Source organism: Thalia democratica, chromosome 8, assembly GCF_965202585.1.
Source record: "Thalia democratica chromosome 8, ktThaDemo2.hap1.1, whole genome shotgun sequence".
NCBI classification, from domain to species: Eukaryota; Metazoa; Chordata; class Thaliacea; order Salpida; family Salpidae; genus Thalia; species Thalia democratica.
In genome coordinates this window covers 41,720,554-41,792,642 of record NC_139172.1, presented here as the reverse complement: position 1 = coordinate 41,792,642, position 72,089 = coordinate 41,720,554, and the positions used below count along the sequence as shown (strand labels likewise).

At 24.4% G+C, this 72,089-nt stretch overlaps 2 protein-coding genes across 2 annotated transcripts; both read left to right on the top strand.

Annotated features, from left to right (window-relative positions):
* Positions 1 to 25,068: 25,068 nt before the first annotated feature.
* On the top strand, positions 25,069 to 36,583 carry LOC145843240 (uncharacterized). The gene is made up of 3 exons (XM_082950703.1): positions 25,069 to 25,133; positions 35,105 to 35,289; positions 36,500 to 36,583. Exons 1-3 carry the CDS (start codon positions 25,097 to 25,099, stop codon positions 36,581 to 36,583), a joined length of 306 nt encoding a protein of 101 aa, XP_082806829.1. The 5' UTR covers positions 25,069 to 25,096.
* A 7,486-nt stretch (positions 36,584 to 44,069) lies between these two features.
* On the top strand, positions 44,070 to 55,218 carry LOC145842795 (uncharacterized). Its single transcript, XM_082950276.1, has 5 exons — positions 44,070 to 44,173; positions 53,783 to 53,967; positions 54,133 to 54,212; positions 54,795 to 54,869; positions 55,122 to 55,218. The coding sequence occupies exons 1-5, from the start codon at positions 44,095 to 44,097 to the stop codon at positions 55,171 to 55,173; spliced, it is 471 nt and encodes a 156-aa protein (XP_082806402.1). The 5' UTR covers positions 44,070 to 44,094; the 3' UTR covers positions 55,174 to 55,218.
* Positions 55,219 to 72,089: the final 16,871 nt, after the last annotated feature.

Sequence of the window (72,089 nt, the reverse complement as noted above, 5' to 3'; positions counted from 1 at the left end):
TCGTTTTTCTCAGATTCACTTCCTGACGTATTCTTAGACCTATCAGAATAGAAGAAAGTCATACCTTTAAGCTTTGGAACAGGTGGAGTCCTAGTTGCTTCCGGTAACTTTTCACAATCCTCAATTTTATCAGATTCAGAGGAGCCCTACGGAATTCTTCATCTGAATCAGCTTTTGACGCTTCAGCAACAATCTTTTTAGCATATTTAGGTTTAACTGGTAGAATTATATCAGGTGTAGAGGAAATGCTGTTGTCAGAAGAATTAGTATTTGTCAATTCTCTTTTTAAGGCTTCAACTACAACCTTTTTGGTCTCTTCAGGTTTAAATGCTGGTATATTATCAGGTATAGATGGAATATTTTTGTTAGAAGCTTCAGTATTTATATCTTTAGCTGTTAAAACTGTAACTTTGTTGTCATTTTGACAATTGACCGTTAAAAATTTATCAGCATTGAAAGGAAAAACAGCAGTAACTTCAGTCTTTGCTTTTGAAGTTTCAGGATTTACTACTTCAGTTTCTAAATTGTCTTCAGATACAGTCGCCTCATCGTTATTTTTCATCAAGCATTTGATGTTTTCACATTTTTCAAGAACTTTATTTTGTGCAGAAAGTTCAGGTAACGGAAGATCTTCAGAAATTTCTGGAATTTCACATTTTGCAGGGGGTTCAGGTAACGGAAGATCTTCAAAATTATCAGGAACTTTACATTGGGTAGGAAGTTTAGGTAACGGAAGATCTTTGAAATTTTCTGGAACTTTATATTGTGCAGAAAGTTCAGGTAACGGAAGATCTACAGAAATTTCTGGAACTTTATATTTGGTAGGAAACTCAGGTAACGGAAGATATTCAGAACTTTCTGGAACTTCCAATTTAATAGGAAATTTAGATTTTTCGAAAATGACTGATAACTCAGGGTCTACAGAATTTTCTGGAGAGCTTTTATCGACGTCAGGTAAGTAAGTTGTATTTACAAGGAATTTTATGACTCTAATGGCAATTACTTTACTCAAACTCCAGCAAAAACCTACCAACACCAAAACAGCTATCACATAGAAAACTGCCAATGGATTTTTGATTGCAAAATTTAACAAGTTTATTATATAAACCGAGCAACTGACACAATTTTTGGTTAAAACCCACACCATATTGAAGGATGTAAAACTACCCGCTATACAAATAATCCAACTGTAATGTTGATTGAAGTTTGCAAATATAACAATATCTACGCAACTCAATGTAAAAGTTGCGGCCAAAATAGAGAGCCCACACGAAATCCACCAACGGCGTTTGACAATACTCCACAGGTCGCAACAGCTTTTTTTATGACGTCATAATGACTGTACAACAAGTAAATTGCGACAAAAGCTATAATTTGGTCGGTAAACTTCCACACAAAACAGACTGCTCCAACCATTAAAAAGTAGTACAAAAATTGGATGAAACTTTTGATATTTTTCAACAACTTCTCAGGGTCGAAGCAGTAATCGCAGGTTTTGTCAACAAAATTATGGAGCTGATCTCTGACAGTGTCTTTGTCCAACTTGTTGAGGAACGTTTGCTGCATGTTAATAGAGGATTGAAGGATGGATTCGAAGAGATTATTGGTTTTCCACGTCGTGAAGATGAAAGTGCTCCATTGAACAACTGAACAGAGGTAAGTTAACATGTTCAGTAACTTTAACTACTATGAAACAGCTGTAAAAGATGTTAAAATTAATATGTAGTTAAAACTTAAACAAGTTTAGTTTAAAAAAAGCTCAATTTTTGGTTTAGTTTGTCATAAAAGCATTAATATTTTCTTCTACTTTTCGCCAGAATTTAAGGCAGCCTTTAAGTTATAACTTCTTAGTATTTGAAGTTAAAAAAAAACTTGGGTTATTTAATTTAATTTAGTCAGTTGAGTTTACTGTAAAGAATTATTAATAGCACTTTATAATATGAGATAGCAGACACAATGTACTTAATAGTAGCTTATAATAAAGTTGAGTACTGCAGACCTATGATACTACTGATTACTTACTATTTGAAAAAATTTAAAGTACGATGTAACTCACATTTTAAAACAGTTTGATTGATAATATTTGTTTACTTGTAGAAATTTATATCTAACATGTAATTTTTAAACATTTTTAATCTGAAAGTTAATCAATAAATCTTTAAATAAATACAATTGTTATTAAACAACTTACAAAATGTTAAAAAGTTTAAAAATTTTATCTTATGTGAAACTTCTTTCATATAAAAACAAGTTAGTCAGGGTAAAGTATTAGGTAGCCATAATAAAAAACAACACTTTCAAACTGAATTAACTTTGTATTGGACTATTTAGTGAAAATGTAATAAGTTTGATAAAATTTTTTATAACTTTAGAAAAATAAATTTTTTATTCAACATTATTTTTTCTTTAAAGTTATATAACCATATTTCTTAAAAAAACTATTTTGAATGCCTTAAAATTTAAAACAATTTTTATAGACTGTTCTAACTTAATAATAATGTTCTAATAAATTACATGTCTTTTCTCATACAATAAAATATACAATAAGTTCTAATTACACATGTATTTTTCTTACAAGTTCGTTTTGTTTAAAAAACTGTAAAACTGTTTGACCACATTAATTATTAAATTTAATAGTCAGTATGTACTTTGCTGTTAGTAACGAAACAAAAAAAAAATAAAACAGTTAAAAAATATTTAGTTATAGGTATAAAAACTTATAAGCATTAAACTTGATTCTTTATATCTAATTTTCAGAAAATAAGACACTGGTTAACAAATTGAAAATAACTTTATTATGCAGTTATACTCAGGCAAGTCTTGTTTAATAGTTTAGAGCTATAATAAAAAGTTTAATCTATTTTCAAAACTTTAAGTCAAAAAAAGGCAAGCTAATATCTAAATATGAGAATATTTGATTATATTTAGTAATAGATTTTTTTAATAGTGCTGTGTTTAGTTTTTAGAAACTATAACAAATTATTATATCTAATTTTAATAGTTAGATATTATTTATAACTATTCGAAACTCTGTAATTTTTATAAAGTATTACACAAAAAATTGTTTTATTGATTTTTCTGTGACGCGCTTCTTTTAAACATTGTTCAAAGTTATTTTTATCTTTGTAATAAAAATGATATAATTTGAGACAAAATGTTATTTAATTTAGAAACAAGGTAAATCAGAAATGAGCCTGATATTATGGTTTTATACTTAAGTTCATAAACATTACTTTTCTAAAAATTTAGAATTTTTTGTTAATTTTAATCAGCATTTGCTTTTTTTACATTACAATTAAAATTTGTAGCTTCACAGTTATTTTTACAACTAGGCCTATCAAAAATTCCTCTTGTTTTTAATGCCAAGCTAGATATAATTGCACTACGTTATGTATACAGTAAATACATTAATATGGTAAGCACTTTGAACCCAGACATAAATGGTACATTACTGTTCTGGGAAAACTTTTACTATTTTATCACTGATCATAAGTAAACATCGATTTATTAAGATACTGTCCGTCCAATTTTGTTTTAAAATTACTGGATTTTTCAAAATTTATTTGTACTACAGTTGTATAGATCATAATAATATCCTTTTTTCGTTCATTTATGTTATTTAGTTTAATTAGGTTAATGCAATATGTTTTTTTTATTTCAATCTGAATACTTTTCTTTATTTAGTGCGTATCTACTTCACGTGGGTGCGTACTTATTAGAGTGAGCACTTTATCAATATTTATAAAGGTAGGACTAAAGTAGTTCTAGATTCACTTGTTTTAAGCTGTAATTTTTGTGGTGTTACAACTGAAGCTGCATTTCAAATGCTTCAATGCGCAAGATTTTCTCACTTTAGGTGAATATTTTAAATATCTTTCTAGTTGAAAAGACTAAAATTCTCTTTCAAAAATAGATTGAACGTCGTAAGTCAACAAAAGGTTATTCATGCAAAACTAACACTGTTAAAACAAAACAGTTAAAAAGTTAATATTATAAAACGTTTTAAAAATAGTTTTTACAATTCGATACTAATAAGTTCCCACACTTATAAAAATTTGATTGCTTTAAACTATAGTTTGACTAAGATTTAACATCAACATACTAAAATGCGTAATATACTAATTTCTTTTTTTGTTGTTAAGTTTCTATTATGCATTAATTTAACAATTAAGATGTATGAAAAATGTTTGGTTCAGCTTATAGGAAATATAAAATCTTATTATTGAAAAAAATCATACAAATACTTTTGGCAAAATTAATTTAACTATTTTCATGCATTGAACAAAATTTAAACGTTCCGGCCGATCGGCAACTAAATTTCTCTATGTATGGCCTGCTAAATAAAATCCTTCCACACTTCTTACTTAAATATTAATTTAGCAGAAAACTAGTAATTAATAATACTAGTATGAATATTTAATTTTAAATACAAGTATTTATTTTCTTTTTATTTGTATTCTTTTTATTGGTATTCTTTTATCATTTGAATTAAACAAAAAGGCGAAAACAGACACCAATAAAGCAATTAAAATTTTTGAGTCCATTGAAAGCTGTATTTCTTGGTTAACTAATAACTAAAATGTTGCCTACTTCTTTGGTCTGTTTATCTGATGCTGCGCTGATATGACACTTTTAATTTCGTTCCCTAAAATTATAATAGATAAAGTTTATTTTGTGTATGTGGCAACCCTGAATCACACTGAAACCCATAACTGGTTATTAAAAGGTTTGCAACTTTTTAGACCAAAAAATCTTTGTTGAGAGTAAAAAAAAATAGTTACATAAAACTAGTCTGGACATACTGATTTACAAAAAATTAAAAAAGTATTATATAAGAAATTAAAAACTCGAAAATAAACAATTATTTTTTTTGGTTAGAACTACAGAACAAAATCAGTAGAAAATAAAGATAATTTTTAAGAACGAAGTTATCAAATTTTTCTATTTAGCATACCTGTTTAGCCTGAGATTTACAAAAAAACCCCAGAATATAATTAGCAAGCCTGATATTTTACAAAAACCTTTATAAAAATCAAATTAGCCTCAGTGTGAGGCAACTCTGTATTTTGTAAGCAATATTCAGTTATTGAGAAAAATATAACAACTATGTTATTTAAATTATTCAAAACTTAAAATTATAATTAAAATTTATTTTTTACGACTACCATGCATCTATTTAAAGACAGTTAATAATATACTTTAATTATTTTTATTTCAGTTGAGTATTTTTTATTAAATATAAGTTCTTCAATATTTCTGTAAACATTAAAACTAGATGTAAATTTTTATTACTACTGAACTAATATCACCATTACCATTTGAATATCCTTATAGGAATAGTTGTTAAATTTAAAAAGTAGGTAATATTAATAATTTTAATTAAAAAAAAGCAACTTTTCTCATTGAGCAAAATATTTCAATTTACTAATATTAGTAATAAACAAGAAAATAATAACTTTTTAACTTGATCCTTTAATCATGATAGTGGCTGGATGACAGCTTCATCCACATCAGTAATGGGCTTTTTAGTAATTTCATTTTCTCAGTTGTAGGTAGTATCTTAAATGCATTCTTCATATAAAGAATGATGTGTGAAATTTAATACCTAAATAGATCATGAGTCCGTTTGTTACTGTGACGGAAATTTCCTAGTATTTGCTAAGTCAGCATTAAAAAAGTATAAAAGTTTTATATTTTAATTAGTTTTCTACATTTTTTAGTAAGGTTGGTTAAGGTTAAGGGTATAATTATAAAAAAAAAACTTTTAATTGATGATTCAGTAAACAATAGGGGAAAAACCTTTGGTTTAAAATCTCTAAGAGCCTTTAGAATCTTTAAAACTTTTAAAATCGGACCAATTTATTGTCCTGGACATGACTTTAAACTGTATCCTGGTGTATGACTCGATAACCGAAAGGGTTTTTTGTACACCAGGTCCTAGGACCAATTATTTAAATGTTTTTTTTTCGTTCAATAAATAATGTATAAATTATGAAAAAAGGCCAATAAATTAAAAGGTAAATTACACATCAGGGATAAATTTAACTTTAGTATTGAACTATGTCGCTTAAACTAAATAAATAAAATTATAAGACTAAACTAATTTTTTGAGCAATCTAAAATTTCGTGCATCACTAAATGAGTTTCGTGTACCCTAAAAGTTTTGTGAACCCCAAAAAAATCGTTTACACCTCTAAGATACACCACTGGTATGAATAAAATATTTACTGTAAATTTTCATCAAAAAGATAAAAAATAGATAGCAATTATAACGATATTTTAGATCTCTGTTTTTTTGCAGTTTAGTCTTGAGGTTGTTGATAAACTTACTAAAAGTGTGAACAATTTTATTAGGAAAAAAATAAACAATTAAGAAAGAGTATTTCAAAAATTTTAACTATAACTATTTTTTATACATTATTATTGGTAGTTTAATAGTTCTAATCTTTTAGTAAGTGAACGAATCATAAATTACAAAACCCATTTCTAAATAGAACCATTTTCAATAAATTTTGTAGTTTTAGTTTAGTTAAGGACAACAAAGCTTATGCAATAATATATTTCGTAAAATGATGAGCGACTTCTAGAAAGAATTCGCACATGATTTGTTAGATCACATCATAAAGCTATAAGAATATTTTTTTTCAATTTTCTATTTGTGGTTGAAAGACAATCAGGTACCTAGGAATTGTAACGCTATCTCTTGCAACGTGTTCATCTAAAAGATGACCGCCACCGATCGGAAAATTTCTGTATCTTCTTCCTATAGAATCTTTCTTGTAGTCCTTATCACTCGGTTGGATACTTTTGATGTTATGATGCTTGTGAAACTGATGAAGTTCTTCATGAATGTCTTTGATTCCCACAACTGTTTTAAACTTTATAACTTTCAGTTTTTCCGATTCTAGCACCTCGTTTACAAAAATGGTGCTTCGAAGAGGTGTAGAAGATTCATCTCTTTTGCGTTGAGTGTAACAGTAGGCGACGTCTGGACACTCAGTCATATATACCCCCTTTTAAATATAGTGTAACTGGTAATAATAAACTTAAATTATTTACTGAATTTTTAACTTTTACAAAGTGTGTGACTAATTTAGTGAAATCAGATTATTAATAAAATAATATACTTCTATTTTGCTTGAATTAATTTTACAAAACATTAAATAACCTTTCCGTACCAGCCTTTTTCAGAATTTTTGAAACCGGTTTTCAAAATTTTGTTTACACTACGTCTTCTGTACCGTGAAATAACATTAAATTATTTCGTTTTTCAGTTAAAGTCTCACCAGGTTTGTTTTCGATGACTTTAAAAATTTGAAAGTTTTGCACAGTGAAGTTTTCTTTGCAATTTATTGTATTTCTGCAATCGTCAAAAAATTCTTTCACCCTTTTGAATCCTTCCGATTCAGTAGAAAGACTTATGACGTCAAACTTATAACTTTTGTCTGTGGTGATATCCATTTTTTAGTTTTTACACGTTTAATCTAGTGCCTGAAATAAATTGGATGTCATTTTAAATTATTTTAAAAGCTAATTTTAATTAAAATATAGTTAGTTTAGTTCTGGTTTATTTAACTTGTAAGTATAATAAAACTTCTAAGTTACATTTATCTAGATATCATATAAAAAACTTATTATAAATTCAAGTATAAAAAATAAACAAAAAGTTATAACTATATTTTACGCATTCGAAACCATAGGAGTTAGATTAATAACTTAATACAATTAAAGTTTAGAACTGAACTAGTTAATTAAAAAAAAATATATGTCAATATGTAGTTTTTTGTACTTTACAGAACGGCATGAAGACGCTTAAAGTATTTATTTCTAGGGTCTGGTGACGAACAACCTTTCGTTATAGAGTCGTCCACCTTTCGATACTTTTAACATCTTGTACAGGAAATTGTACATTACATTTTAGTGTAGTGTATAACCACACTAAAAAAAAATTTAATTTAACTTTTTACCAAATGGTATTTTAAGGTGTTCTACATTACTTATAAAATCTAAGAATGATAATTAATGGTTATATGTTATATTAAAGAACATTCAAAAATTAAAAAATAAATGATTTAAAAAATACACTTGTTTTAAAAAAATTTACACAAATAATAAACATAACAGTAAAATACTAAAACAATGTTTACTTAAACACTGGAGTTAATATCTAAATAAAAATTAAAAGTATTAAACATTATTTAAAAATTAACTTTACAATAAACAGTAAATTAAAAACTAAGAAAAAAATATTCATTCAGATATTTCTTTCTGGTTGACAGTTTTGAAACAGCAAAGAAATAAGTATACCACTAAAATTTTTCTTTCTACCATTTTTAAAGATAATCTCATTTAACCCTTCTTCTCCGTACTTTACTTAAAAAAGAATTAAATTTCACTCTCTTTGAACCTTTTTGATAGTAAAACGGTGAGGAAATTATTTTTTTATTGCCAAAAAGTTACTTCCTCGTGTTCTTTAAAGTCTTTATTAATTAAGTCTTAGAACTAACTAAACAGAAAACATTGGAGTAGACAGTAATATGAAAACAAAAGTTAAACAAAAAGGTTGTAAAGCTCTCAAAAAAAACAGTATGTAGGATTAATGTGGTGCACATCCACACTTAAAACCATAATTAAATTTATATTCAACTTTTAGTCAGTTCAGACACTTAACAATACTTAGGCACACTCTGTATAAAACTAGGCATGGCAATGAATGAACATGTTTTTATAAAAAAAACAATGACAAACAGTAACAATAAAAAATAGAATAAAAAAAAAAATATGCTTTATACTACATTATATTTTAGTATCAAATTTATTTATTTACACTACGGCAACGACGTTTCACCTCTAAGGAATCTTCAAGTCTGCAAAATAAAATAAAAGTAAGACCATGGGTAACTAAAAATATATAATAGTGCAAGAAATTATGATCAAATTCAAATTGAATTAAAAATCACAATATCAATACAGTATTATTACTGAATAATTAATTAACAAAATTAAAAAACTATAATAATCGAAAAAAATAAATAAATTTTAAATAGCATTTATACTTACAATAGTTAATTTGTTCTATACAGATCTAGATTTAAATCTGTTGAGACCTGTTTAGCTAAAGAAATAGTCCTTGCATATACCTACATTATACGTAATTTAAACCTTTATATACAATTTAAGACTAAAATAAGTTTACTCAAAGAATGTTAAAGTTGGAATGAAAATTAAGTGCTTAAAACTGAAATTATGAAAACACTTATGAAAATAATTTTTTTTTTAAAGGTTTACATAAAACATTCAAAAAATATAGATCTGTATTCTGAAAAAACATGTTTACTTCAGCAGACTGTGTTTAAAATGCTCTGATCATTCTCTACGGCTGGTTTATATAGCAATGTTCTCAACAAAATTCAACATTACACAGAAACTTTTTATCTACTCTTTATTTTCTCAATATCTAAACTTTCATTAGTATAATTCGTAGCCTTACGATATTTTCTTTTAAACGCTTGACTGATTAAAAACTTTAACTTAAAATTTATTATTACACAAAACAGTTATTTAGTGTAATTAGATATGCTGTTATAAAATACTCAAATTTCCCTAAAAACCTTTTTTAAATACTTTATTTTTGAAAATTTTTGACAAATAGGTAAAAAAAAACATCAACATTGAAATATAAACAACTTTTCAACTAAAAATATCACTCAATTGTCATTCCTATGCAAACACTTTGATACAAGTTTCGAAAATTTTTTAGTATGTTACATGTATTTACTATCTAAAATACTAATAAGAGCCTAAGATCAGTTTCTTTAAAAAAAATTCTATTTAAAATATAAAAAAACTGAAAATAAATCAACTTTAACTTAATAAAATTAAAAAAAAAATGTCTTTAATAGTTTCAAAATCCTTCAAACTATCCTCGGTCAGCCTGAGTTTTTAAAACTTAGTAATATTCTGAGTCAGTGGCTTAGCGTGGTATTTATTAGGGTCTGAACAAAATTTACAAATAAAAAAAACACTAATTTAAAACTGTTCTTTTAAGCTATCTAATAACCATACTTAAAGTGATACATTTGAATTAATTTTACTATATTTATAAATCTAAGTTATTGTTCAAAAAACACTTTTTTATTATAATAATTACCATATTAAACAACTATATCTAATTTATTTCAATTGAAACTTAACTATTGTTGTCAGCTCTTTTACAGATGTAAACTAACTAACATAGAATTGGAACATAAATAATTATTAATAAACAACAATTTTTTTTAAATAAAGTTTTTGCAATTTTTAAGTAAAACATTATCAAAGTTATTTATATCTTAAAAATGCAAGTTTATAAGATGTAACGTTAAAAGGCGTTAAATCCTGGAGAACCTGATAAGCTAAGCTTATCGGAATAAATACTACAGATGTTCTTGTGCTAAAACTTTATTTCAACTAACGGCGTTTCACTGCTCTCAAATAAATTTAAGAACAGATCTACGGAGTCTATAAAATATTAAAACACATTAGAAAAAAGCAGAAAAGGCATGTATAATTATGTATAGTGTTTATGTAGGTAGTAACTATAAATGAGCTTTATGGTTTAAAAACAAAGTTTTGGATAAAAACATAAAATTATAGAATTGTCTACAAAAAATACAAATTTAATAAAAGTAGGCACTAACCTCAAAAAGCTCTAAGGATAGGCAAGTTTTTAAAATAAAAATTAAATTGAGTTGTGCAGAAATGTTATGTCATAATAAATTTAACAAATTGGTCAATAATTTATACAGTTTAAAAACATGGCGTATTAAACTTTCAAGTGTATATTATTGTAATATAAGTGTTGTAAAATAAATTAGTACATAAGTAGACAGAGTTATTTAAAGTAGAATTGTCGGTTGTGGGGACAAATATTCGATAAATCTTGCCGCTTATTCTGAAGTAGGTCTTTATCTTCTGCTGCAATTACTGCTCTTTCTGTATTGCAAGTTGGGCAAATTCTACTTAATCCGTTGGATGCATGTTTGATCTTTTGATCAAAACATGGAGTGGAGTATTGTTTCAAAGATCAAACATGCATCCAACGGAGTAAGTAGAATTTGCCCAACTTTTATTAAATTTGTATTTTTTGTAGACAATTCTATAATTTTATGTTTTTATTACAAACTTTGTTTTTAAACCATAAAGCTCATTTATAGTTACTACCTACATAAAAACTATACATAATTATACATGCCTTTTCTGTTTTTTTCTAATGTGTGTTAATATTTTATAGACTCTGTAAAACTGTTCTTGAATTTATTTGAGAGCAGTGAAACGCCGTTAGTTGAAATAAAGTTTTAGCACAAGAACATCTGTGGTAAATGCAAGTTTATGTAGAATATTTAAAACTTATAATAATAAATAGGAAAGGAAAAATAAAGTTTAGTCAAGTATAGTAAAAAAGTTGCAAAACAAACAAAGGGTAATAATACTTAATTACAAAACATATTTATCTATAACAAAAAATATTTTTTAAGAAGTATTAACAACTCTCAATGCAAACAAAAAAAGGCAGAGTTTAGTCAGACTTTGCTTTAAATAGATAGAATTAAAAAATATAGCAAAGCCTAGTAATAGTTCACTAATTTCAAACTAAAAAATAAAAGGTTTAAAAAATAAGTAACTATAATAATTAAAATTTTCTTTAGTATACAATAACTTTTTAAAACCGAAAAATGAAAAAAAAATTGCCAATACACAGAATAAACAAGCAAATCAAATACAATACAATTATTGATGTTTATCATTTTTAAAAACTAATTTGTCAACAAAATATAAAACTTAAAACATAAAAATGAAAAAATACAATGTAAAACATCTAAAACATGTTTAAAACCATAAGAAATGTTATAAAACTGAAAATTAAAATTTTTTATTAGACATTTTTATTTTAATATGTAGTTTTCTTTAGATTTTTTAAGGTTTATATCTGTAAAAAGTTGGAGAAGAAAAGATTTAATAAAAATATATAAAAAAAACAAAATAACCATTTGAACTGCATTAGTAATATAGAAATAGATATTTCTTGTATTGGTCTGCTATTTTTTTTAAATTTTTTAATTTTCGACAACTAGCTGCTTTAATTTTGTTTTTACAAGGTTTTATACAATACCACAGATGCTACTGAATAATTGTAAATTGTTATAGTAAACCAAAGTTGTAAATTATTTTTTTTTACTTTTGGTCTATTCTCATAAAGGACTTAATCATTTTAGTTTAACTATTAAGCTTAATTTTTAAATAAAAACTCTAATTGTTTTTCTAAAAAATTTTTTGAAAAAATTAAAGGGTATTTAAAAAAAATATTAAGTTTTTATCGGGAAATTTTGAAAAAATTTTAAAACTAATTTTACTCTAAACAATCTAAACCTAGTTAACGTGAGTATTATTAAAATAAAAGTTTGAGTCATCCTGAATTCCTGACAACTTAAAGATTCTTATAATATTCTTTGTATGTTGCGACCGTGGTAATAAATCTTTTTTTTCAACCAGAATTTTTAAAAATATTCAAACTAACCTGGTTTTTCTAGAGAACCCTTAATTTAAGGTGACCATATATTAGGGTTGCCACTAACTTTTGAAAACTTTCTTTAGGTTTTAAAATTTATTCCAGTTTTTTAAAGCATTTTGATTTAGGTCTATCTTTAATTTAAACTCAATTATGGTTAAAAGCTGTTTTAAATAGCATAAAAACATTCAAAAGTAACTGTAAAGCTACTCTAACTGTGTTTTTTATAAAAAAATTGATAAATACAAAAACCTTTTATATATATAATATACTTTTGGTTTCAAATCCAAATTTCACTATTTAACATGTAAAAAATGTTTAAATATCTAGGTTGATCCAGTTTTTTTTTTCAAAAATTTTTAACTTACAGGTTTTACCAGTTTTTTTTTGCCTAAATTGTCAAATTCTAGATTTTTCCAGGTTTCCAGGTAAAGTGGCAACCTTGATATATAAATCAAGTTTTTTATGGATGACTTTGTTTAGATTTATTCATAAAATGTGATAATTCACAGCAACTTAAATTGTTACAACACATGTTGAAACTATTTAATTTTAAATTTTCAAATGTTTATAACTCAAAAAACCACATCAAGTTACAAATTTACCATAAATAATGTGAGAAAAGATTATGTGGTAGAAAAATTAAGTGATATATTTTAAGTTTCTAAAAATTTATATCTAATCTCAAATGTTTTTTTATGTAACAAAAGGTGCACTAAGAATAATATAATATTCTACCTATTTAGATAACTATATAGAAAAACTTCTGGTTATTGTTTCTAATTTAGTACTCATAATTAAAAAGAATGTGTAAAACCAATTCATAATTTATCATTAAACTTATAAGATTTTTGTATTCTTGTATTTATTTCAATACTAAAAATAAAAGAAAAAAAAAGTACCAACCAAAAACAACAATTTATATGACATACTTTTTAAACATATTTTTTTAACTAGATTAAATAATAAATGTAAAATAAATTATTAATAATTAATGTTAAACAACACACCGGGTTTAAACGTCTAACAAACATTGATAATGATAATATACCATATTTATAAAAAACTATAGTTAATAAATAAAAAAATTTAATAGTGTCTCATTAAAAATTGTTATAGTTTTGTTTAAAAAATTTAGTTCTTTGAAAAAAAAATAACCACACAGACTAATGAATTTTTAAATTGACTTATTTTAGAATTGCACCTGTTACACATTGTTTAAAGTTTTTATAGTTTCAAATTCATAAACAAATATAGTTTTGTTAGTTTTATCAAAGGTAATTTATAGTCGTAGTAAGGGTCGCTATAAATTGAACTTTGAATACTAAAAAAGAGCTTGTTTTGGTGTACTAATAAATGAAATAAAAATGTCATGCGTGACTTATTTTCATCAATCAAAAGCTTAACATAAGAAAGTATATTTTTATACGTACACTATCAAGCTTACAAGACGTTTCATCAAGGCCAAAATACAGGTCATAAGCCCATAAAATCTAAAATTCGAGCATGACGTGAATGTAGCAGTTTTAATTTCTTACGCTTAGATTGTCAGTTTTATAGTTTAGAAACGTATAAGATCAGCTCTTCAAAATAAATAAAACTAGTGTATTTTTAATGAAAACGACTTTACTCTAAAAACATAACTAGAAAAAATTGTTAAATTATGTAACGAAATGCTGCAAATTACTTGCATGTTCATTGTTCGAACCCTGAGTACAAGAGCTAGACAAAAAGCAGCCATATTAACTAACTAACTTAGACTTAATTAAAACTATTGTAAGTTAGTATTTTGTGCTCATTCCTTTAAAAATTAAAGTGTTAATAGTTAGAGAACTCTGTAATAGACCTTAAATGTTAATTTTTTTAAATATATGTATACATAGTAGCTTTTAGATCAGGGGTCGGCAGGCAGTTGGTGCTCGCGGGCCAAATTTCAAGTTTTTAAAATCTTCGCGGGCCACAGTTTTAGTTTTAGTGATATTTAAATAATCTTTTGGTTTTAGTTTTGGTCACACCAGAGATAGTTTTACTTTTATTCAATTTAGTACTTTAAATAACTTTTAGCTACACATAGAATGCCTATTTAATATATAAATATCTATTGGAATAGAATTTACATTGTTTAATGCACTTAAGTCTTAATAAAGTATGTACTTTCTTAAAAACTTAATGAGTTAAACTTAGTAAGTTATTTTTATTATCATCTTGCTACCTAACTCTCTATAAAAACCCAGCTTGAATAACATTTATGGGTCACTTTTATACATTTTTTTGTATAATGAACCACCTTTACATATTTTAAAAATGTTAGCTTTTGAAAATAGTTTTTGCGTCTTAAATAGTTTGCACTCTTTTGAAAATTCAGTAATTAATTAATTTAATAAATTTAATACCTATTTATACTGTAGTCAAGCTAAATCAAGTTTTTTAACATAATTAATGCTCAAATACTTTAATAAGATACTTTATTAGTAATTAACTAGTCTTTTACACGGTTGCCACTTAAAAAGCAAAAATGTCTGAATTATATAAAAGATTATTATAATTTAAAATAGCTTAAAACTTTCTGTTAATCAAGCTTAAATACATAACTAAAATATCATTATGATAAAAAAGCACAATATATAAATAGACAAAAAAAAAAAAATAAACTACACAACTGTCATAAAAACCATTCTGAGAATTCAAAGATTTATTAAAAGTGTTTGAAATAAAAGTTTAAGATACACCTGAGCTTTAACCTAGTCTTAGTTTTTAAGATTTTCAAACTAGCCTAAGTGTTTGGCAACCATGTTTACAATAAGGTTCATAAAATAAAGAAATATCGAAGTCTAATAACAGTGAATTAATTATACAACTAGAAAAAATATTATAATTCAGCCGAAATGGACAACTAAGATTTAAATATTTTTAACAGATTTATATAAATTTATTAAGCTATTAATGAATTAGAAAAACCTATTTTTATTGAGTATTATAGCAATTCTTTATCTGCTATGCAAATATTGCATTTAAAAAGAGCAAATGTGAGTTATAAGACGAGCTATAAGAACTACAGTACCTTAGTTAGGAGTTAAAACAAAAAATAAATCGCTTAAGTCAGGTTCAACAACGCACATGATTTTTTTTCAGTAACTACAGACTGATCAAAAAAAAACTGTTGAGGCAAGTTATAAAGAAGAAAAGTAATTACTAAAAAAAGATACCGTTTAGAGTTGAAAATTTATTTAAATAAGTTGTGTTGGCGTTAATTAAATACTTTTGTTTATTTCTTCAACATCAACAAGAAGTCTTGTTTAGGAAATGTTTGAAGATAATTAAGCCGCATAACCCAAATTAGGACTTTATTAACAAAATCAATCTGTTAAGATGAGAGAACTGATACAACAGATATTGCTCATTTTAGAATTTTTATTACAGGTGGTTTTCCTAATTTTGACGTTTTAGTAAAATTTGTAGGTGCAGTTCCAATACAAAAAACAAGAATAGTTAAAGAAATTTTAAAAGTAGATGGGCAATGCACCAATATAAAGATTTTAAAAATACAACTTTTTGCCTCTTTTTTTAGTATAAAATTAAGTTGAAGGTAAAAAGATGTCTTAAATAATATAGAAAAATTTACAAGATACTGTTAAGCTACTTTAAATGTGTTTTTTAATGAAAAATATTTATATTGTAGATTTTTGTGTCAAATCGAAATTTCAATACTTAACCTGTAAAATTGTTTACAATTCCAAGTTTTTTCAATAATTCTCATACTCAACACTTTTTCAGATTTTGTAAGTATAAATTGTCAAATTCCAAGCTTTTCCGGTTTTTTTTTTGGAAACACTAAATGTTCACACTTATATAAATACAATTAATATAAATAATAATATAAATCATATCAGATGCAAGACTTAAAATTTAAAATATACCTAAACTCAAAACAACACTGTGCATTGAACAAAACATAAATCATAAATTTAGTTTACCACTCTTTGAAAAATAAAGTCAGTCTGAGTGACCAAAACTATTCAATGTTTTACCATACAAAAAGCAATTCAAGCCAAAAACTGAAAAATGACTAAACTGGCCTGAGATTTAAAATCTTTAAACAGTCATAGTCTGAGTGTTTGACATTTTTTTTCGTCGATTTTGAACTATTATGACTAAATATGTACAAACTTATAAGTTACCATTTCTCAATCTAGTTTGTACTAAATAGGTAACTCCAAAAAACAGCAACTGTTTATATTAGTATGCAACGCATGAAAATTAACTTTTTTTTGCCAAAAAACATAGCTTGAAAAATGAAAAAGTATACCTAACAAAAGTTTTTCAATTTATGTCATGTATATTGTTTTAGGTTCGTCTGTACACATTTAGATATTACCTATAAAAACAATAATGTTAGAAAATTGTGCATTAATTAAACTTTATCTCGTTAAGTATTAAGTAAAAAATGGTTTAAAATATAAGTATCTTTGTTAATTGGTTGCATAGAAATTAATTTTGAAATGCAAAGAAACCCTCTAAAAAATCAAGGTGTCAAAAAAAAAACTTAACCTTATTTTTTATTATTATGTTATTTTAAATGTTTTTGAGCACACTAAAATATAACTTTTAGTAATAAAACATCTGTATGAGAAACTTAAAAATAAAAAAAGTATGAAAATCAAAACTGTTTATAAATAATACTTTTTAGTAAATTACTGTGCATTACTTTTGTACGAAACGGAAGACATTTAAATTTAGTTTATTTACTGAAAAGGTATTATATAACTATCTTACTAATTCGAAACACTTTTTACACTGTTTTTTCATATAATTATTTCCTGTTGTATGAAGAAAGTTGTAATGAAATTGAGAAAAAAAACCTGGTAGAATGCTAACATGTCTGTTTTACATTTCTAAGATTGTCCAGTATAGTCTTTTAATTCATTTAAAATGTTATACAAGGACTTAAAACTAAATTAATCAAAGAAAATTGACTTAAAATTTATTTTTGCTCAGCGGGCCACATTTACATGCTCGCGGGCCGCAAAATTTTCTTTTGCGGGCCGCATTTGGCCCGCGGGCCGCAGTTTGCCGACCCCTGTTTTAGATCATAAGAGTAAAATGACCAGTAAAGTAAAAGCTAAATTAAACACCAGGGTTAGATTTAACTTTAATATTGAACTATGTCCCATAACTAAATAAATAAAATATCAAGACTAAACTTTATTTGTATATTCTAAAAATTCCGTGCACCCCTAAATGAGTTTCGTGTACCCTAAAAATTTCCTGTACCCAAAAATAAATCGTGTACACGTTGAAGACCACTGAGTTAGAGTTTGATGTTTCAGTCTTCACTTCATGTCTATTTTAGATAGTTTGTAGCTTATACAGGGTTTCCACTCTTAGAGTCTAAAATAAACTGCCCTGAGGTAACCTGTAGATAAAAAAAAAGTTGTCTCTTGTGCAACCTACTTATAACTCATTTTATTTTTTGTCTTGATGACTAAATTGTACGAGTGCCCAAAATTGCACGAAGCCAAATTTGCACGAGGGTACAAAATTGCATGAGGAAACAAAATTGCACGAAGAAAATTTTGCATCTAGGGTTAATTTTTCCTAGTTACATATTTGAATGAGATGAAAAAAGTACAAAAAAAATTAAAATTAAAAAAAAAAAGATGAAAATAAAAAATAATGGAAAGAAATAAAAAAATAAGTTACGCACCGAGAGTAAGGGTTAGGGCAGGGGTCGGCAGGCAGTTGTTGCTCGGGGGCCAAATTTCAAGTTTTCAAAATCTTCGTAAGCCACAGTTTTAGTTTTAGTGATATTTGAATAATATTTTGGTTTTACTTTTGTTAACTTCATTATTTTAATTGACTTTCAGCTACACATAGAATACCTATTTAATATATAAATAGCTATTGGATTGGAATAAAATTTATTTTGTTTAATATACTTAAGTCTTAATAAAATATGTTCTTTCTTAAACACTTAATGAGTTAAACTTAATAAGTAATATAATTTTGCTCACAACCTAACTCTCTATAAAAACCGAGCTTGAAAAAAATTTCTGGGTCACCTTTTCATTTTCAAATTTTCATTTGTAAAAATATTAACTTTTGAAAATAGTTTTTGCGTCTTAAATAGTTTGCACGCTTTTGAAAATTCAGTAGTTAGTTAAATAAAATTAGTATCTATTTATATTGAAAAAAGCTAAATCTAATTTTTTAACATAATTAATGCTTGAATACTTTACATTATTATTCCAAATACTTAACATTTCAAGTTTTTAAATACATTGATATTTACTATTCACTAAACAAAAAAGTACTGATGTTGAGTGATATTTTATTAAAATTAGTCTCAGTGTGATTCACAAAACAAAACACAATACAACGAAACTAAATTTTTAAAAATGTAACAAAAAATTCAAATCTAACACTAAGTATACATCAATGATAACTAAATAATATTTTCAAAAGAATTTCCGGTTACGTGGCTTTAGTCGTTCATTTTGTTTCATCTGTCCGGTTATCACCTCTCACATCATTCTTTCCTGGTTCACGGTCTTCGTTTTTTTCAGATTCACTTCCTGACGTATTCTTAGATCTATCAGAATAGAAGAAAGTCATACCTTTAAGCTTTGGAACAGGTGACCTAGTTGCTTCCGGGAACTTTTCACAATCCTCAATTTTATCAGATTGAGAAGAACTGTCACAATCTTCAGGATTCAGAGGAGTTCTACGGAATTCTTCATCTGAATCAGCTTTTGACGCTTCAGCAACAATCTTTTTAGTATATTTAGGTTTAACTGGTAGAATTATATCAGGTGTAGATGGAATACTGTTGTCAGAAGATTTAGTAATTGTCACTTCTCTTTTTAAGGCTTCAATTACAACCTTTTTGGTCTCTTCAGGCTTAAATGCTGGTATTTTATCAGGTAAAGATGGAATACTTTTGTTTGAAGCTTTAGTGTTTATATCTTTAGCTGTTAAAACTTCAACTTTGTTGTCATCTTGACAATTGACCGTTGAAAATTTATCAGCATTGAAAGGAAAAACAGGAGTAGTTTCAGTCTTTGCTTTTGGAGTTTCAGGATTTACTACTTTAGTTTCTAAAGTGTCTTCATCTTCAGATACAGTCGCCTCATCGTTATTTTTCATCAAACTTTTGATGCTTTCACATTTTTGAGGAATTTTAAACTGTGAAGAAGGCTCAGATGACAGAAGATCTTCAGATTTTTCTGGAACTTTACATTGGGTAGGAAGTTCAGGTAACTGAAGATCTACAGAATTTTGTTGAATTTTACATTGTGAAGAAAGTTCGGGTAAAGGAAGATCTTCAGAGTTTTCTGAAAACTTACATTGTTCAGGGGGTTTAAGTAACGGAAGATCTTCAGAGTTTTCTGGAACTTCAAATTTAATAGGAAATTTCGATTTTTTGAAAATGACTGATTCTTCAGGGTCTACAGAAATTTGTAGAAAGCTTTTTCAACGTCAGACAAGCCAGTTTTCTTTAATTTTAGAAACTTTCTGACTTTAAAGACAATCACTTTATTCATACTCCAGCAAAAACCTACCAACCCCAAAACAGCTATCACATAGAAAACTGCCAAAGGATTTTTGATTGCAAAATTTAACAAGTTTATTACATAACCCGAGCAACTGACACAATTTTTGGTGAAAACCCACACCATATTGAAGGATGAGAAACTACCCGCTATACAAATAATCCAGCTGTATTGTTCATTGAAGTTTCAAAAAATAACAATATCTACGCAGATCCATGTAAAAGTTACCGCCAAAATAGAAATCCCACACGAAACCCACCAACGGCGTTTGACAATACTCCACAGGTCGCAACAGCTTTTTTTTATGACGTCATAATGACTGTACAACAAGTAAATTGCGACAAAAGCTATAATTTGGTCGGTAAAATTCCAAACAAAACAGACTGCACCAATCATTGTTAAGTAGTACAAAAATTGGATGAAACTTTTGATTTTTTCAACAACTTCTCAGGGTCGAAGCAGTAATCGCAGGTTTTGTCTACATAATTATAAAGCTGATCTGTGATAGCGTCTTTGTCCAATTTGTGGAGGAACGTTCGCTGCATGTTAACAGAGTATGTAATCAAAGAGATTATTGGTCTTCCACGTAGTGAAGATGAAAGTGCACCATTGAACAACTGAACAGAGGTAAGTTAACATGTTCACCAACTTTAATTACTATGAAACAGCTGTAAAAAATGTTAAAATTAGAATATAGTTAAAACTACAATAAGTATATTTAGATGAAAGTAAATTTTTAATTTGGTGAACCATGAAAAGCTTTACCATATTCTTCTGTATTTAGATATAACTTTTGCAACTTTTAAGTGAGAATTTTTATTTTAAACTCTTAGTATTTAATTTAAATAAAAATGTTCATATTTGGTAGTTTAATGTATTTTCATTCAGTTAATTATATATATAAAAAGTATTATTAATAACACTTTATATAACGTGATTTCAGACTCTTTGTAATTTTGTTAGCTCATAACATACTTAAGTACTTCAGACTAATGAAACTTTTTAATTTATCAATTTATAAAACCATTGAAAAATAATGTATTCCACATTCTAAAACAGTATAATTAAACATGTTTCCCTACTTACTGAAATTTAAATCTATTGAGTAATTTCAAAATTAAATTAGTTAGCAAGTTTTTCAATAAAAATTTGATTTATTACAATTGTATTTAGACAACTTATAAATTGCAAAAAAAAATTGTAACATTTTACCTTATGTGAAAACTCTTTCAAATAAAAACAAGTTAGTCAGGGTAAAGTATGGGTAACCATAATAGAAAACAACATTTCCAAACTGATTTAGTTTTGTATTGGATTATCTTGCAAAAAATAATAAACTTGATAAAAATTTATATATTAAAAAAAAAACTTTTATTTAAGATTCTTTTTTTTTTTGCTAGTTATATAACCATATTTCTTATAAAAACTATAATGAATGCCTAAAAGTTTAAAACAATTTTATAGACTGTTCTACATAATAAATAATAAAATAAATAATTCTAATAAATTACTTCATATGTCTATATTTTTGTAATAAGTGCCAACATTACGTGTATTTTTCTTACAAGTTCATTTTATATAATAATCTGTAAAACTATTCGATTAAAATATTTTTTAAATTTAATAGTTAGTATGTACATTGCTGTTCGTTACTATATAAAAAAACTACAACAATAAAAAATATTTAGTTAAATTGTTTTTTTAACTTATAAGCTTTAAACTTGATGCTTTTACTCGAAATTTCAGTCAATTAATTCACTAGTTTACAAAATAAAAATAATTTATTAAACATTTATTATCAAACAAGCCTTACTTAAAACTGAACAAAGAAAAAAACTGAATATATTTTCTTAACTTAACTACAAAAAAGTCTAGCTAATATCTAAGTATGAGAATAGTTGATTACAACGAGGTATAGAATTTTTATAACCAAAGTTGTATTTATTTTTAGATACTGTAAGAATTATGTTTTATTTGAATTCATATGTGATGTTAAAACTACAAGCTGCATATTAGTGCTTCAATTTAGGTGAATATTTTAAATACTTTGTGTAGTAAAAAATATACAACCTCTCTTTCTGCAAGAAGATTAAACCTCATAAGTCAACAAAGTCTGAGGTCTATCGTAAAAAACTAACACTGATAAATAAACCGTTAAAAAGTTAACATTATAAAACGTTTTAAAAAGTAGTTTCGACAATTTTATACTATTAAGTTCACACACTTATAAAAATATGATTGCTATAAACTACAGTTTGACTAAGATTTAACATCAACATATCAAATAATGTAATAAACTTTTTTTTGTAGTTTAGTTTCTATTATGCATTTTTATAACCTATTAACAAAAAGATTAAACTTTAGCTAAAAACTTTCAAACTTAAGTTGTAGCTTAATAAAAACTAATCTACAAAAAAAAAGAGTTTAGTTTATTACATAGTTAAGTATTTTGATATTACTTCTTCGTTAAACTATAGTTTAAACTCACTACATTATTATAATTGTATTTTTGTTTCACATTTACTTTAAACAGTCTACATTATATGTACTATGTATTATTTCTAATAACTAAATTGAATACAATAGAAAATAATATTTAATTTAACAATTTTAAAACTCTTGCCGGAACTTTTGTATACAAACTAAAAAAAATTATGAATAAAATAATTTAAAGTTCTACAAAAAAAGTTTAAAAAAGAAAGCTTCGAAGCTTTTCTAAGCAATATTTATATCAAATTAGTACATTTTTCGAACTTATAAATCGCAAAAATCTTTTGATATATAATAAAGTTTCTAGTTTATACAAATACTTATATGTATGCTGTATTTATTCACAGAAAAATTTATATGTAACTTCTAGACAAATTGTTAAGAAAAGCAGACAACTTTGAAAAAACTCAAAAAATAAAAAATGTCGCTAAACATTTTTTTTTTAACAATAAAAATCTGTTTTAAATGGGAACGGGTATAAATCGCACGGAGACAAAATTGCACGACGCTACTAAATTGCACGAAGCTAAACTTGCACAAATTACATTTTTGCACGGGAATAAAAAAAAACAGAAAAAAAGATAATTTAATAAAAAACAAAAGTACTGACCGGGGGTAAGGGTTAGGGGTAACAGTGATAGAAACAATCAAAAAAAAATTAAAAAAAAAACTATTAAAAAACAAAAGCTACCGAGGGTAAGGGTTAAGAGTAACAGTGATATTAAATAAATTATATAAAATAAAAATAATTAAAAAAAGAAATAATAATATTTTTTTACTAAAAACATAAATAACTAACCAACCGAGGGTTAGGGGTAACAGTGACAGTAAAAAAATAATTAAAAAAAAAAAATAATAATTAACAAAAAAAACTAACTCGTGCAAAAATATCACCGTGTAATTCTATTCCCTCATGAAAAGTATCTTCGTGCAATTACATATTTGTGTAATTTTGTCCCCTCGTGCAATTTTTTACGATCGTGCAAATTTGACAGCTACCCGTTTTGAATATATAAATTAAAGTTTGTTTTAATTCTGTCAGCAAAGGTAAATTCAATAAAAATCGTATTAAAAATAATGAAGTGCAACAATTAGTCTGTTTTTTGTATTTTTTTTACATAGAGATTTATAATTAAATAAAAAAATATATGATTCTCATGATCAAAAACCTAATCAAGTGCTAGTTTATAAACTATATACTAATTATCAAGTTTTTCAATTGCGAATGAAAATATTCAAAGATAAACTAATTGATTATAATAAAACTCATCAAAAAGCGATTGACATATTGATAGTAAGTAAGTTTAATGTAGTTTGTAGCTTTAAAAAACAAACAATTGCACAATTAATGAGCGTAAATACTTGTCTAAAAGTATTGAGTGCTTTTATACTATTATTTCTATCTTTACTACGAAAAAAATTTGGTTTGTTTGAAGGTATTTTGAAAACACCCAAGTTTTATATAGTTTTAGAAATCAGTTTAGTTTACAAAAATTACATACAACAATGTTTTCACGGCAAAAACTTTACTTTTTATATTTTTTTTTAATTATTATTTTCTTAATATTATAAATTCTTTTTTTTTGCAGCTTTTTAAATGAACTTTCTAAATATACTTGTATGCTATTTTGAGTTATAAACGTTGTAAAGTTTTATACCTTTATACCTCCTTTGTTTCTGATGTAAAGGTAAAACTAACCTAAACAATTTTTTAACAACAGAATAGTAAAAATAAACAATCTGATTTAGTTTAATAAAAGTTGTTAAAACAGTTGATTTAATATTAAGTATGTAAAAAACTTAGGTTAGTCTTTACACCTTTGTTTTTGTACCATCTACTTTTTTCGTAAATTTTACTAAAGAGCAAAATTCTATAAAAAGATACAATTTTATACTTATAAGGTTTGAAATAGTTTAAATGATGCTTTATTAAATATTTGCTCCTAACTTTTTTTTTCTGGTAAATTTTTTAGTTTGAGTAATATAAACACACCAGTGTTCTCAAACTTAATAAGTGAGAAAGTTTTGAAAAACTTTAGTTACTTGCAGTTTTGTTACAAGAAGAAAAATACATAATCTGTAAAATTTATTTATTATAGCAAGTTACCGGCGAAAAAAGCTAAAGAAATAAAAATGAGAGAGCTTAACCAAAAAGCAAAAAAAGCAAATATTTTGCAAATAAAGTTTTAGTCGCATTCGAAGTGCTAATACAATTTAGAAACACAAGTTGAAAGTTTCTTTGTTTATCAGTTTAGGTGCTTACGTTTTAATTTTGTTTTATATAGGCAAAGTGTTATACTAAAACAAAATTGCGTAAATATTACTTTAAAACTACTTACATTTTTAACTATCGAAAACTTCTTTATGTTGGTTTTTTTTTCTAAACTAAATTAGCTTACTTAACTAGTAGAATAACTTATCTGTACACTTTGTCATATTTATAAAGTTTTGAAGAAACAATTTAGTGATGAATTTCAAGTTTTATTTATTTCTACTCATCAGCATCATAATGAAGACAGAAACAATAAGACTGAAAAACTACACAAGTTAGTTAAATGTTGGTGTTTGTTTTAATTTGTATATAGCTCTTTTTTTTTTAAATAGTTTTTTTTTTTTGTTTTAATTTTAAGTTAGGGGATTTTAAAATAAAGATATAAGTTACTTAATATTGATATAAAGTAAATTATAAAGGACTTTTTTATTTTTGTACGAAGTAAAGAAATCGTTAAGTTTTGAACTATATAACTAAGCTACAACTTATGTTTAGGTTAAAAAAATCCAGCAAATACTTTTCAATACTTGTTTTGATAGCATTAATTCTGTATAAGGTATTTATGTGCTTTATACTGTTCATTTTTGAGAACTTGAACAATTTACGCAAAGGTACAATATATACTTTTCTATTTCACGAAAAAATGTGTTATGTTTAGCAAGCAAAAATAGACATTAAAATTTTGAAAGATTAAGAATTAAAAATACTAAATTTGTTATATAATTTACACGCACTTAATTCATAGCTTAAAACATTATTGTAATTTAAGTTTATTTTCCGATTTTATGTTATAACTGTTAAAATTTTTAGAACTTGTGTAAAAAGGCTCTGCCCTACTAACAACGCTTTAACTTTTCTTAAAACAACATTTTTTGTACTTCATAAAATTTAGCAACAAAAACTTTCGCAAAAAGTTTCAGTTTTAAATAGCTGAAATAAGTTCAATCAGATATGTTTTATATTTTTTGCGTTTGGGCTTAAACTATCAAAAATTTTTTTTTATGTTATCTTAATTTACTTTTAAGTTAAAAACTATAAATCTCCCATCGTGTGTACACACTTTGGTTATTTATGTAGTAAGTTATGAAATTAGATTATTTGAGAAATAAATCTAAAATAGTTTTTATATAAACTGTCGTTTTATTAATTGCGTGAGCTAATGTCGCTTAAACTTTAGTTTTCATTTCATTATGTTTTTTAAAATGCTAACATTTATAAAAACTACAACATTTATTAAAACAAAATAGTTTTTGGTGTGATCCGGTGTTAATTTATTTTTAATCATTTGATTCAAAAACAATAACAAAAATTGAAAATCTTAATAAAACAATTCTGAAGAAAAAAGAATGTAAAAAAGATATGTTTTATAACATTCGTATAAAAGTTATAACTATTTAACAAGTTTTTCACATAACTATCTACATTAGCTTTTACTTAGTTCTTGATCTTTCTTAGAAATCTAAAACTTGCTACCTCACTTATAATACTAAAACTCTTTTGAAAAAAGCATTTTTAAAACTGTTTGAATAGCTGAAAAATTTTACAATAACAAAACATATAATAGTATAAGTATGTAAATAAGTATGTAAATCAGGTATGTTTTTAACGCCAAATTTAAAAGTTTAAAAAAAAGTTTGTACATAAACTACCGTATTACTATTTCTATCATTTTTTATTTACCTTTTATTAAAACTTTCAAATTTTTCAAAGTCCCACAAACAATACTGCAACCTCAGTTAAAACAACAAATGTGTGTTGTGTGAGCTACTGTTGAGGAATTTCTTATTTGTTTTGCCTTTTCGATTTGTTTGTGTTTCGAATATAATAGGCGTGAGAGAAAAATAACTCAACAATTTTCAGTGTGTCGGTCAAAAAATTTGTGTTTTTTAATATTTTACTGAGTTAAATAAGCGTTTAATTAATAACAAATAGTTTAGGTAAGTTACTGAAAAATAAATTTAACATAGACTTCAGTGTATAAATATTACTATATTGTAGATACTATAGATACTTTTATGTTTATTTTGTTAATAGAATATTAATATTTCATGAGTTGAACCAGTATTTAACTAGTTATAACAGGTTTAAAGTAAGTTTTATCAAAAATATTTTTGCGACAAAGACTTTAATTTATTGATCGGTAGTTTATATTTAATTTCTGTCTATAACGCTAAAATATTTTTTATTTTGTTATTATAATTTTTTGGGTTTAATCAGATTTTAATTGAATTTAGGTAAATTTTATGCTCAAAATTTTGGTTACAAAGACATTGTTATTTTAATTGCATTTTGTATTTATATTTTGTATAAAATATTAAAAGTAAATAACTAAAGTATTTTTAGTGGATCAGTAATTTTTTTTTTGTATATTCATAAATATTTTTTTGTTTGTATACAAATGACATAGATTGGTGTAGATTAGTGGTGGGCAACGTAAATAGTTGACGGGCCGGATCCAAAAAAATTAGTTCTCAGTGGGCCGGAGCATTTCGAGTAAGTGATCTACCGGATTCAGTTGTATCCTTTTTTAGTTCCACATCTTTATACAAAAACGTTATCCGGATCCGGCTAAATACTCATTTTAGACAAGGTTTCGTATCTGAATAGAACAAATTTAAAAAGACTTGGATCCGGCTGGATGCTAATTGATATGGTGTTTTAAAACTTTGAATCAATTTATTAATTACCAAGGTTCTCAAGTATAAAATTGTAAGAGAATTTCTATAAAGTACTCTTAATTCTATACAACTTTGGACCGAATTAATACTAGTTAGTTTTCATAAAAACAATAATTTACTTACTAAAAGTTACTTGAGCCTAAGATTTCAAACTAAAACATTAGAAAAATTCAACTGTTCGAAATTATCTAATTTTGGTAATCCTTGGCTCGAGGCTACATTAATAATGTAGTTCAGAAGTTAAGTAAAATTACAAAATTAAACTACTATCTTTTAGTTTAAAAAAATTTATAAAGATTCATTCAAAATTTTGTTAGATTTAAATTGTTATTACAAACATGCACAAATAAATTTCGTAAACAAATCATACTTAAAGTTAATGAGATATTGTTTTGAAATATTGTCATCAGTTGGTCGTCATTAAACTTAAACATGTAATTAATAAAAAATTCATTAATTAAAATATTAATAGCAGAAAAGAGTGCAAACTGTAGTCTCAATTTGGAATATTCGGCACATAGTTATTGTGTTATTTGACTCTTTAAAGTGAGACAAAGAACTTTGTAATAACTTAATAAAATGCATGCGATAGTTTTATGACCGCAGCAAAATGAATTTCTAAATTAAAGATAAACAAATGGTATATAAGTTTAAACAATATTTCTGTTTGAGTAGGTTGAAAAATTATATCATAGAAAAATTATTTATTTTAGTTTTATAAAAGTATTCAAACACTTTATTCATCCTTTTCAAAACTAAAACATATTTTTATCACTAGTTTTCAGTTAAAATCGTTCAAAAACTCCAGTTAATAATTATTCACAAAGTTCGCAATAAAAATATTTTTTACGTTTTTACGAGCAATAAAGTTATGAAAATATAAAAAAACACGTAAAATTCTTTTCAGCGAGCCAAGTTTGATGTGTATTTTGATTTTAACGACATTTTAATAAAGTTTTGAAATTTTTACGACTTTTAATTTGATTTTAAAGCTGTGCAAACTCGCATTTAAAGTTCAAAATATTTTCATAAAAACAGTTATTGCTTAATAAAAGAAATACGAGAGGTATTAGTTAATACAAAAAAGCTGTGTCAACACACTTGAGAAGTGTAAGGCTCTTTTTTTATTTTTCTTAGTTGTTTGAGCTTAAAAAATTTCTGAATCAACTTTTCAAAATTTATTGAAGTTTACAATACACAATTAAACTTGACTTCAAGGACTTTTTCTGTTCTTTCAAGATATTTAGGTGTTTTAGTTCGTTTGAAGAGCTGTGTCAATACCAATTATGAAACTCAAGTCCTTTATATATTTTATAGCATTTGAATAATTGAACTAACTTGAATGTTTAAGCTGTGTAAAGTTACATTATGAAATTTAATTCTAAATCAAAGCAGTGTTAATATATAAATTAGAAGTTTAGCGGTTTTAACGTTACGATTTCGTTAAAATTACTAAAATTTACAATAATTTAATTATTTAAAGAGCATTTCAATTAATTACTTAATAAGTAAAACGTGTAATTTTTTTTTTGTTTCAGCAAACGTATAAATAAGTTTATTTAGTTACCTTAAGAGTAAATAAACAAGTTATGTACATTATTTAACAAATAATATAAGCACAATTAAATAATTAAACCAATTTCAAAGAATCTGCTTCATATAAACACTAATAACAAATTACCGCAAGTTTTGGTAACAAAATACGTAATTGAAAATACGTAATATTAGTTCAAAAAAATCCTTGCATTTTGAAAAAATCAAGTAACTTCAAACAAAATTCGATTTTATTTGACAAATTACCTCTCTAATATTGACTTTCGACACGGATAGTTTAAATCTTGAGAGTCGGTTAACTGAAGTGTTTAAGGGTTTTGACCCCAATTTACTCAGACTACACAACCTTCTTATGAAGGCAGGAAACAGATTTTGACGCGTTGATTGAACTTTTTATTAGAAAATTGACTGTTTTTATCATAAAATTAATAAAATAGCTTTTTTATGAGATGTAAAAAGTTAAGTTTTGATATATTTTTATATTTTTATATTAATTATGGTTATTTTTTGGAATTTTATACAGAAAATTTAATGATTTCATATATCAAATCATTAGTGTGAGATTTCAGTCAATATGCGAGAAAATTACTGTGGATTTTTCAAAATGGATCTTTTAATAAAGTTTGCCAATAATATTTTTGACAGGTTAAGATAATAAGTGAGGAATCGTTTTTATTTTTAATAATTTTTATTATTAAGGTGGTGTTGTTTGAATTTTTTATTGTTGAACTAATTTTTATTTACAACAAGCTTCAGTGAAAATTTTAATTAAAATATTAATAAAGAGTCTTTTATTTCAACTTTTTTTATCTCTAATGTTTTTGAAAACACAAATTAGTTTCTATAATATTAATGAAATAAACCAGAGTTATTATATTTCTGAAAGCTACGTTTATGTTGTGCTTTTTTTTCGGAATTTTTTAATGCTTAAATCGGAATTACTTATACTTTTGCCAACGAAGCTTTTGTTCATAGTAAAAAAATTACATATTGATAGCTTTTAAACCTTACGTTGACTCATAAATACATAAAAGCAAAAGGATCTGAATCAAAATTTTTCTGTACGTGTTAATCAACTTTTTATAGTTAATTGAAATTTAATGTCGGCAGCCTTTGTTAAAGTCATTGGCCAAAAATATAAAAAATAAACACTTTTTATCTACTAGTTAAAGTTTTGATGTTTATTTTTATGTGGAAATAGTGATAACTAAAGCAAAAGATAAATTATCTAACAAATCAAAATTAAATGTATGAATAAAAAGCTAATAATCACGTACAATTTATAACGCTTAAATAAGTTTATTTTAACAAAGTGTAGATTGATGTCTTTATAATAAATTGAAATGTATCAGTTCAATTTTACTAGAGTTTTAAATAAAAAATTATTGACTCACGAATTCAATTTGTCTGTGAAACACCACCTCTATACATTCTATACATGAAAATAAAAGTTTTTTTTTAATTATTATTTATTTATAGTTCTAGTTCGTTCAAGTTTATACTGCTAAACTTTTTAAGTAATGCAAAAACGTTGGTAGCATATATGACAAATATTTTTTTCAGAAAAATATTTGGCTAAAGCAAGTGTGCTTATTGAACTTTTCAACTTTTGCTAAACTCTTCTCATAGCATGCTTAAAGCTCTGTGACGCAACAAATGTGATATATCACATATGCTTTTGTTTTAATCAAATTATTCAAAAAATTCAATTTTTTACAACCAAGCATACTAATGACAAGCATTAAAACTGATATTTATTAAATTTTACTTTTTAATTTGTTTAAAGACTGCACTGTTCTCATTTTTATTCTACCTTATTTTGTGAAGTTATCAAACATAAAACAAACAAAAAACATATGAATTTACAATTTAAAGTAGATTATAGAACTTGTATTTTCAATGGTTTAATGTTTAAACTAAGTAAATAGAAGCAACTACAAACCTAGTAAAACATTTTTTGCTTTAGTTTTATTTGAATATTTTCAGATATAAGGTTTAAGTTTTTTAACTTAAAAAATTGACATCTTAACGCTTTACATCATAATACTTCAATTAGTAATTAACCTTATTGATATTAAGCTGCAAAACCAAAACATAAAACCTTCATCACTTAGTAAGTTTTTGGTTTCTTAGAGTGAAACTTGAGTTTCTAGATGGTATAATCATACTTAAACTAACTCTTATCTTAAATTTATTTTGTTGTCATAGAATGGTCCTGCTAATTTTATCTGTTAGGACACTTAATTTGTAACTTTTTAGAGTATTTTGTTTTTATTTAAAACAGTTTAAAAACTGATTCTTAAGTAGTAACAAAAAACAAGAATTTTGTTTCAAAATTAAAAATTGAATAAACAAAACTTTGTAACTTTGACAGTTATGTAAGAGCTTGAATTGAATCAAAAACTAACCTTGTTTTTTCTACCAAAAGCAATTTTCAACTATTTATTTAAACAGACTTAATTAATTTTGTAACAGTTGTTCGCTTATTTTTTGTGATAAATTAACTTACTCATCTTTTATAAAAACACAAATTATTCTTGGTTCGTTGTCAAAAGTTCTTTTGCCGTCAAAAGTTGATAAACTAGCTAGATCAGAATGTTTTAATGAAAACATCAATAATTTACTTGCTGCAGATATAAACCGCATTCTTTTACAGAATTTTATGACAAAAATGCATTAAAACCTTTATATGTACTAACTTTGTGTATGATCAAAGAGTAAACAGTCGTGTGTTTAACAGTTTTCATCAAATGACGAAACTTGAATAACTTTATTCTATGAATTACATGGTTTATGTTCAAGTTACCTCAAAAACAAAACCAACTTAATCAATGTTCATAAAGTTTATTTTCTAATGTTTTCTTAATTCCATTAGATTTAATTAAAACATTTGAAACGTAAGACACAACTTGTTTGTGTTTCTTTGAAATCGATTTTACTTTATTTGAAAAAAAATTGATAAGTTAGACCACCCAACAACATAAAGTTAATTTTTTTAATGGAAAATAGATAAGATTGTTTTGGAAATAAATTTATTACGGCTCATTAATCTTTAACTTTTTAATTTTTAATTAATCTTCATAAACAAGTTTTGAACAAAAAGTAGTTTGACCGTGTTAAAAAACCACCTTTTACAGATGCTTCATTTAAAAACAATTTCCGACCAATTTGTTAGTTATGTCTCTTTAAGTCTTTAAGTTTAAATATGATTAATGAAGTAACAAAACATTTTTGTGTTAATGGTTTTTATAAAATAAACACAACTTATACAATTAAAGAATTTATTTCCATATGGTAAAATCTTTTTTTTTTCAACTTTTTGCTGAATAAATAAAATAAGTTGTAAAAAATTTTGAATGTCAAAGTTCTTCATGTGATTTGTAAATGCTTACGTCATATTTACGCAATATCTTATAATATTTTCTTGTTTGATAAAATATTTTTTAACTTCTTTATTGCTTTTATTTAAACTTTATAAACTCGTACTAAGGGTTATGTTTAAACAAAATGTTAAAATTCGAACATGATAAAAGTAAATCAAGTAAAAAAAATAAGCAAAGAAAAAGAAATTACTGTATAGTGGTTTTTTTGACATATTGAGCAATACAAGTTAGTTATGTGTAATGTTAATTGGAGCATTTCATTACTTGAAACATAAATAAACTCATTAAACTAATAAACTGTCATTTTAATTTATTTTATTGCTCTTTTTATAGATTTTTCAGTAGAAATAAGTTTCTTTTCTATCTATTTCGTCATAAATTACCTAAATTTAATTAACTACAGCTGCTTTACTAAACTATACTTTTAAATTCAAAATTACAAAAAAAAACTGAAATCTTGAACTAGCTATATAGTGTAGTTCTGAATTAGATACTTTTGGAGTTCTTAACTTTTTTACTATGTTTTTTTATAACCGATAAATGATCCACATGACTTAAAAAAGTGTTTAAATTACAATTAAAAACTTGAAAGACAAATCAAGATTTAAAAGTCAAATAAAGTTTAATGGGTTTTTTCAAATTAATTAGTTGTTTCTAAATTAATTGTTTGCTGACTTATACTTTAAAGCCATCCGTTTTCGTCTAACTTATGAATTTTTAATTATAAAATCGGAGTTACCTTGCATAAACTTTATCAAAATTTCAAAACAACTGCAATCAATTTGACATCAAGTGTTGCAGATAAATTGCGGCAATTCGTTTTTATATTTTTCTCAACCACTTGCAATGCTACTGAAAATAATTGATGTTGCATTTATCGGTTTTTTCATTAACTGGCTTGTTATTAAATGAGATATCAGTAATTAAATTCATGCTATAATGTTTATGAAGCTGTTTCGAAATTCCTAGTAAAGCTATTTCTTAAAACTAATTTAAAAAATTTTAGCAATGTCCAATACTACTGAAACAAAATTTACTATAGTAATCAGTTAATATATCGATTTTTTAGAAAATATATCAGCAATAGATGATTTAATATTTTCAAACTACTGTTTCGAAAAGATTTAATTCTCAATATTTTGTTTATATATTAACACTGATAAATCGCAAAGTTTGAAATTAAAACCGTGATTATGTCACATTCAAATATCTAAATTTTTTATCTTCAATAAACATTAAAATCGTTTTATCTCCAAAAAACATTATAAACTTATTTATCTTCACAAACATGACACTTTTGACACGCGTCTTATAAAAGTTTGGCTGCGCAAACAAATCAAATATTTTGTTTGAAACTTCTAAGTTTTCAATGATTATTGAGGTTCTCACATTTGTTTGTTGTAAGCCCTTATCTGGTTTTAAAAGCTTTTAATTTGAAATTTAAACAGCCATTTGGTTATTTTTTGATTTAACTAAACTTTCTAAGCGGTCTTTTAACATGTAACTAGTTAGTGTGTAAAAAATATTTAAACTTTTTTTAATCTAATGCTTCTTTTTTCTATACTAGATGAATTTTTGCATACAACAATGATTTAACTAAAATTGTTATCAATTTAAATGTGTTTTAATGTTAACACTTATTGTAAACTTAATTGTGTTCCTTTTTTTCTAATAAAATTATATATTAGTGTATCTTAATTAAACTATAAATAAATGTAACTTATATTGACTTTTTAAATTTGTATTTTAAAATCAGTATAGTTTTCATGAGTTCTTATGATATAATTACTCAATTACATTACTCAGTTGTAAGTGGTGTAAATTATTTAAAAAAGCTATTTTTTTTAGATGTTATGGCACATTAAAGCTAGTTTGCTAAGGTTCATTAGCTTTATTTGTTTTATTAGTTTGATGTGTTTTTTATTACTTATTGTGCAAAAACGTAAATTGAATTAAACTTTATATTAAAATGTAAAAACTTATAAGTTAAACGAATTAAATGTTATATTTTCAAGTATAAGTTTGCGAGCTTAAAAAATTATTATGAACCTTTAATAAGCTGCTATAGTTTATAACTTAGTTGAAACCCTCAAAATTAGATGTTTATTAATTATCATAAACTTTTAAACGCCATAATTTTACTTCTAAAACATTATATTAACACGTTAAGCACTAATTAGTAATAACAAAGTACAGATGTTAATTAAAATACTGTTAACAGATGTAATATGTAGTAAATGGTGTACTTAGAGGGTATGTTGATTGACCACACATTTTTTAATAGAGTTTTATGAGTGCATTTGTATGCTTTCAAAATTCGCACGTACTTTAGGTTGTAAAATGTTCAGAAAAATTTTATCGCCAAAAAAAGCTGTTTTTTTTTTTGTAAACTTTCAACTTAAACAAACACATAAAACATAAATAGAGTAAGTATACTTATCTATGTTTTTGTAAGACTTGGAAGAATCAGTTCACTTTGTTAAAATCTTTGTTGTAGGCTTGGTATGTGTACTTTTAAATGGAAACTGAGTACAACGTCACAATGTTTAAATATTTTAGAATATTTTTCACTGGTATTTTTATAAGAAAATATACGAAAAACTTTTAATAACAAAAAAAAAACAATACAGAATTTTCTGAGACGGAGCACAGCGTCAGATGCCAGGTCAGGGACGTTCTGGTTCCAACCAAGAACCTCATCGTGTCCAATGAACCACATCATGTGAGCTACAAACCGTGGAAATTAGTGCAGAGAAAATGCGTTGGTGTTACGTCACAATGCAACGCGACAAGCACCTACACGCAATCACTTGTTGTTAGTTTGATTTTTTTTTTGCTATTTTTAAGACACGACTTTAAATGTTTGTTTCTTAAATTTAATACTATTTTTTTTCAAAAAGTACTTAAATCACCTAGGCGCCCTGACAGTATTTTGTTAATACTTTATTTTAAAATGTTTAATTGCAAATTAATAAACACAAATAATGTGCCTTTTTTTAATACAAAAGTCTACATACTTTTTGTTAGTTGATTACACTTCAATTTAGAATTCTTTTAACAAGTTCTGTTCAGTTCTATTATTCTGTTTCTTTTAAGTATTCAGGTGTATTTTGAAATTGTAAAATATTTTCAGTCGACAGTTTCTGTTGTAATTATATTTTCAAAGAGTATTCCATTGTTAACTAATTTTATGCTTTAAACTTAAAACTTTCCTTAAAATATCAATTCTGCAACCTTTTTATACTTGTCAAAAGTTTACTTGCACCTATCCAATATGTTCTTAATTTTTTTTCATTTTTATTAACGAATCAAAAAAACATATTCTTTTGACATTTCTTAATAAAATGACACTTGTGTTTTACACAAAATAAGCTTTTGAGCTAACAAAATAAGTTCAATATTTTGTCCTCAATTTCATTTCAAACTAACTCATAGATTTCCTTAGTTTTTCTTAGGTTTATTAATGTCTTTAAAAACTATCAACAAAAATAAATGTGAACTACTATGTTTGTCTAAATTTTACGTTATTTATTTGTTTCGAGTTTTATACTGTAGTTGTTAAATTTACAAATTTGTTTAAATAACAAATGTTGTTTCTACTTTTGGTATCTTACTACTACTATTGAAGTACAGTATTATTTTTTCGAAATATTTTTAGATGAATATTAAATATTAAAAATAAAAATTTTCTTATGGTAAGTAATACTTATAAAAATTTAATGTTTGAAAAAAAGCTTCTTCGTTTCTATTTTGTTTCGGAAAAATAAATTTTAGACGAGGAAGTCATTAAATTGGTATTTATACAGCTTCTAACGTTTTATGTAAATAACATTATTAGTACGTCAATCTAAGGACCTAGTGTACAAAGAACCATTTCGGTTATCGAGTCGTACACCACACAGAGTGCTTAAAATACTGTTTTGTAATTATAAAATGTTTATCATACTTTTTATAATTTATAATCAACAAAAACTAATTGCTACGTAATGTTTCAATAGTGCTTACTAAATTTATACTTTATACAGATAAAAAAGAGTTCCAAATCAGGCATTCCAAAACTAATCACCATCGATATTTCACACCACGAAGCCTGTGAATCTTTTCAGTGAGTCAACTTATTTATATACCTTTTTTATTCAACAACATTTTTAGTTAGACTTTAAGCTTTTTAAAATCATAAACAAAGCTGTAATTACTAAGCTGTAATTTTTTAAATTGTTTTATATGTTCAAAAGCTAAATTAAATAAAATGCACGTTAAAAACTGTTAAATATATTTTCCTTTTTAATTAAAAAAAAAAACTTTATAACAATTATTCTTAATACAATAGATTACTTTTTTAAGGGTATTTGTGACAGTTTTAAATTTTCAAATGATTTTAAGTAATTTGGTTTTTTACCGAATTCTAAATACTTTGAAAACATTTTTAACAGCTTTAAAAGTTTCGTCAAGTCTGTTGTTGATGTTTGATTTGTGAGATACTGCGTAACTTGACAAAACTTTAAAAACCTGTCTGATAAGCGTGATTGGCGTAACCTTTAAGTTAACATTTTTTTTGCGGTTTAATGTAATCTTGACAAATTTATTTAGTAGCTTTCAAAATTTACGAAAGATAAATTTTATTGGTTGAAAACTTTATAAACTATAACTAATGTCTAGTAGCTACTGTAAAGTTTTAGTTTAACGTACAAACAAGTTTATTAGTTGTTTAATTAATATTTTAATTTTTGGCTTATCTTGTTTTTAAAAGTAATAATAATTTTTTTATTTTAACAGTGTGAAGAAGAAAAAAACAATTGCCATAAAAAACATTCATGTACGCCTAGATATGCAAAAATACATAACTGCAGGTAATTATACTTTTGAATAAGAAATTTTTTTAACAAGTATTTAAATTAAATTAAAGGCTATGTTATTTAATATTAAATTAAAAGTTGTTTTGAAATACAATAAAAATATACTTTAATTTTTCCGTGTTTTATTAAACCTATAAAACATGGTATAATAAGGGTATTATTTAGTTTTAAAATAATTAATTAAAAAGATATCTCTTATAATTTTAAAACAGTCTTATCTAATGGTTAAAGCTTGTTTTTTTTTAAATTTAGGTGTTACGATATCAGAAGGCTTTCCATAAGGCACCATCAGAGAAGAAAATAGTAAATCTAAATTTATAAATAAAATAAAATTTTGTTTTGCAACATTTGAAAAGTTATATAGTGTTGTGACAATGTCTTATTTAGGTAAGAAGATATATTAAAAGTTAGTATGAATAATAAAAAAATAAAAGAAAAACATAACTATAAATACAAAAAAGTGTTACAAGTTATGTTACAAAACCTATTAAGCTTCTTAAAAGTCAAATTAAAATAAACTAGCTTAACTCTTTTTGTTTTAGTAACAAAACGAACTACTAAAAAAATTATGTAATTAAAATTAAAAAAAAAAAATTAAATCAAAACCTCTGGTTTAAATATATTAATACAAAACAGATAATGACCGATTAGAAAGTTGTCGTTGTGTTTATCTTGTTTCTCAATTCTGCCAATTTTCTGATCGATTGGTTTGAAGAATTTCTCCCTGAACGAAATGGATCCATCCTTGTTAAAGTCCACTTTGTCCTTAAAATTTTTTAACTCGTCATCGTCCAAAATACTGGCGCTTTTTGTAAATCGTTTCTGTAAACATTTTCCTTTCTACTGGCTGTAAAGAAATGTTAAGTTAGCTAATGTTAAATAACTCGTGTTTAAGTTTACATTAGTGTTTTTGTAGTATTCAATAGACTCACCACAACTTTCTGCTAGGTCTATCTAATAAATATTTGCTGGTTTTAATGAATAAAAGTCTGTGAAGCATAGATTGTTGTTTTCCATATTTAAAGAATATAGATTTTTTAGCTTCAAACTAAAATTTAACTTTAGTAATTTCCTTCTTTGAGGGTGTTATTTTTATTGGCGAAAATTAAACTAACTATTATTTAATTTATTATCACTGTATTTTACTGTAGTGTTTGTATTATTTAATAGCTTAATAACAACTTTTGTTACTTGTATTTATACGTATCTTATGCTCTGACTAAAAATAAATATTTAGTATACTTTTAAAGTGCAGCTGTTGTATTTTTTTAATCGTTTTTTATTTTTGTTAGACTTACGTTATACTGCCTTAAAGTATTTTGGTCATATTTGTTATTTTGGTCATAGAATCAATTATTTTTTATTCATGAGTATTTTAAAAACATGATGATTTAAGAACACAACAATAAAAAGTTTTTTTTTAATCTAACACAAAATATAAGTTGACTTTTGATAGTATTAGTGTGTATGGTTATTTGATTAGTTTTTGATAGTGTTTTTGTTTTAAAACTTTCTTTCTTGACTGTTTTTTTTTAATTTAAATAAATACACAATATCAAATTTAGTAAAACAAGTTTTAAAATAGAACTTGTTTAAAATGCTTGAGTAAGTAAAACTACTATAAAACACTAGATAAAAACTTTAACTTTGAATCAGGTTTTGTTCACTAAATTAGACAATATAATTTTATAATGCTGAAATAATTAGTTTTAAGGTTAACCTACTTTAAATCTATACCCTTTATGCATCAATACGTTGCAAAACATTTAATGAAGTATAATGTAAGTACAAATATACTAAGAGAATAAATGAAGACAGAAACAGCTATTTTAAAACTAGACTATATTATTAACTTTAATGAAAATTTAAAAAATACTATTTAATTATTTTACTAATCTTATACTATGAAGTTAGTCTTTTACAAAGGAGTCATATCTTAAAAAACTCACTGTTAAATTGTAAAAAAAACAAAAAAAAACCTTATTGCACATTAAAATAAAAAAATTTTGTTATAAACTAAAGTAGACATTATTGTACTTTGTTTTACTCGTTTGCTTTTTGTTTTTCCTTAATTGTTCGCGACACTTATAATTTCATAATTCGTCGCCAGAGTGTGTTTACATAAATTAAGTAAATAAGAAGCTTTAAAAACTACAATTATAAACAAAAACTAAAATAAAATATAAAAGTTTACTCATGTTCATAAAATTTATAAATAAAAGCACCTTATAAAAGAACTAGAAGTATGTTAAAAAGCTCAGTATTGAAAGTATAACAAACTGAAAAGTTAATTGCAGTTTAAGAATTTACTTTTACTTCAAGACTTTATTTTTTGTTTTATCTGAAAAAAATTCTTTGCTATAGTTTTGGCAAGAACCAGAAGCTTTTAAGCAAGCTCAAAAAAAGTTATGAAAACGATAAATGCTGCTTAATGCTTTTATTTAAATATTTATTTAATTAATTAAAGCAGGATTATCCTATAATTTTTCATATAGCCCCATCTAGGAAAGTAGAAAACAACTTATGACCCTTCCAACAAGATTACTCAGAAACTTTACATTAACTGCGCATAAGACCTATTTTTACCATAATGTTTAGTATAAGTTTTAAAACTAATAATAAACACCCCTAGCGTACAGCTAGAGGAAGTTTTTTTAATTACAAAGTCTTTTGACTTACAATTGCCATTTAGGTTATGAATGTAATACCAAAATCACTCAAACATAATATTTTTATCTGAAACAAACAAACTTGTTTGAAGTATTCGGATTTTTTTTTTTATTTCGCAACTCTCCTATGGCTATATTTATTCAACAAACTTTTATGTTTAATAAAAGGTTTAATTACTTTATTTCTGCTTATAGACCTTTACTAAAATCATCTGAAATTTAAACTTATGGAATATTTGATCAACTACTTATATTTACTAAGAGCTACTATTGACAGAAAAAAGTTTATTGACTTTATTGTTTTATGAAACTTTATAGTCTTTCTACATTTAAAAATCTATTACGCTTTATTTGCAAATTTTTAAGGAACACGTACCATTTAATATAATATTTAAAAGAAAAATTTCACCATTGTCACCTTTTATCACTACCTAAACCGATATTTAAATTTTTAAACGCTTTTAATCAGTTACTTTGTTCAGAAAATCTATAACAATTGTTTTCAATTTAATGGTTAAGCAATAATATTCATTGTTTTTTACTTATTCAAATAAAAATGTATCGAAAACATTTTATCACACCAAACCAATGCATTTATTTTAATTTATAGTACTTTTAGTTATTTTATAAAACTTTATTTTGTTGAAATTGATTATTGAAACATTTTAGTTTGAAGTTTAATCAGCCAAAATCTCTCAAAATATTTTTATGTCTTTTTTAGCGTTTTAAATGAGTCTGTATTTTTTCAGTTAAAATAAAAAACACTTTTCAAGCTATACTATTTAGTTACTATGAAAATATTAAAAAAAAACATGTTTTAACTATTTTACTTATGTTTTACTAATTTTTTTTTTTAAACATTAGCATTTTGCACTCTGACACCTTTAGTGACGTCATAAGTTTTTTACACACAGAAAATAAAACTTTTTTGTAGATATTAACAAATTAGATTTCAAATGTATAACTTAACAAACCATACTCTTATATACAAGTTAATAATTTTGAAAGGCACAGTAATGTACTGAAACTTAGCTTATAACCAATTAAATCATCTAAAAGTATTATTTTTTTTTATTAACAAATATATCATCTTGTTTAATTTGACCGCTTGATTAACTTATGCTTTATAATTAAATCACTTCAGAGTGTATTGTTTTAACACCAGAACTAATACTTTAAACCTTTATTATTATTAATATATATTTATTTATTATTTTATTTATATTAACAAATATATTTTTGTCTTATACAAACTAGCTTAAAATTTTCAGAAATTTTTATATTTTTTTTTGTTTCCATATATAAGCAGAGTCTAAATTAACAAGGATTAGTTAAAACTTACATTCAAAAACTACTAAAAGGTAGTGTAACTTTTGAAGCTAGTTTAGGTAAAAAAAACAATCTATCAAAATGTATAAGAGTTGTGAACAATACTAACAACAATAGGAAAAATATGTTTTTATAATTAAATAAATGTATATTTTTATTTTTAGAAACTAATTGTGATTATAGAGTCCTAATGGGCGAAACTCTAATTTGTAAGAAAATTTTTTGCATCGTCAATTTTGTAACCCCTCTTTGTAATTTTAAATTCAATGCAAGTTTTAAATTTTTGAAGCATGTCTTAGAGTTTTTCATTTGATAAATAATATTATGCTTAATGTTTTTTTTTTAATTTAATAAAAATATTTTTTTTCAAGTATTAGTGTACTAGCCTATATAAAAAACTAAGTCCTAGTTATTTGTTCGTTTAATTTATAAAAAAAAAGATCTTAACATTTAGTTTTACTGTTAGCTTTTTTTTCGACTTTTTATGTTAAGTCATTATTTTTTTGTTAATTAATAAAAACATGCATCAACCATTTTGAACTATTTATTAGTTTCAATCAAAGGAGATTACGTAATGTTAGATAACAAAAAAAACAAAAAAAAAGTCGTACAAAAAAAGATTATTGTAGAAAATATTAAAATTTGTTTTGTTGATTGATCTAAGACTCTGTTGTTTTAAAATAAGATTTATATTTTGTGTTAACTTTCAAACATTCAATAGTCCACTAAGCAGAGCTTAAAAATTGAAAAATAAAATTACTATTTAACGTAAGGCAAAATGTTTAAATATAACCGTTATAAAATATTTTCTAAAAGTATATTATACAAAATGTTTCTTTATTTGTTGTTTTAAACAGTTTTTCAACTTAACACATTCAATCCGCTTCGACTGTTGTATACAAACTAAATTTACTATAAGTAAAAATAAATTTAAGTTCTAAAGTTTTAGTTTAACTAAGATAGCTTAGTAGCTCTTCTATGCAATATTCATAAAACAAAACTTTTTTATAATTTTTAAGTAACAAAAGATTTTTGAAATAATATTAAGTTTCTAGTTAAAACGAAAACTTATTTGCTGTATTCAGTTGCAAGAAAAACGTATATGTTACTTCTAGACAATCTGTTAACTAAACCAAACAATTTTCAAAACATTTCAATGGTAAAAACTTTGTCACTTAGTAAATTTGTTTTGTGGAAACATCAATATGTTTTAAATATACAATTAATTAACTATAATTAGCTTAAACTGTTTTAAAAAAATTTATCTCAATAAAAATCATACTTAAAAAAGATAGAGTCCGTTTTCTTTTTATTTTCTTCACATAGAGCTTTTATTGTTTGACAATAGAATAAATATTTATCATATAAAAAAAAGTTCAATAGTTTTTTAGTGTTTAGGCTTTAAATTGTATACTTTAGACTAAATTTTTCAAAAGGCGATAGAAAATATTAAAAGATAAATTAAGTGAATGAACTACAACTCGTCAGAATGCGATTGAGATATCGATAAAAAGTTACTTAATGTAGTTAGTAAGTTTTAAAAACAAACAATAGAAGAATTAATGAATGCAATTATTATTAAAAAAACTATAGGTTACTTTTATTTTTCTACAAAAGAAATTTTATTTGTTTTGTAGTATTTTGAAAACACACAGAAGTTTTATAAAGTTCTAAAAATCAGTTTTAATTTTTAAGAACTATTAAATTTAACATTTTCAAGGCAAAACTATACTTTTTAAAATTTTTATCACCTATATTTATTGTAATTTTATGTATTCGTTTTTATGCAGCTTTTTACATGAACTTTCTACATATATTTGCATATTATATTGAGTTATAAACGTTGTAAATTTTTATACCTTTATACTCCCTTTGTTTCTGATGTAAAGATAAAACCAACCTGAAAAATTTATTAACAACAGAATCGTTAAAAAGAACAACCGTTTTTTTATTTAATAAAATTTTTAAAACAGTTGACTAAATATTTAGTATAGAATAAGTTTAGCTAGTCTTAACACCTTGGTTTTTTAAATTTTTATTTCCATCGTAAAGCTTATCAGAAGATAATTTTTTTAAATATTAAGGTTTCGAGAGGTTTAAAACCGGTTTAAAAAAATATTTATATCTATCTTACTATTTGAATTTTATTTCCTGGTAAACTTTTTATTTACGTAACGTTTACATACCAATTTCCTCAAACTGAATTTTTGTTTTAGAAAGTTTTGCAAAACTTTAGTTATTTCTATATTGTTAAAAAAAGTTATATAATCTAATTTATTATAGCAAGCTACCGGCGAAAAAAAAAACGAGAAAAATAAAATTTGAGAGAACGAAACAAAATAGGAAAAAGATTGAAAAGTTTGCACATAAAGTTTCAGTAGCATTTAAAGTGCTAATACAATTCATATATACAAGTTGAGCGCTTTTTTGTTTATCTGTTTAGATGCATAGATTTTAATTTCGTTATATATAGGCGCAGTTTTTTACTATAAGTGTATTTTTATTTCAAAGCTTTAAGTCTATTTTATCAACTACCATTTTGTGTTGTTAGAAACTAACGACAAAAACAGCACAATTTAGTTTTACTAAAATAAAATAGCGTAAATATTACTTTAAAACTACTTATAATTTTTACTTTCGAAAACTTCTTTAAGCTAAACTTTTTTTTCTAAACTAAATTAGCTAACTTATCTAGTAAATATTTTTTAACAAACTAAACTGGACACTTTGTAATATTCTTTAGAATTTAGAAGAAACAGTTAAGTGATGAATTTCGAATGTTATTTATTTCTTTTCATCAGCATCATAATGAAGACAGAAACATTAAGACTGAAGAACTACACAAGTAAGTTAAATGTTGATATTTATTTTGAACTATGTTTTTTTGTTAAAAATTTGTTTTTCTTCTTTAATTATAGTTTAGGGGGTTAGAATATTAAGGTAAAAATACTTAGGATGTTGTTATAAAGATTTTTTTTAATTTTTGTACGAAGTAAGTAAATTATTAAAGTTTTAAATTATAAGCAACATTTTATGTTTAAGTTAAAAAAATCTAGCAAAAACTTTACAAATACTTCTCTTGATAGCATTGATTCTATATTATGTATTTTTGTGCTTTATACTGATCATTTTTAATAACTTTAAAACTTAAGCAAAGGTACAAAATATATTTTTCTATTTCACGCCAAAATGTGTTTTGTTTAGAAAGCAGAAATAGACACTACAAATTTTGAAAGAAAAAGAAATAACTATACTAATTTTGTTATATAATTTATACGCATTTAATTCATAGTTTTATAACATAATCGTATTCTTAGTTTATCTATAAGTATTGACATTTCTTAGAACTTTTGTTAAGTAGCTCTACCCTACTAACAACTCTTTAACTTTTCTTAAAATAACATTTGTGGCACTTCAAAAGCTTTAGTAACAAAAGTTTTGCAAAAAGTTTTAGTTTTGATAGCTGAAAAAAGTTCAATCAGATATTTTTCACATTAAACACGCCTAAGCTAAAACTATAAAAAAGTATTCATATGATATTATAATTTATTTTTAAGTTGAACATCAAAAAGTTCTCATCGTATGTACATACTTAAGTCATTATATGAATTAATTTATAAGTGAAGCTATGTGGTCTTTTCAATCATTTGTGAAGAAATTTCAACAAATATGTTAACTATCATTTTATTAATTCCGTTGGCTCATATTACTAAAAGTTTAGTTATTTTATCATATTGTTTTTTAAGTTGCTAATATTTAAAAAAAACTACAAACTTTAATAAAATGAAAATAGTTTTGGTGCGATCTAGTGTTTTAATTTATTTTTAATCAACTTTTTCAAAAAAAAAAAGAAACACGGAACAAAAATAATCTTTAAGAAAATAACAAACAAGATAAAAGAGATTTGTTTCACAATATTCGTATACACAATAGTTATAACTATTTAACGAGTTTTTCACAACACTAACTTTATTACCTTACATTGCTTTAATTTATTCTATATCTGTCTTAATTCAAAACTTCCTACCTTACTTACAATACTAAAACTTTGGTTAACACAAAATTTTCAATACTTTTTGAATGGTTCAAAAATTACTTGAACAGCAAACATATAAAAGTGTAATCTATTGTAAAATCGATGCTTTTCACTAAAAAGTCATAAATCCTAATAAGCTTATACATAAACTACCTTATTATTATTTGTATCAGCTTTTGTTACAATTTATAATTTTCAAAATCTCACTAACAATACTGCAACCTCAGTTAAAACAACAAATGTGTGTTTTGTGAGCCACTGTTGAGGAATTTCTTATTTGTTTTGCCTTTTCGATTTGTTTGTGTTTCGATAATAATAGGCGTGAGAGAAAAATAACTCAACAATTTTCAGTGTATCGGTCAAAAGGTTTTGTGTTTTTTTTAATAACATCTGAGTTGAATAAGAGCCTAATTGATTACTATTTTATTATTATTTATTTTGTTTAAATTACTAAAAAGTAAAAATTTGTAGAAACTTCAGTGTATGGATACTATTATATTGTAGTTACAATAGATGTATTTATGTTTATTTTGTTTATAGAATGTTAAGATTTTATGAGTTCAACCAGTGTTTAACTAATTATAACTAGTTTGAAGTAAGTTTTATCAAAACTATTTTTGCGACAAAAACTTTAATTTTTTAATCGGTAGTTTATATTTATTTTGTGTATACAAAGTTAGAATTTTTTTTGTTGTTATAATTTTTTGGGTTTAATCAGCGTTTAACATATTTTAGATAAATTTTATCTTCAATATTTTGGTTACAAATACATTGTTATTTTAATTGCTATTTTAAACTTATATTTTGTATAAAATTTTAAAAAAAATAATTAAAGTATTTTTAATGGATAGGTAAATTACTTTTTAGTATATTATAGATAATTTTAGTCTTTTTTGTTTGTATACCAATGATATATATTAATGTAGACCTACAAATGTTTGTTTTATATATTTCATATGTTTGGGTATTATTACTTGTACTAGATTTAGCTTGAGTGAGAATTATTATGTAGTTATTTCAATTCATAAGTGTCAATTTTCAAAGTTTAGTTTCATATGTATATAACATTGATAAAGAATTTTAAAAGGTTAGTTGTTTAAACTATGTAAAGTTTCATCAAAAACGACAGTTCCTTTACGTATTATTGTAAATATTTTAAACAAAATATGTTACTGAAAATTTTCTGGAAAATCAAGAAAAACATGAAAACTTTTGGTGCATAGACTTTTATTAAGTTTCTCGATATTTAGTAAATGTACTATTTGACTTTATAAAGTAAGATAAAGCATTTTGAAATAACTTTATTAAAAGTATATCGACAATATTATGACCTCAGCAAAATACATTTTGATATAAAAGATAAACAAATGGTATATAAGTTTGAATGCTGCTTCCGTTTGAGTAGGTTGAAAAAATGTATCATAGAAAAAGTATTTATTATAGTTTTATGAATAATAAGATAATTTAAAAAACATTATCTATCATTTTCCAAAACCAAAGCGTATTTTTACACTATTTTTTAATGTTGTATGTTTAAAAACATTAAGTTAAATATAGTTAATAATTATTCACAAAATTTGCAATAAAGATATTAACAAACACGTTTTGACGAGCAATAAAGTTATGAAAATATCAAAAACACTTAAAATTCTTTTCAGCGAGCCAAGTTTGATGTGTATTTTGATTTTAACGACTTTTTAATAAAGTCTTGAAATTTTTACGACTTTTATTTTGGTATTAAAGCTGTGCAAAATCGCATTTAAAAGTTCAAACTTTTTTCATAAAAATATTTTTTGCTATTTGAAAGAACTACAAGGGGTGTTAGTTAATACAAAAAAAGCTGTGTCAACACACGCTTAAAAAGCGTAAGGTTCTTTTTTTAAACTTTTCGAGTTGTTTGAACTTAAAAAGTTTTTGAATAACTTTTTTTAAAGTCATTGAAGTTTACAATACACAATTAAACTTGACTTAAAAGAATTTTTAACTCTTCTTTCGAGATATTTAAAATGTTTTATTTTGTTTGTATAGCTGTGTCAATATCAATTATGAAACTCAAGTATATTCCATTATATGTTTTATAGCATTTGAATTAACTTAAATTTTTAAGCTGTGTAAAGTTACACTATGAAACTTAATTTAAATTGAAGCGGTTTTAATAAAAATCAAAATTTAAATAGTTAAATTTTTTAGAGATGATTTCGTCAAAGGTAGTGTTAATTACTTCAATTGAATTATCAAAAAAAAGAAAACATTTCAATTAATCAGTCGATAAGTACAACGTGTATAATTATTTTTGTTTAAGCAAACGTACAAACGAGTTTATTTAATAACTACTCGAGTAGTAAATAAATTATTTACATACATTAATAAACAAATGAAAATAAATATAGTTATACATTTCCAATATCAAAGATTACGCTTTTAGGAAAACAAATAACGAATTACCGCAAGTTTTTGTAATAAAATACGTAATTCACTTTACGTAAAACTACTTCAAAAAAATCCTTCATTATAAAAACTTCAAATAATTTCAAAAATGACTCGAATTTTTTTTAACAAATAGCGTCTCTAGTATTGACTTTCGACACGGATGATTGAAATCTGGAGAATCGGTTAACTGAAGTGTTTAAGGGTTTTGACCCCAATTTAATCAGACCACACAGGCCTCTTATGAAGGCAGGAAACTGATTTTGACGCGTTGATTGACCTTTTTACAAGCAAATTGACTGTTTTTTCATGAAATTAATATAAAAGCTTTCTTAGGAGATTAAAAAAAATAAGTTTTGATATTTTCAATATTTTTTTATTAATTATGATTAATTCTTTTGACTTTTACACAAACAAATTTAATTATTTCTCATATCGAATTAGAATTTATAGCTTAAATCGGTTTGCAAAAAGTTAATTTTGATTTTTAATTAAGTTTGTAAATAAAATTTTGACAGGTTAATGATAATGAGTAACGAATTTCGTTTAATTTTATAAGAACTTTTATTTTACGGCGGTGTTTATTGAACTTTTTATAGTTGAATTAATTCTTATTTACAACAAGCGTCAGTAAGAGTTTTGATTAAAATTTTGATAAAATATATTTTTCTTCAATTATTTTATCTCTAATGTTTTTTGTTTGTATTTAAATAAACCAGAAAAGAGTTGTTATACTTCTGACAACTCGGTTTGTATTGTGTTTTTTATTTGAATTTTATCCGCGATAACCCGAATTATTCACATTTTTACAAATGAAGCATTTGTTCATAGTTTGAAATTGAAATATTGATAGCTTTTGAATATTATGTGCACTCACGAATATATAAACGCTAAAAGACTGTAATTCAAAATTTTCTGCATGCGTTCTTGAACCTTTTTACTTGAAAATTTATGTTGGCATTCTTTGTAAGAGTTTTCGATTAAAAACATGCAAAATAAACATTTTTTATTAACAAGTTAATTTTTAGTGTCTATTTTAATTTAAAACAGTGACAATTAAGTATATAAACAGGTACCTTAAAAGAGTGCTTAATATACTTGAAGAAGCTTCGAGTCATGTAAATTTAATTCTAATGTAGAAAACGCTTACATTACATGGAGACCTGTAAACTTATAAATAAATTACTTTGAACACATGTACAATATATACTTAAAAACCAAAGAGTTACGTGCATTTAATACGCAAAAACAAGTCTATTTGTAAAGAGTTTTGATTGATGTCTTTATTATAAATTACAATTTTGTCCTTCTTACTTTACTAGAGTTTTTTATAAAAAGTTTATTTAATCACGTATTCAATTTGTATGTGAAAAAAATCTTAATATACTCTATACGTGAAAAAAAAAGTTTTTTGGAACTATTATTTATTTATAGTTCTAGTTCTTTAAAGTTTGTACTGCCAAATTATTCAATGCAAAAACGTCTGTAGCAGATATGACAAATATCAATTTTTTTTACAGCAAAATGTTTGGCTAAAGCAAGTGTGCTTATTGAACTTTTAAACTTTTGCTAAACTCTTCTCATAGCATGCTTAAAGCTCTGTGACGCAACAAATGTGATAAATCACATATGTTTTTTTTTAATAATTTTGTAAAAAATATACAACTTTTTACAACCAATATATTATGACGAGCATTAAAACTGGTATCTATCAAATTTGTATTTTATTTGATTGGAAACTAAACTGTATTCATATTTATTATACCTTATTTGTGACAATTATCACACATGAAACAAAAAACATATGCAATTACAACTTTAAAATAGATTATAATACATGTATTTTTAATAATATAATGTTTAAACTAAGTGTAAGATCCAACTACAAACCTAGTAAAAGATTATTTTGCTTTAATTTTTTTAACATATTTCATTTCGAAAAGCTTGGTTTTATTAATTTATAAACTTGACATCTTAACGCTTTACATCATAACAGTTTAATTAGTAATTAACCTTTTTGATGTAAAGCTGAGTACCAAAACATAAAATACTTCATCACAGACTAAGTTTTCAATTTCTTAGATTAAAACTTTAGTTTCTAGATTGCATAATCATACTTAAACTAGTTGTTATCTTAAAGTTCTTTTGTTGTCATAGAATAATCCTACTTATTTTATCTGTTAGGACAGATTTTTTGTAACTTTTCTAGAGCATTTGCTTTTTAATTTAAAGCAGTTTAAAAGTTAAATTTTTAAGTAGTAACAAAAAACAAAAAGTGTGTTTTAAGCTTCTTTATTGAAAATACAAAACTATTTAACTTTGACATTTTTATAAAAACTTGTTCTTAAACAAAAATAAACGTTTTTTTTTTTCTACTTAAATATTTTTTTTATATTTCATCGAAACAGGTTTTATTCATTTTGTGAAAGTTGTTCACTTTGACAACTTTTCTTTCGTGATGTATTAACTTACACATTTTTAACAAGACACACACCATTCTTGCTTTTGCCGTCAAAAGTTGATAAACTAGCTATATAAGAATATTTTAATAAAATAATCAATAAGTTACTTAATGCAGATAGAAACCGCATTTCGAACAGGCTTTTTTTTTTGACGAAAATGCCTTAAAACTTTATTTATGAGCTAACTTTGTGTATGATCAAAAAAAAAAAATTGTATATGATGAAAAAGTTAGATTATATTCAAACTATAAATTACATAATTTTTGTTTAAGTAACCTCATAAGCAAATTGATCAATACCCATAAAGTTTATTTTTTTAAAGTCTACTTAATTTAATTAGATTAAATTAAAATAGTTAAAATTAAAAAAAACAACTTGTTTGTATTTCTATAAAATTAATTTTGTTTTATGTAAAAAATAAATAATAAGTTAGACCACCCAACAACAAAAAATAGAACTTATTAATGGCAAATAGATAAGATTGTTTCGGAAATAAATTTATTATGGTTCATTAATCTTTAATTTTCTAATTTTTAATTAATCTATATCTGCAAGTTAAACGTGTAAAGAAGTACACATTTCAAACATTTATTTTAAATAACACCTATTAAGTCAATTGAATAAAAAAACAATTTCCGTCGATTACAGTAATTGTTTCTCAATAAGGCTTAAATATGATTAATAAAGTAACAAAAAATAATTGTGTAAATGATATTTATTAAACAAACACAACTTACACGATTGAAGAATTTTATTTCCATATTGTAAAATCTTGTTTTTTCATTCTTATTTAAGAGTTTAAAGTTTTATTAGTAAAAGACATTAATTTTAGAAATCATAATGTTGTTTTAAGTGTTTTGTCGGCCATTTCGATTTATAAAAAATTAAAAGACTTCGACAAAATAAACAAATGTTTGCTGAACAAATAAAATAAGTTGTAATAAATGTTGAATGTCAAAGTTGTTCATGTATTTTTTATATGCTTACGTCATATTTACGCAACATCTTATATTATTTTTTTTATTTTATAAACATTTTTTACATTTTTTATCACTTTTACTCAATTTTTATAAAGTCATACTTAGGGTTTTATGTTAAAACAAAATGTTAAAATTCTATCAGTATAAAATTAAATAAAGTGAAAAAAATTTAAACAAAAAAAAGTAAAACTACTGTGTAGTGGTTTATTTGACATATTGAGTAATACAAGTTAGTTATGTGTAATGTTAATTGAAGCATTTCATCACTTGAAACATAAATAAACTGATCAAACTAACAAACTGTCATTTTAATTTATTTTTTTGCTCTTTTTATAGATTTTGCTGTACAAATAAGTCTTTTTTTATATATTTCGTTAAAAATTACCTAAATTTAATTAGCTACAGCTGCTACTTTTAACTATACTTTTTAATAAAAAATTACAAAAGTACTTGAAATCTTGAACTTGGTATATATTGTAGTTTTGAAAAATATTGTTTAGAACTTTTAATTTTTTTCACAATTAAATGTTTAGTGTATAATACGAAAAATGATCCACACGACTTTAAAAAAGTTTTTAAATTACAATTAAAAACTTGAACATAACATAACACAACAACATTTAAAATCAAAATAAGCTTAAAAGAAATTTTTGAAGTAAATTAGTTGCTTCTGAATTAAAATTTTACCGATTAATACTAATAAGTCGTTTTCTTTAATTGGATTAAATTTATTTTATTAAAACTATAAAACAATTGCAAGCTATTTGATTTCAAATGCTGCAGATATTTTGCGGCATTTTGTTTTTATATTTTTCTTAACCACTTGCAATGCTACTAAAAATTATTTATATTGCAACTCTCAGCTTTTTCATTAGTTACCTTATTTTTGATAAGATATCAGCAATAAACTTCATGCTATAACGTTTCAAGCTGTTTCGAAATGCCCAGCAAAGTATTTTAAGTCAAGAATTTTCAAAAACATTTTAGCAATTTTTAATACTGCCGAAACAAATTTACTCTAGTAGTCACTTTTTACATTAAATAGTCAAACTTTTTTTAACAAGATATCTGCAATAGGTGATTTAATACTGTCGAGCTGCTGTTTCGAAAAGATTTATTTCTCAATATTTTGTTTACATATTAACATCGATAAGTCATATAAATTTGACATTGCAATCGTGATTATATCACGTTCATATATCTAAACTTTTTATCTTCAATAAACACTAAAAACTTTTTTCTTCACAAAATATTACACTTTCAGCACAAGTCTTTTAAAAGCAAACAATCAAAAATTTTTTTTGAAACTTCAAAGTTTTCAATGTTTATTGAGGTTCTCACATTTGTTTGTTTTAACCCCTTATCTGATTTTATAAGCTTTTAATTTAAAATTTAAACAGTCAATTTATTACTTTTTGATTTGAATTTGCTCACTGGTCGTTTCACGTGTAACTAGTTAGTAAAATGAAAATATTTAAAATTCAATCTAGTGTTAGTCTAAACTAGGTGAATTTTTTCAAAAAATAACGATTTAACTAAAACTTTTATAACTTTTGTTTACGTTCTAATGTTAATTTTATTGTAAACTTTACTGTGTTCTCTGTTTTATGTCAAAAGAATCTTAATTAAGTTTAAAACCTCGTTAAACTTGTAACGTAATTTAAATTAACTTTTTAACTTTATATCTAAAAATCAATCTAGTGCTTATAAGTTATGTTGATACAACTAAATACTTAATTCTAACTGATATAAGTTAGAAAAAACAACAATTTTTTTATTGTGTATGGCACATTAAAGCTAGTTTGCTAAGGTTCATTAGCTTTATTTGTTTTATTAGTTTGATGTGTTTTTTATTACTTATTGTGCAAAAATGTAAATTGAATTGAACTTTGTATATAAATGTAAAAACTTATAAGTTAAACAAATTTTATTTAATATTTTCAAGTATAAGTTTGCGAGCTTAAAAACTTGTTATGAACTTTTAATAACCTACTAAAGGTTATAACTTAGTTAAAACCCTCAAAACAAGATATTTATTAATTATACTAAACTTTTAAACGCAATAATTTAACCACTAAAATATTATATTAACACGTTAACTATTAATTAGTAATTACAAAATACAGATGTTAGTTAAAATACTGTTAACAGATACAGTATGTAGTATATGGTGTACTTAGAAGGTATGTTGATTGACCACAAATTTTTTAATAAAGTTTTATGAGTGCAGTTGTGTGTTTTCGAAGTTGGTACGTATTTTAGGTTTTAAAACATTCAGAAAAGTTTTATTCCAAAAAAAGTTTTTTTTTTGTAAATTTTCAACCTAAACAAACCTAAATAACGCAATTGTACTTATCGTTGTTTTTGTAAGACTTTGAAAAATCAGCTTGCTTTGTTAAAATTTTTGTTGTATCCATAGTGTTTTGTAATTTTAGACGGAAACGGAGCACAGTGTCACTATTTTTAAATATTTTAACAAATCTTTCACTGGTATTTTTATAAGCAAATATACGCAAAACTTTTAATAATGACAAAAAAAATCAACACAGAATTTTCTGAAACGGAGCACAGTGTCAGATGTCAGGTCAGGGACATTCTAGTTCCAACCAAAAACCTCATCGTGTCCAATGAACCACATCATGTGAGCTACAAACCGTGGAAATTAGTGCAGAGAAAATGCGTCGGTGTTACGTCACGATGCAACGCGACAAGCACCTACACGCAATCACTTGTTGTTAGTTTGATTATTGTTTTAGTACTAATGCTAGTAAATATACAGTATTTAGCATACTCTTTTATAATTATAATTGTGTTGCAATTTATCATATTTTATAATCAACAAAAACTAATTGCTATGTTTTGTTTCAACAGTATTTTACTAAAGTAATATTTTATACAGATAAAAAAGAGCTCTAAATCAGGGATATCAAAACTAATCACTATTGATATTCGACACCACGAAGCCTGTGAATCTTTTCAGTAAGTCAAGTTATTTATATAACTTTTTATTGAAAAGAACATTTTTAGTGAGATTTTAAACTTTCACTAATCATAAACAATAACTGATTTTTTTTACCAAGCTCTAATGCTTTTGAAATTCTTTTTTAAGTTTAAAAGTTAAAACAAATAGTATGTACTTGTTAATTTATTTGTAAGATTTTAATGTTTAATCTTAAAAACTTTAATAATTTTTTTTTAGTATTTTAAGTTTCGTCAAGTTTTGTAGTATTGATGTTTGATTTAAGAGATATTGCGTAACTTGACAATATTTTAAAAAGCTGTCTGATTAGCTTGATATGCGGAAGATTACAATTTATTATAATTTTAGCGCTTCAATATTTTTTTGACAAATGTGTTTAGTAGCTGTCAAGTTTTACAAAACATATATTTATTATTGATTGAAAAAGTTATGATGTACATTCACTATTTAAAAGTTACTATAAATTTTCACTTTAATATATGTTAAAGTCTTAATATAAAACTTATATAACTTAAATACAATTATTCTTTCTCCTAAAACTCATATTAATAAAGTTATTACAACAATTTTAATTTTAACAGTGTGAAGAAGCAAAAATCAGTTTGCCATAGAAAACATTCATGTACGCCTAGATTTGCGAAAATTCATAACTGCAGGTCAGTGTAATTTTGAAGTTATAAAATTTCAATCAAGTGTTTTAAATAAATAAAAGGCAATTTTATTAAATATTAAATGATATATTATTTTTTAAAAAATAGTTTTTTTTTGTTTTAGTAAAGACATAGTAGTCAAAGTTTCAAATGTCTTTTAAATGGTTTTAATAATCATTATGACAAATGTGACAGCTTTTTTTGAACCTTTTTGCATTAAACAAGAAAGCTTATTTACTAAAAATTAAAAAAATTCAGGTGTTACGATTTCAGAAAGATTTTACAAAAGCTCAAAAATGGAAGAAATTAGAAAAAAGTCTTAATTTCTGAATGAATAGATAAATATTGTTTATTTATATATGAATAATGATGTAGTGTTTTTTTTTACTTTAGTTTTTTTCTTCTTGAGTTTGTCTTAATAAATGAGTATAAGTATTAAATAATAAAATGTTTTAAGTCAAATGATTTTCAATGATTTTAAGGTTTGTTTAAAAGTTTTAAAAAATTAAATTTTTATTTAAAAACTAATTAAATTATTCTCAAAAGATTCAGTTTCGAAGTTAAAGTGATAAAAATAAAATTAATTCGATTAAATTTAAAACAACATTTTAGTTATACTGCATCGCAACTTAACAACAAAAAACAGGCGACGTTTTAAACCTTTATTCGAAAATGCTTTTCGTGGAAAGTTTCAAAACAATCGTATTTCAGTTTCAAAAGGTTTAAAGCCGTAATCAAATTAAAGTTGAAACGGTGTTTTTGTTGCGCTTTGGTCGTAAACAACTTTTGTTTATATTACAAGTTCACAAGAAACTACTCAAGCGTATCGCTTCGTCGCCATTGGCGGATTTCTGATGGTGTCTAAGTGGGGTGACTTTAATTTTACGCGCTGAAAGCTGCCGAATGTTTTTTGTTTTACTTTTGTACATTCAAAGTTACTTTTTTAAGTAAACTTAAAATTTTCTTAAACAAATTTGATAATTTTATTTATTTGAGCTGGCTTTTAAGTTTGTACACATTATTTTTATACTTGTCCGGTTTGTTTGTATGTTTATAATTATTTATTATATATGTCTGAACTTTTGTTAAAATATTATATGAAACTCAGTTTTCTATTAATGTATGCTATCTGAAATTTTAAGTTACAGTTTTTTTTTCCTTTGACTACTGTTTAAGTTCTTCAAATTTTATGTAAACATAATTTTACATCGCTATTTAATGTATAATAAAAGTTAATTGTCATACAGAAATAACTTTTTTTTTGAAGCTTTATATGATAAAGTTCATTACAAATAATTTTGATTTAAAAAAAAACTTAAACCTATGTTTTTTTTTATCATACTAAGATTTTTATGGTTTTTTAATGGATGAATTTGAAAAAGAAAGCTTAAACATCTTATTGACTAAATATATTTTTTATACTGTTATCATTCTAGCTCTATTGGTTTGTAAACTTTCGTATTTTTTATGTAATAATAAATGTTTTTATCGTCTCTACAACTTTTATAGAACCTTTAAACTTTTTAAGAAGACTAACATAACAAAAACTTTACATATACCTTAAATGTTAAATGTTATAAAAAATAGTTTTACTATTATGTTTTCGATAAGTAGCGTTTCAAAGAATTTTTTAAAACTTTATTAAATTTAAGAAATCACATTTACTAAAACCAATCGATGCATCACAGTTTTACAAGTTAAGAATTGTATGCCGTCGAACAATAACAGTCTAAACTAATTTTTATGCTAAGTCTTAATGATTATGATTGTTCTGTAGAGTCATTTTCATAATTTTTTATTAATTGACTAACTTACAATTTTTTGTTAATAATCACGCGTGCAACGATTTTAAAATTACAAATTTTAGTATTTCTACTGAAGTGGTTGAGGCAAAAGGGAGTATAAACAAAAACTAATTTATAACTATATATTTTTTCTTAACTAAAGCGTAAAATTAAACAGTTTTAATCATTTAAACTGAAGACCGGTAACTTTTTTGGTCAGCGTGCAATAGAAAAAAATTTGCGGGCTGGGATTATGAAGAAAAACCTTTGTGGACCTAGTATTAAATAATAAGATGTACTATGCTAATAAAATAACCCTTTAACTATAGTTTTTATTTTTAATATTCATTTACTAAGCGACAATTATGCACTAACAGTAAAAAACTATAATCAGTTATAGTTTTTTACATTCAAAGCCTAACCTTATTGAATTTGCACAAGTTCTTTTCAGCAAAATTATGTTGTTGGCTAAATATTTTGTTTGGCAGGTCGGAGGTTGCTTACTATCAAAATTAACAAACAAAAAACTTAACTACTTATAAATTTCGTGACTCGCTCAGTTTCAAACCGCACACAATTCTCACAAAAATCAACACCAATCCGCATAATTCACAACCGAATTAATTCTACCAGGATAGTTTCCAACCGATTACTTGAAAGTATATTGAAAATAAAATATAAAGAAAATGATGAAAATAAGGCAATAATAATAATTTTACCAAGGGAAAGGCTTAGGGTTATCAGTGACAGTGAAAAAATAAAACAAACAAAATAGTAGATAAACGAAAAATTAATATAGATAAAGCTTTGAGTGAGATATAATCGGTTGGGACATGATCGGTATGGAATTCACCGAGTGGAATTAATTTGGGTGCGAATTTTGTGGGTCGGAATCAAAAGTTTCTTGGCGTGCTACTGTTTATACTTATAACTAAGTTTTTTGTTTTGACAAAAATGTTTAGAAAAATTGCTATAAGAATATTTACACACTGGTTATTCTCAGTAAACATTCCTGTACATTTATAAATCCAAAAATTAAACAACCTAGTAACTTCACCAAACCAAAGCATGTATAATAACAGCAATACTAAACTTTACTTTTGGATTTTAATAAAGTGTCTATATACGTGCTTATGTAATAATATTAGACTCAACTTTGTACTTTAATGTGATTTTTGTCAAAATTTACTAGAGCATATGAAACAATTTGTATTTGTTTATTTACTGCGATTTGAATCTAAATTTAAGACTGTTTATATTTATACTATAAGTTGGTACAAATAATTTTCTTTACTGAGCTACTCACTGAATAACTCTACCTTACACAAAATACAAAATCTTAATAAATAAAACTGTTATAGTATGTAGCTTGTAAATAATCACATAATGCAATTTTAAAAAACATTATGGTTGTAATACTTTATTTAATATTAAAAAAAAATTATATGAAAAACGAGTTGTTTTGATTTTTTAGTTCAATTAGTAAATAATGCTGGTGTTAAAAATTACTTTTTATTGAACGACGATAAAAAAACGCTCAAAAGGTTTGGTCTAAGTAACCGGTGTTAAAAAAAGCATTTCGGTTTTTTGAGACGTACACATAGTTGCCAGAATTATTCAGCTATCGACTATTCAGTATTGTAGGAAAACTGACATATACAATTTTTAATCATTAAGTGTCGCTCAAGAGCTAAGTTTGACTCTATTTTGACTATCAATAGATAATTTAGCTTGCAGTTAAAAAGTTGTAGTGTAGTGCTGTCTCACGTACATTTACTTTATGAAAGTAAACTTATTCATAAAAATACTAAAATACATTTTGCAATCGAGCAGAACAAACTCGGATATTGTTTTTTAGGTGATGAAAAATATATTTGTAAAAAAATAATTTTATTTATAAAAGTACTTATGATTTCTAAATTCAATGTCTGCCCACTGAGTTCGCATTTTAAACCAAAAAAGTTTTGCTCAAATGTATCTCTTTTCAATTTTTAAAATAATTAACTTAAGCTAAAAGATGTTTTTATAACACAATTATTTTAAATTAAATGGATTCTATTTAAAAAAGTATAAAATTTATGTGAAAACTTTAACTATATTAAACGGTTTAATCAACAAAAACCACTCGTTAGTTGACAACTTTAGGTGTCTTTATAAACTCTGTCATAAAATATAATAATAAACAATTTTGATAAAAGAAAAATATAAAAAATTTTATGAATCTTTATTGAAAACTACCCGTTTAAAATCTGTATGGTTTAGACTCCAACTAATTAAAATAATAGTTTACAGTATCTTTAACATGTAAAAAATTTTTTGTAGTAAAAGTTTATTTAAATATTAAAACTAGTAGTGAACAAAATAAAACTTTTTATTTTCATTAATAGAGTAACTTATTTATTAAACACAGTTTTTAAGTATTGAACTGTAAACATTAACATTTATATTTCTTAACAAATTTACACTGACCAAAAAATGACACTTTGTGTACATAACAATTACAAAAGATTAACATTCATTTTTTAAAATGAATACAAAAATAAAGTTCTTAATGCTTTAAAATTTTTTGATAAATACAGATAAACTATAAGTTTTTTGTTTACACAGAACTCCAAAAACAGATAGTTTTTTACGCAGTATAAACTATTTTTAAATTAAAATGTAATAATAGAGTAGTTATGCGCCGATTTTTCTGGAAACTATGCTGTAAAACAAAATTGCTAGAATTTCATGCAAAACGTGTTTACTTACTAAAGTGGTTGTTATATATTGATTATTGAAAATGAAAAAGTGTTTAAAAAATTTGGTCTAAAGACCTTGTGTACAAAAAATTTTTTTGTTTGACAAGTCGTAAGCACACTTTTAATTTATTGAAATATAGAATCATTACATAATCTCAGATTACAAAATATTAGAAATTTTTCATAAAAGATATTCTTCTGCTATATACTAAATTTAAAAATTAATTGATTGTACTCGTATGTCTTGTCATTTATAAAATTCCAGTTTAGTTATGGTAGAATTTACTTTTTTAAAACTATCAACAATTATACAACAGTTTTTATTTCTATTTAAAATTTAAATTATTGTTACTGTTGAAACAAAATTATTTACTAAAACAAAACTGATATCACAAAATACTTTAAAATTTAACGTTTAAATATATCAGCTTATTAAATCATTTAAATACATAAATGTTTACTTTCTTGGAAGAAGTTGTTTCAAGTATTCACATGTTTGCTACTAGTATTGTTTATCTCTTTTTATTAGGTAATTTAAAGTTATGTATATTTTATTAGTTCTTATGTTATAAAACAAGTTTTTAAGTAAATTTTTAAACACAAAATTCAGTTAATTTTCGTTTTTTATTTTATTTTTTCATTTCGTTTAATTGATTGTTTATTGCTAAAGATTTAATTAACTTACCGATAAAAAAATTTATGTGTAATAGCTTGTTAGAAACTTTATAAGCAAGTGGTGAACGACTCGATAACCGAAAGATTCCTTTGTACACCAGGTCCCTAGACCAAACTTTTTGAGGGTTTTTTGAACATTCAATAAACAATGTAAATCTTCTGTTACTGAATCTTTTTAAATGTTTATAATTGCACTGCTCTGCTCAACACGGTAAATGTGGGTAATTCCCATAAAGTTATCTTGTTTGCATAAGACATAATATCAAGTTGAACTATAAGAAAAGAATAAAGAACAAAACACAAATAATAAAATGTTTAAATAGCCATTGTATTGCCTTAAAAATGTTGCATCAGTCACTTAAAACTTAAGTTGATATTAGCTTAGAATAATCACTTGAACCTACTAATGAAAGACAGGTTGAAAGTTCAACCACAAAAATTAATATTAGAAAGTATCCTATTTAATTATTATTCTTGAGTTATAAACTAATTTCCTTATAAAATTATCTGCTGTGGCTGTTTCTATGTTTACAATTTCATTTTTTTAATCTTTAACTCTGTATGTTTTTATAATGTACTACATCAGTTAGTAATTGTATATCCAGCTTTGTATCAAATAATTCAATTCACTTAATTTAAACTTTTAATCAAGTTTTTATTTTTAAATGATCTTCTATGCCTAAAAAATGCTGTTAGTTGTGTTAAATAAAAAAAAGTTGATATCAAAAAGGAATATAAACAAACTTATAACATTGTTTCCATAAACTTAGAAGTTTTAGTAAATCATAGAGTTTTAAATTTAATGAAAAAAAATTAAATAAATTATGAGGTTATTAGTTATTAGTAATTAGTTATTAGTAAATCATTAGTTATTAAGTTGAACTTAAAAAATTTTAAAAATGTTCATTGCATGATTTTATAGAACTTTTTTAAGTAGTTTTAAAAACTCTATTTAAAAATAATTTATAAGTTAAGTGAATCTGTACTACTTATATTGTTCATTAATTTTTATTACTAGATTAAAATTTAAAAAAAGGTTGTTTAAAAACTGTTTAAAATTTATTTCGAATGTCATATAGTTTGGTTTGCCTTTGATACTTTTTTATGGTACATGTTGAACTTTTCTTGAATCTGGTGCATTTAAAAGTTTATTAGGTTATGGTCGGTTTTAAGGGCGCATAATTTACTTAATAGATTAATCTTTTTTAGAGGTACTTTTTGACACTATATTCAATTTTTTATCTTAGCAGGGCTACGCCCTGCTAATATTTACATTTATTATCAAAGTTGCTACAGTACTAAACTATATTTACTTTGAGGACAGGTCAAAATTGCATTACGACAAAATTGCACGAAGACAAATTTGCACGAGATGACAAAATTTAACAATCAAAATTTTTCACAAAGGGTCAATTTTGAACGAAGATACTTTTACTCACAGACAAGTTTGCACGAGAGGACAAAACTTCATGAAGACAAATTCGCAGGAAAGGACAATTTTTCACAAAGACAATTTTGCATTAAGGGTCAACTTTGCACAAAGACAAATTTGCACAAAGGGTCAATTTGCACGAAGATACTTTTGCACCTAGACAAATTTGCACGAAGGGATACTAAGACAATTTTACTTCAAAAGTCAATTTTGCACGAAAGTTAAAAAAAACTAAAAGATAACTTGATAAAAAACAAAAAAAAAGTTACTGACGATGGTAAGGGTACAGGTAAAAGTGATAGTAAATATTAAAAAAAATTATAAATATTGTTCACAAAAAACAAGAAAATGATTAAATAAATATAAATTAAGTAAAAAGAAAAAAAGCTACCAACCGAGGGTAAGAATTAGGGGTAATAGTAGAAAAAAGTTATAAAAAATTAATAAGAAAAAGATAAAACAAGTTACCGACCGAGGGTAAAGATTAGGGGTAACAGTGATATTAAATAAAGTAAATTAATAAAAACAAATTACACAAAGATTTAGTTGTTGATAATCTTAAATATTTTTTTATTAAAGCTGTAAAGTATTTTTAAAACGTATTATAAAGGTGACATTGTTATTACATTCAAAGTTTTTTTTTGCACTTCATTTTAAGTCGAGAAATAAACCTTACAACAATAATTAAAACATTTCGGGTATTAAATACAGTTAAGTAAAGTTTATAAAGAAGACTAACTAGAATAAATTTTATTACCTTCTGAAATAAATAAACAAGTCTGTTTAACTTTCAGTGACTTTTTGCTCTAGGTAGAAAAGAAACTTAGTTAAGTACAACTACAACTATTATCATTATTGTAAACTTAACTATTATTAAAATAATTAAATAGAGCTACTTGAGCTTTTTTCTTAAAAAGTGACAAAACTTTTTAGTTTAAAAACATTCTTTCTTTATGTTATCTAAGATGATGCAAGTAAGACACTTAAAAATAGTTTTTATATCCTTATAAAATAGTCGTTTCAAACCACGTGATGAGTATTATTAAGAAATTTAGAAGTTTTATATGCTGATGTAATTTTAAACTGTATAGTTATTGCTAACAGTTCATTTTTAGTAACAGTTGCTAACAGCTGTTATTAATAAGGGTCAGATAGATTATTTCTTACATGTGTTTTCTTAATAAACATTTTATAACTGTATTCGCTCAAGTTTTCGTACAAGTAGGTAAAAACAATATTTAATTTGTTTTAAATATTAAAAATGGTAACAAAATTTCAACAGTTAAGAATTTGAACATAAAAATAATTTTTAAAACCTTAATTCGTAAAAAGGAAAGTTTAAAACATTCTAAATTAACAGAGTTGTCTATGTTTGATTACTCTTGCATCCCTTAAGTAGTTATAATTATCTGTAAAGCTAATAAAAAATTTCAAATAAGTGTATATAAAATACTCATTTTATATTTCTAGCAACTACATTGGTGTATACTTTTTAAAATAAATTCAGCAAAAGAACTTACAATGTTTTATAGTAAATTTATAGTCTAATAACAAAAAAAGTTTTTTTTTAATCACTTTAAAGTATATTATTTCAAATAACTGCATAATGCAATTGCGTTAACTATGCTAGTTTTTTAAAATGTTGTATGTTTTTTAAAAGAAAAACCGCCTGCAGCAAAAGACGATGAAGAGTCATCTCTTTAAAGCGGTGCAGAAAATTGTAGCGGTACACGTGGGATTCCATATTTTTTACAAAAAAAACCTCTTTTTAACAAAATCTTTCAAATTACCCCACATCCTTTCAACCGTTTGTGTATGAACCCAAGGGTTGACAGGATGTACAAAACCTACGGCATGGTTCATTTTTTCATTTTTTAATATTCGTCATACAATGAACACTACTTTATGCTATCTTGATATAAACGAATGTTCTTTTTTTTTGTCATACTTTATAAAGAGATAAAAACATTTTTATAGTGTTTTACTTGCATTATTTTAAATAACTTGAAGTAAGAATATCTTTAAACTAAAAAATGTCAACTTTTAAGATATAAGCTAATACGAAAAGCTTTATTTAATTATTTTATATGACAGTTAAATTTACAATTATGATGAAAGTTGTAATTGTACTTATCTAAGTTTCTTTCATAATTTTATTATCGTATTTAAAGTTTTATTATTTTAACTTGTTGACAATGTTTACTTTATAATACTTTTTTTAAAAAGTTTACAGTTTTAGAAATAAATAATTTTTAGATTATCAACGATTATAACATTACATTGTTAAAAAAAATTAACGTTTTAGCAAATATATTAAAAATGTTTTAAACTATTTAATTAAACTCTTTGTTAAACTAGAAAACAGTAATAAACTTTCAATTTTTCCAATGAGCAAGCATCTTTTTTTTTTTAAGAATACAAAAGTTATTGATAAAGGTACTGTGTTAGATATAAACTAAAATAAACAATTGATTATCTAATATTTTATCTTACTGAGAATGTTAGAAATAAAATCTTATCATTTAAACTAAAAACTTGTATTTATTTGTGTAATTGTTTTTATTTTTTAACTTTTTTGTTTATTTTACTATCACTGTTACCCCTAATCCTTACCCTCGGTCGGTAAGCTATCTTATTTTTTTATCTCGTTGATTATAATAATTTTTTTTATAACTTTTTTTACTTCTACCCCTAACCCTTACCCTCAGTCGGTAGGTTTTTTTACTCATTAATTAATTTTTACTTTTTAACTTACTTTTTTTTTTTTTGAATACTTATAAATTATTATTTATTTTACTTTAACTGTTACCTTTAACTCTTACCCTCGGTCAGTTACTTTTTTTGTTTAGTTAGTTATACATTATTTTGTTTTTATTTATACCATTTCCCTGTTTTTTTTTTTAACTGTCGAGCAAAATTTCCCCTTTGTGCAAAAATGTCTTCTTGAAATTTTGTCCAATCGTGCAAATTTGTCTTCGTGCAAAAGTGTCCCATCGTACAAATTTAAACCTTGATGCAAAATTAACCCCTCGTGCAATTTAGTCCCTTGGTGCAAATTTGTCCTCGTGCAAAATTGACCCTTAATGCAAAATTGTCTTTAAGAAAATTGTCTTCGTGAAATTTAGTCCCCTCTTGCAATTTTGTCTGTGAGCAAAAGTATCTTCGTTCAAAATTGGCCCTTTGTGATTAATTTTGATTGTTAAATTTTGTCATCTCGTGCAAATTTGTCTTCGTGCAATTTTGTCGTAATGCAATTTTGACCTGTCCTCAAAGTAAATATAGTTTAGTACTGTAGCAACTTTGATAATAAATGTAAATATTAGCACGTTGTAGCCCTGCTAAGATAAAAAATTGAATATAGTGTCAAAAAGTACCTCTAAAAAAGATGAATTTATTAAGTAAAATACGCGCCCTTAAAACCGACCATAACCGTTTATTAATATCAGGGTTGCCACACACTCAGGGAATTCAGGAAAACTCAGGAAATTTTAAAGTTATAGAAAATCTCAGGGAAACTCAGGAAATTTTGATTCTTTTTTTTTTAACTTAAGGAAACTCAGGGCAGTTTTGGTTTTTTTCTAAAAATCTCAGGGAAAATTTTTCTAGATCTAGAATGAGAATTAATTAATCTAGTTTAAATATTTTGATCAAAAAAGTTAATTTTATTTAATTTTTGTGTTTATTTAAAAATTTTTCAAGCTTACGGCTAGATCTTTAATATTCTACAAGCATAAAGTTAATTTTATAGGAAAATTTAATAATTTTTCAAAAAACATAAAACTTTAATGTCAATTATTTTCCTTATCTTAAAAGCTATCTAAAAATTTTTTATTTTATTTTTAAGAATGCACCTTTGTCTTTAATTTAAAAAAAAAATTTTTGGTTTGGGGCTGGAATTATTTCATGGGGTCCCTCCAAAAATAAAGGTTTTTTTTTGTTTTTTTTTCATCAAATGGTATTTAAACCAAAAATAAATATTTTTTTTTTAAATTTTATTTTCTTTTTCCCTTAGTTTGCATGTTATTTAAACTCTTAAATGTTTATTTTATAAATAATGTTAATATTTTTTACGATTTGGCCCCAAATCAAAATGATGTATACTACACTATCATTTGCCTTGGCCATTTCCTAGATAAAAAATTGATAAAAGGAAAAAAATAAATAATAAGAATGTGAATTACAACAAATCTAATTAAATTTTTTTTTTTTAATAAATTTGATGTAATTCACATTCTTATTAACTTTTTTTTTCCCTTTATCAATTTTTTATCTAGGAAATGGCCAAGGCAAATGATAGTGTAATATACTACATTTTGATTTGGGGCCAAATTGTAAAAAATATTAACATTATTTAAAAAATAAACATTTAAGAGTTTAAATAACATGCAAACTAAGGGAAAAAGAAAATAAAATTTAAAAAAAAATATTTATTTTTGGTTTAAATACCATTTGATGAAAAAAAAACAAAAAAAAACCTTTATTTTTGGAGGGACCCCATGAAATAATTCCAGCCCCAAACCAAAAATTTTTTTTTTATAATTAAAGACAAAGGTGCGTTCTCTAAAAAAAAAAATTTTTAGATAGCTTTTAAGATAAGGAAAATAATTGACATTAAAGTTTTATGTTTTTTGAAAAATTAATAAATTTTCCTATAAAATTAACTTTATGCTCGTTAATATTCTTAGAATTAACATTGTAATTTTTTAATAAATAGTAAAATTTCTAAGGATTTTAAAAACTCTGAAAACTCAGGGAAGTTTAAGGTTACTCAGGGAAGATTTTTTGACTCAAAGAGTGGCAACCCTGTAATATTAAGAATAAAGTATTAGTAGTATGCAAATATGATCATTTTAGAGTTTTACCACTTAAAAAATCATAACATTATTTAATTGAGTCTAATGATTAATACAAAGCCTTCTTTCTAAAGTGAAAACTTTGTAGAACATAGTTAAAGATTCATAGTTTTAAATTAAGTCTAAAGTAAAAAATAGATTTTATATATCAAAAAAATTTTAATAGTAATTAACAAACCAGAATATTTATTATCAATGAAGTTTTACATTAGTCTGAAAAGCTGTTTTACATTATTTTTTATAAGTAAAAATTTTTTCCTAACAAATGTATATAATGATGCTTTATTTTGAAAAAAAATACTTATGTGTAGTTGTGTTTTTAAAATCATATTAACTGTGCTTTCTTGTATAAAAATTAAGTTTGCAAATAAAATAATTTTAAGCACTGAAGCTTTACACAGGTTGAATAAACTAAAAGTTGCAGCTAATTAACTTAAGTGTTTAAAATGTATTAAAAAAAATTTTTCACTTAAAAAAGTTTAATACTAGTTATAATTTTTAAAGATATTAAAAGATACATATAAGTTTTGGAGATATATAATAATTAATTATCAATGTTTAGATTATTGAGTCAAGTTACTTTTTAACCAAAAGTATTTCTAAGTAAACTAAAAGCTGTTTCAACACAAGTCTTATTAAGTATCTATTTACACTATTATACTTTTTAATATTGTTCTTAAAGATTAAAACCACTAAATAAAACAAATAATTGAAAATAGTGATAGACAAAAATAAAATCTTGGTACTATATTTAAGTTATACAAAAAATGTAACAAGTCAGGAATTGGATATAATTTAATAAAAATTAAAAAATTTTTGATGTGAAAGCTTGTTTTTTTTTAAATTTAGCTCATTATTTAAATAATTGAGAAATAATTTTTATGTGTTTCCAACTGAAGTTAAGTATAAATTTGATCTTAATAATAGGGTTGTCACATACCCAAAGTCCTTTAGATAACTCAGGATAGTTTGAAATTCTAGAAAATCTTAAGATGTTTAGGACAGTTTTGATTTTTTACAAAAATGTAAGGATAGTTTTAAGATTTTTCAAAATTTCTGGGCAGGTATTTATAAGACCTAGAATGAGAATAAGTTGATCCAGTTTGAATATTTTGTAGTTTTATTTAACCAGTCTTAATTAAGGAAATAGTTTCAATGATTTTAAAATTCTTTTTAAATTTTTTTTCAGCTTTAAGGCTAGTAGTTCACTATTATTATAAATAACATTGTAGTTTTTGTTTTAAATTTGAAACTAATACTTATCATGATTTGACTTTATATTAAGGGCATAGGGGGTATATCACTTTTTTCACAGTTTAATCTTATTTAAAGAGTTTTTACTAAGCTACAAGATGATTTTTACAGATTTCAGGGTTGACACTTTACCTGGAATACTGGAAAAACATGGAATTTGACAATTTAGGCAAAGAAAACCTGAAAAACCTGTAATTGAGGAAATTTTGAAAAATCCTGGAATTTTCAACAAAAATCACTAAAAAATCCTTGAAAAACCTGAAATTTTAATATTTTAGTAGTAAAATTTCCATTTGACTCGAAAAATCTATCATACAAATAAAAAAATTTTGTCATCATTGAATTTAATGATCTATCATACAAAAATATTTATCATATTTAAAGTAGCTTTACAGTATCTTTTCAATGTTTATATATTATTAAACACAGTTTCTTACCTTAAACTTAACTTTAAACTAAAATAGACTAAAAATACGTACTTTTAAAAACCTGGAAGAAATTTAGAAAACCTGGAAAAATTTTTTAAAAAGCAAGTGGCAACCCTGAGATTTAGAAAATTCGTAATAATATTGTTATGTATATCCAGTCAAAGTTGGAGGTAGCAATAGGTTCCTTATGGGAGAGGCTAACTAAAACTGCAAAAAGACTATTTCACTAAAAATATATTTTCTCCTACGCTTATAGACATAAATACTTCAAACTTTTAGAAAATGTATTAAGAAAATTTTGTAAAAAGGTATTTACAATTAAAATGACTTTTTTTTTGTTATTTGTCATAATTTTATAAATAATTTAAATTTTGGTTAGACAGAATTTTTTAAATATTGCTAGGAATATTTCCTGTTTGAGGTTTTTATCTCAAAAAACATAGCAGGAGATAGATTTTTAAAGATTTCTAGTTATTTGTAGTTTTAGTTTGTGCCTCCCATAAGGTACCTATTGTAGTCTCCGACTTTGACCAGCTATATCACAGAAGTTTTTTTGAGTTTTTAAAAACTGTAAAAAGACATTGTGTAGCTTAGTAAAAACTCAGTCAAATAAGACTAAATTGTAAAAAAGGTGATTTACTTCCCTCCCCCTATGCTCTTTAAGTGTTTCATTAAAATTAAAGTTAGATTGAAGCCAATGAATATGCATTCAAATGAGTACTTTATGTGGTAAGATTTAAGTTAGCCAATTAGAGTTAAAAAAAACAAAACATTTTCTCTTGTATATAAAGTTTATTAAGATGGTTACATTAAATTATTTACAAATTTTGTTGTTTAATCTTAAGGGCATAGGGGGGGTCTGACATTTTTTTTTTACTAAAAATAATATTGGATCTTATATGAATGCTTAAAGTACAAACTATAAGCCAGTTTTTATAGAATAAAAAAATATTATTTAACTTTTGCAATATTGTAATTTTTTTTAAATTTTCGGATACAAACTATGGACCACAAGTTTTTCAGGGTCAATTTTCTAAGAAGTTTAAAAAATCACTGAAAATCTATCTTCTCCTTCATTTTTTGAGCTAGAGATCTTAAACTTTCAGGAGATGTTCCTTTTATAATTTAAAAGACTTTGAATGTTGGAATTTTTAAATATTTAAAAATAAAAATTTTAGATAAAAAAAAACAAAAAGAAAGGGTAATTTTATTTTTATAAAAATTTTATTTTTCAAAATTAAAAAAATTCCTGCATTCAATCTTTTTAAATTTAATAATACACTTTCTGTGAAAATTTGAAGAAGATTTCTTGAAATATAAAGGAGGAGATAGATTTTTAGTAAAATGGTCTTTTTTTGCGTTTTTAGTTTGTGCCTTCCATTAGGAACCTATTGAGGTTACCGACTTTGATTGCTCATATCTCAAAAAATACTTTAAATTTTTTTAAGCGGTTAAAAAATGTCTGTTAGCTCAGATAAAACTCTATAAATAAGATCAACTTGTAAAAATCAAGGTGGACCCCTCAATGATTTTTATTTGATATCATTTGATTTAAACTTATGACATTGAATTTTCAAAAAAAGTATCTCTCATAATTTTAGTAGACATTTAATGCAGAAGCATACACATACAACTTTCTTTTTAATTATCAAAGAAATATGAACATGAGGTGTAAATAGTTTGTGCCAGAAGCAAACTATTTTTTTTAAGGATAAGAAATCAGTTAAGCTTAATTTTTGACTCAGGGTAGTTCTAATCATTCAGGGCAGTTTTTTGACTTGAAGAGTGGCAAACCTGTATTAATCCCGTTTGTAATAGCTTAACAGTATCTTTTGACTGTTGTAATACTGTTTTAGACAGTTTCTTACCTTAAAATTAACTTAATTCTAAAAACAGTCTAAATAACTTGTTCTTTAACATACCTGAATTATATTTATTTCAAAAAATCATTGGCAACCATGACTTTTGTAGTCGAGTTTACAAGTTTTAATGAATATAAATTTGATAGAAAGTATAAGTATTCAAAAATGATCTCAATAAATTAAACAAAAAAGACTTTTAGATTAAAGTTTAACTTTTAGCTTTCATACCTTTATGGATCTTAAATAAACCTATTTTTAACTCTTATGTATATAACTTAATGACATTGAGGGTTCCATTTTTTTAACAAAAATTAACATTGCATCTTGTTTTAAAGCTTGTTATATACTGTAAGATACTTTATACAAAACAAAAGAGTTTTTATTAAATATTGAGATATGATAAGTTTTGTAAAAAAATTCCAAGGGTGAAAAATTGTATGGAAAAAAAAAATTAAGTGGTATTTTTTTGAGTTTTAAAAAAACTACTAAGAGTCTATATCCTCCTTTATTTTTAAGCAGTTTAGTACAAATTTTCAGGAAATATACTTTACAATATTACAAAAAACTTGTAGGAAGCAGATTTAAAAAAAGCCATATATATTATATATGACCAAAAAAAAAGTTTATTTTTTATAATTTCTTTTTTCTTGTTCTAGATTAGAAAATCTGTTTCCGAAAAGTTGTTTAAAGTTTAGTAAATATTACTCAGCAAATATTTTAAAACAATTGCTCAAAAACTAAAGGAGATAGAATTTTAGTGAGATAGTCTATTTTTCCCTTTTAGTTTACACCCTCCATGAATAATCTATTGAGCACTCTTTACTTAGATGCTTATTTCAAAAGTTACTTAGGATTTTAACAATTAATAAAAATTAAAAAGTATCTTGTCTAATTATGTACAAAATAAGACAAAATTTGAAAAAAAAGTGTTTTACTTAAACTGTTAAGTTTAGGTTACTTTTGATATAGTTTAAAATATTTTTAGTTTTTAAAAGACATTGTTGTTTTTATTAAATTATTTCTGGTATGAAAATTAGTATACATTTTTATTGTTATATTCCTTAAAAGTTAATAAAATTATTTAAGCTTACTTTACAAATGTTTTTATAGTAATCTTGTAATCTCAAATTTAAACAAATACAGCTTAAGTTGTTTAAAACATCAGAGTCTTTGACTTAATAATATAATTTTTTATGGCAAAGTATAAAAGCGTTTTTTGCATTGATTTTTTTTTCAAATGTTTATAAATTGGTTAAAAAATGCTTTTAAAGTTTAAATACAATTGTTTAAAAGCTGTTTTGTAAGATACATATTTTTATAGTAGTCTTTCTAATGTCGACTTTCAACACAAAATAACTTTAGTCCCATTTATGTGTTTGTCTATCTTAAATATTTTATAATAATTTATAGTATAATTTTAGCTAAATAAATAATAAAATCAAAATTTTGAAGATACAAGATTGATCCCCTCATTACCATATGTTTTACTGACATTGTAATCTGGTTTTAAAATATTTAACAGTTTTTGACTTATTAAATCACATACTGCAAACCTTAGTTTTTCTATTTATTAATTTTCTAACATATAACTTAGTTATTTAGTTTTAACAAAAATTTAATAGACTGTTTATTATTTTTAGAGTTGTCTAACTGTTTGTTATTGTATGTCCGTTTTGTTTAGACACTTTAACTCTTGAAAGATTTGAATAAAAATATAATTTCACTACATTCAAAAGACCATGATTGTAGCAAAATCCAGCGTTGACAAGTTAAAAGATTTAGGAGGTTAAATTTTTTTATGTTGTTTTAAATAAACTTTAATCGTAAAGAAAGTGTATACTTTTTATTTTATAAGTTTTTTATGATTTATTTAGGGTTGCTTGACACCAAGGCAACTTTGGATAACTTAGGCTAGTTTGATATATTTTATGTAAATATCTGGCTAGTTTTTAAATGCATATAATTTTTTTTCCAAAAATTTTGTTTTTTATTTGAGATATGTGCTGTTTAAATATTTTTAGGTTTTTAAGTTTTATTAACTGCAGTGTTTCCACACATTCAGGGAAACTCAAAATATTTTGAATTTCTAGAAAGTCTCAGGATAACTCTCAGGGTATTTTGACTTTTTTTTGAATTAAGGATGACTCAGAGCAGTTTTGATTTTTTATAAAAATCTCATAAAAGTTGAAATAATTTT

Bases quoted from the DNA above. Each gene is read 5' to 3' on its own strand.
- LOC145843240 (XM_082950703.1), top strand. From the start codon at position 25,097: ATGAAGACAGAAACAATAAGACTGAAAAACTACACAA. The intron at 25,134-35,104 runs GTTAGTTAAATG...AAAACAATACAG, and splicing joins AAGACTGAAAAACTACACAA to AATTTTCTGAGACGGAGCAC. The intron at 35,290-36,499 runs GTTAGTTTGATT...TACTTTATACAG, and splicing joins CCTACACGCAATCACTTGTT to ATAAAAAAGAGTTCCAAATC.
- LOC145842795 (XM_082950276.1), top strand. From the start codon at position 44,095: ATGAATTTCGAATGTTATTTATTTCTTTTCATCAGCATCATAATGAAG. The intron at 44,174-53,782 runs GTAAGTTAAATG...AAATCAACACAG, and splicing joins AAGACTGAAGAACTACACAA to AATTTTCTGAAACGGAGCAC. The intron at 54,870-55,121 runs GTCAGTGTAATT...AAAAAAATTCAG, and splicing joins GCGAAAATTCATAACTGCAG to GTGTTACGATTTCAGAAAGA.